A 60,948-nucleotide genomic window follows, 5' to 3' on the forward strand; every position below is an offset into this window, starting at 1 on the left:
TCTTTGTGAGGTCATTGGCCAAAAATCTATGCAGTACATAGATTAATTACTTAAGTTAATTTTGAGTTTCCACCCATGATTATTCACTTTACAGACTATCATTCCTTATATGTTTGATAAAGGGGAAGAGAATGGGAAACAGTTAAGAAGATATTTTTCTCCAATCTTAAAATTGCTTTGTCAGCCTATCCTCAATAACCTGATCATTGAATACTGTAGATAATTAAAGAGGCCATATCCTTAAATACAGACTTACGATGATATTACCTTCCTATAAACTCATCATAATTTGAAAATGTATTTGATACCGAACCATCATAGCTTAGCCTAGCCCACCTTAAATGGGTTCAGCACAATTATACTAGCCTGTAATTGGGCAAAACTAATGCAAAGCCTGTTTTATAATAAAGTGCTGATAGCTCATGTAATCTATTGAATACTGTACTGTAAGTGAAAAACAGAATGGTTGTGTGGGTATAGACCGGTTATAAGTGAATCAGTTGTTTATCTTGTTGACTGGGAGCTGCAGCTAGCCGCCTCTGCCCGGCGCCATGAGAGAAAGCTTCATATTGCTTATCACTAGCCCAGGAGAAGATCAAAATTTAAAATTCAAAGTTCAGTTTCTACTGAACGCCTATGAGTTTCACACCACCGTAAAGTCAAAAAATCCTAAGTTAAACCGTTGTCGGTAGGTGATCAACTGTACTTTGGATCCATTTCTCAAGGGTAATGAGACACAATCTCAGAAAAAACAGAGTGACTCCATCCACTCCGCTCACTTAGGATCAATGTTCTTTTGTTTGTAAGTAGCACCTGGTCACCACAGATGCAAAGTTCTCTTTGTATCTTTCTTCACACCTCCACCGAATGTTTTTCCTCAGAAACTCTTCAGCCCTCAAAGCCTGATCATATTTGTGATATTAATAAAAACTGTACAAGTTTCTAGTCAGCCTACTTGAAATTGGCTGCTTCCCTCTGCATTCCACTCAGAAGGGTATGCTACATGACTTACATACTGTCTCTGAGATTACCCACATCTTACTTTCCTTTTAAGGCTTACTTTATGATTATTTTAATCAGGCTTCCTGTCACTCTCTCACAAATACACATGTTCAAGATAGATAAGGATCTTTATTCAGAAAAGTGGTAAGAGAAAAGGGGGATGGAAAGGAAGAGCACCTTTTTGTTTTTGATATTGTACAACTTCTCTACCTATATTGACCTTCTTATACCCTTTTTGATGGAGAAGTTTACAGTTGTTCCATTTTTTTTTTTCCCTTAGGAACAACCTGGGTCAGTGAAATATTGGATTTGATCTATAACAATGGGGATGTGGAGAAATGTAAGCGGGACGTAATATACAAACGAGTGCCGTTCATGGAATTTATTTTTCCTGGAATCGGGAATGGTATTTTCCCTGAATTTTCCTTTTTACCATAGGAATAAATCCCCCTATCATTTTGTGGTGTTTGGAGGAATCACGATGGACTGCTATAGACAGAGCTTGGACAGTTAAATCCTGAGTGTTTCTAATAGAAGAGTAAGAATTCGGTTGTACTTAACAACCATATTATACGCCTCTTGCACCCAAAGATATCTGCATAAGAGGAGATTTTGATGAGTATATATGTTTTCTTAATTGCACAGATGGAGCTCTTCAACATTTAAATGTACACTTGTTATATACAGAAAATTGTCTGATCCAATATAAAATCATGTCTACTGCTTGTTAGCTGATGTTCACAGACTCAAGAAACAGAATTATGGATGATCTTGTATTATTAAAATTTTAAAAATTAGTTATGAGCTTTATGGCTTAATTCAGTCTTATAATTTGAGTATAAGAAAGCTGGAAAGGGGTTTTGAAATCTTCTAGTTCAGCTTCCCCATATAGTAAATGAGAAAAGAAAGATAAATGAAGGAAAAATTTGGATGTCTTGACATTTTCCTATTGTTGTTTCTGCCTCAGCAAGGTATTATACCTGAAGAGTTTACGGACTGTTATTGTCTGTTCTACATAGGAAATAAAACGGCATAACTAACAAGAATTTATCATTTTTGATCCCATGGTAGATTTTGTATGTATCTGAAGCCAAAAAGTTATTTCAAGCCATATGGTGGAGTTAATGTTTACAAAGTCTTAGAGTTTATTGCAATTGACCTTTATGATTCCACATTTATAATGTAGCTTAACTTCTGTGCTTATAGGTGTGGAGGACTTGAAAAACATGAAGCCTCCTCGATTAGTGAAAACACACCTGCCTGTTCAACTTCTCCCTTCTTCATTTTGGAAAAATAACTGCAAGGTAGCAACATTTAAAGAAAAAAAAAAAATCCTTATTTGTGTTGAAATTTCTTTTACTCATCATTCAGAAATTACAGTGGGATATTACAACCCCTGGGTAAATCATTGCAAAAATAATACTGCGGTCCCTACATCCAAGGGTTGAAATAACACCAGTGGACACAAGTGCTATAGCTATGTAGATACAGATTTAGTGCCCAAACACTGAGAGTCTCTCAGGTTTTCTGTTCTCTAAAATGCCTGTCTATCTAACTCCCTTTACTCCTTATCTACTTTTAAATAACATCTAAGTATTTAAATAATGCTAGAACTGCTTCTTCAAGAATTTAATATAATTATAATTTACAAATATGGGTTTATAATTATATATTTTATATTATTTATATATATAATGAGTTCCTTTTTGGCTTTGTTTTAAAATAACTATTTTAATTCAACTATAACATATATGGAGAAAAGTACGTAAATCTTAAGCATAGAGCTTGATGAATTTTTACAAAGTGAGAGTACCCATGAAACCTGTACCCAGATCAAGAAATTGAACATTTCCAGCACCCCAAAAGCTCTGTTTCTTCACACTCTGGGCAGCAATCCCTATCTTCAAAGATAACCACTATCCTGAATGTTTTTATTATAAATTAGTTTGTCTGTAAAAGGAGAGTATATAATCTTGAATATTGAACTTATTTCATTTAAAAGAATATTTATGAGATCAATTCTTATCATGCTTTCACCTTGTTTTTGTTTTGTTTTCTTTAATGTAGCCTGCTGGATCACAAAATGTGGTACCCTGAGCAAAAGTAGCATGTGAGAGGAGCAAATCTCAGGCCCAATTCAGACCTATTCAATCAAAGATTATGGGGATGAGGTCCAGAAATCTGAGTTTTAATAAAACCTCCAGATGAATTTGAATCATGCTAATGTTTGAGAACCACTGATATAAGGAATTCCATTGTCTTTGTGAATATTTCCAACCAACTTACCCACTGTACTATTAATGATAGTTGGATGGATACTATTTGTTGGTAATTAAAATAGTACTTCCAACTCACATTCTATCTTTACTGAGGCAAGTAGAAACAGTCCTCCCTAAAGAACTTAGAGGTGATGATCACAGAAGAAGACAGTTGGCTCATTAACATAGTCTCTTGGTATCAAAATAGGAAGTTATTAGACATGTTTATCTCAAAAAATTACATCAGCAGCAGTCTCAAATCTTAGAACTCTACACTCAATCTTTCTACCCACTCCTCTTTTATCCCAGAATATGAGAACTACTATCAGGAACTCAGGGATATAAAATTTCCCATTTCCTTTTCCCATCAACTAAAAGAAAAGAAGAAAGCTGTTTCTAATTAGATGAAAGGAGATTTCTTCCTGAATACATTTTCCCTTAAGGTTTTATTTGCTGCATGGATGCCTGGGGCCTCAGTATTATTATTAGATGTACTTCAGGGGAGAAGTTAAGCTTAATGGATTTCCGTGGACTTGCCTGAAAACCAAATTATCACCGAGACATAACAATGTCATTTCTCTTGGAAAATATGCTCAAAATTTCTGTTTCCAAGCAGATTTTAGGGCTCTATACATAAATGAAATTTTAATCTCACACCAAATCATTATAAACAGCAATGATCATTATGTGATCGTGAGCAGAATGAAGAATGTTTATTCATTATTGATTAAATGTACCCAAATAATAACTTATTTTCAATTCAAAATAGGACATTTTTTCAGCTTTAAAAATTTTACTTTAGGGGTGCCTGGGTGGCTCAGTTAGGTGTCCAACTCTTGATTTCAGCTCAGGTCATGATCTCAGGACCGTGAGATGGAGTCCCCCATTGGGCTCAGCACTGAGTGCGGAGCCTGCTTTAAATTGTCTCCCTCCGTCTTTCTCAGGACTTCCCCCCAACTCAAACAAGTGTGCTCTCTCTCAAAAAAACTAATAGTAAAAAAATTTCTTAAAAAGCTTATCTTTTTAAGTTTTGTAACTTTTATTTTCCTTTTTGTATGTTTTAATAAGTGACACAGAAAAATATTGTAAATTTAAGAACAATATTATCTCATTTTTGTTAATATTTACTGTTATTCCTATGATACTTGGTTTTTTGTGTTTTTGGAGATGTTCTTTTCAAAGGCTAAAGAGGAAATAGAAAAGAGAAAGTAAGCATTCTTGCAAGATAAGTAAAAGTTTACAAACTATTAAATAATATAAATGAAATCATGATTTCCCATATCTCCCCACAGATGGTCTATGTGGCACGAAATGCTAAGGATGTGGCTGTGTCTTACTATTATTTCTACCAGATGGCAAAAGTACACCCAGAACCTGGCACCTGGGAGGAGTTCCTGGATAAATTCATGACTGGGAAGGGTGGGTTCAACTCTTACTTTAATCAAGGAGTTCTATAGAGAAAAGTCTTTTTTCAAAGAGATAGAAAGGTCAAATATAAATCTGTGTTTATTATAAACCTAATATGTGCCCAGGACTCTACTAATGTTTTAAGAAGACTATAGAAGAAGCAGAATACATAGTTGTCTCTTCCCTTTGAGAACTTTTGGGGAATATGTAATACAGATATTTCAGTCCTTTGCCTTATTGTTTCATTAGTGCTTAGTGACAATTGTTTTCTTCTCTTGCTGTGCATCCATTGCATTGTTTTGATTTTACATATATTTCATCGACTCTCTTTTCTTTACCATTCCCTAATTTTTATTATATAAACTGAAAATTGTTGGGTAAAGATTTTATCTTCAAGGATCTCTTTACCTATGCATTCTCTCCTTCAGGGAGACATATTTATGCCAATAGTAGTAGCTCTACTTAAAGTTCTCATATAAACATTCTTCTATCAAGGCAAGAACAGCTCAATGATTTCTTGCAAACTTTTACTACCCCTGCTACTTGGACTATTCTCTGTCCATAGAATATCTACTCATTCTTATCATTATCAAACCCCAATTCTTCTTCTTACATCCAAATATACTCTTCTTCCTTCGCAGCCCTTTCCTAACCTCTCCATCCCTAAGATTTTCTCTCCCTTTCTCCTTCTTCTATGAACTTTCCTGCCACTCTTTTCCAAGTAGATTGCAAATTCAGTGAGAACAGGGGGAATTATCCTACCATCCCTCTTCCTTGAACTAATAAGTGTGTTTGTGTTGATAATGAGGACATGGAATAATATTTAACAATTCTTTATGTAAATTTTTCTAATTTTGCAAGCATTATTCTTTCAATCTAGTGGTGTTTGGTTCTTGGTATGACCATGTGAAGGGCTGGTGGGAGAAGAGGAATGATTATCGTATCCATTACCTATTCTATGAAGACATGAAAGAGGTAAAAGGCAATTATAATTTTTATTTTTTAAGGAAACCTAAGTTTCATCTTTTTTTTGTATCACATTTTCCTTTCTTCTAGGTCTATAAATATTACTAATCCCCTACCCTGGTAACGCTGCCTTGAACATTGATCTTTTACTCAATTTACTTATTTTTACCACTACTGCCTCCTGCTCTAGTTCAGGCACCTATCTTAACTTATTTGGAGTACCTCATGTTGCCTCTATTGTCCACTCAGAGAAAATGATCTTGAAATCTAAATAAGAGTATGCCTGCTGCCTTCTTCAAATACATCAATGATTTCTGTCTACCTGAACTATAAAATCATTAAGATAATTTAGAGCTCAGCATTATTTAGTCCCTATCTCTCCAAACGCTTTTGGTTTCACTTTTCCTCTTCCTACTAAGTGAGCCTGCCTGAAAAGTTTTTTCTCCACTATTTTCAAATTAACATTTTCTCTTCCTTCATGTCTTAATTTATTTTTTTTTAAAGATTTTATTTATTTATTTGACAGACAGAGATCACAAGTACGCAGAGAGGCAGACAGAGAGAGAGAGGGGGAAGCAGGCTCTCCGTGGAGCAGAGAGCCCAATGTAGGGCTCGATCCCAGGACTCTGGGATCATGACCTGAGCTGAAGGCAGAGACTTTAAGCCACTGAGCCACCCAGGAGCCCCATGTCTTAATTTAAATGTTAACTCTCCACAGAGTTCTTTCATATCCATAGTGTCAAATGATTCACTTTATATTATCTATTAAAATCCCCTTTCTTAATGTTTTTTTCATAACATCCACCCCACTTCTAATTATTTTACGTATGTGTTTCTTACATTGTCTTGGTCTCCTTTAGTATAATGTAAGTTCCTTGAATGTAGGGATTAAAATTATCTTATTTGTGATTGTTTCCCCAAAGGGACAGCACAGTGGAGAAAACATGTAATTTAATTTATAAAACATCTAGTTTTTATTTTTTCATCTTCTATCTGGTTATTAGCATGAAAATTAATTCGCTCTCCATTTTGATCAAAAACTTATTCTGATCTGATTAAATAGTCCATTTAAGAAGTGTTCCATATCTCTTAGATTGAATGTGTTTCAGGAAGCTTGTCCACACCTAAATTGCTTTAGATAACTATGACTACCTTTCATCTCTTATTTGAGAAATCTGTTCTATAGCCTCTAGGGAAACCACCTTACTCAGCTAAGGTGACCCCCTCTGGGAGATTCATTAGTTAAATCCCCAGCTTCTTCTACATCCTGTTTAAAGCATTTTTTTTCCTGTTACTCTAGATTAAGGGGTGACATGTTACCCTAATTATGTGTCTAGAAACAACAAGTAGGTGTTGTTGGGGATCTTGAAGAGGATAGGTGTTATCTAGAAAGAAAACTTCCCACATTAAATATAATAAGGTCTTTAAGCAAAAGAAGTTTAGTCTCCTCAAGTATGGGAGGAGAATTTACATCTGCTGGTGGAAAAGGCTCAAAATTACTGAAGGGTTCCAGAGTGGCAGTGCCATCAAATCCACACCAAATATTCCCATTCCAAGCTTAAGCAGTGAACCTTTTCCCCATCACGCTTCCATTTAACTTTCACAGGATAGACTTGATACAACTGGGACTTCTCTGTGGTTCTTCCCCTTGAATAATTAAGAAGTGTGTCTGATTTCCACCAAGTTCATTTCTGTTTCTATAAGAAATAGATTATTTTAGAGCCACTATAGAAACTCTGGTTCTAGTTCCATGGATTGAGATGGGCACCTCAATAAAGCTAAATGGATTGCCTTTCTGCCTGACTGCACCAGATCACTAAGATTATGGCTCTCAGTCTCACCGTGGTTTGGACCACCAAGAAGATCACCTCTCCAGTGGGTAACAAGGCCCATACTATTTGGCCTGAGTGCTGCTCTTACCCTGTTCTTACATGCTATCCTAAGGAGTCCGAAGCATTGAGGAGGGAAATCATAAGAAATACATCAAATATATCTCACCTCTTCATCATTGCCTCTTTCTCTTCTCCACCACTCTTTGGCTGGAAATGGATAGGATTTAATCTACTTTCTTCCTCTTATATTCATACTATCAAAAAATCTATAAAGGAGTGAGGTAGAAAGAGTATCTTCTTTTCCACTATAACTCTTGGGAATAGGTAATGTTTTTTTCTTCTCTTGTGACATAATTAACATATAACATAATATTACCAATGTAATGATTCAATATATGTATATGTTATGAAAGGATCACAGTAAGTCTAGCTGACATAGTTATTTTTTTCTTGTGATGAGAAGAAGAGATTTTCTTGTGATGAGAAGATCTACTCTTTAGCAACTTTCAAATATACAATGCAGTATTGTTAACTATAGTTATTGCTGACTACAGTTCCTGATCTTAGAGGAAAAGCTTTCAGCTTTTCATCATCAAATTCATCATTGAGTATATTAGCTATGGCCTTGTCATATATGGCCTTTACTGTTTCACTTTTGTCAAATGCTTTTTCTGCATGTTTTGAAATGCTCATGTGATTTTCACCCTTCATTTTGTTAATGTGGCATATTATATTGGTTTGCTGATATTGAACCGCTTTTGTATCACTAGAATTAATCCCATTTGATCAAGGCATACAAACCTTTTACTGTGCTGTTAAATTTTGTTTGCTAGTATTTTGTTGAGGACTTTTACATTGATGTTCATCAGATATGTTAGACTTTAATTTTCTTGTATTGTTCTTATCTGGTTTTTGGTAATGCTGGTCTTGTAAATGTTTTTGGAATTGTTACTCCCTCTTCTACTCTTTGGAAGAGTTTGAGAAGAAAAGGAATGGGTATTAATTCTTCTTTCAATGTTTGGTAGGAGGGGATTCCCTGGGTGGTCCAGTCAATTAGGCATCTGACTTCCACTCAGGTCATGATCCCGGGGTCCTGGGATTGAGGCCTGCATCTGACTCCCTGCTCAGCTTGGAGCCTGCTTCTCCTGCTCCCTTTGTACCTCTCCCTGCCCCAGCCCATTCATGTTCTTTCTCTCTCTATCTCTCTCTCTCAAATAAATAAAATCTTTAAACAATATTTGGTAAATAATCTATTCTTTATATTAGATATGATTTTAAAAAGGAGATCAAGGATTTTAAAAATTATACCTTATGATAATACTAGCTTGTACTATTACCATTTGTTATTCTACAGGTTAAGTCTATTTTTGAGTGTGAAAGATTGAATATTAACCTGGTTAATATTTTTTTTTGCACTTTTTGAACAAAATTATGGGTATTAAAGAAGGCACTTGCTATGATGAGCACTGGGTATATATATAAGAGATGCATGGCTAAATTCTACTCCTGAAACCAATATTACATTATATGTTAACTAACTAGAATTTAAATAAAAATTTGAAAAACAGACAAACAATCAAAATTTACTCTTCCTTTTAGCGGATGGTGGCCTGGCCAAGAATAGGACATGTACTTTGGAAAGCAAAATGAAAAGGGCACAAAAATATAAAATAATTTCTTTCACCACATTGACATATGTAGAACCATATTAAATGCAGTGTCTATTTTATGACTAAATCTACCTGAAATAATTCTTTCTCTTTGTAATTTTCTTAGGATCCAAAGCATGAAATTCAGAAGTTGTTAAAGTTTCTAGACAAAGAACTGTCAGAAGAAACCGTGGATAAAATCCTCTATCATAGCTCCTTTGATGTGATGAAGCAGAATCCAAGTACAAATTATAGCACTGTACCAGATATTGATATGGATCATTCTGTATCTCCCTTCATGAGAAAGGGTGAGAAATCATATACCAGTTTCTGTACAGCTTGCTAATTACAGTCATGGAGGGTGTAGGTAGGAAACAAAGAACAATATTATAGGAAATGGAAAAAGGTTGAGTATGCTGGCAAGAAAAAAAAGAAATAGGAACAAAAAAAATCTTAGGTGAAATAATTTGTGGCAAATAAACTATAATTTCTGTAAGCACAACATGTATGGCAAACCTTCTAATGAGAAATGTTTAGTCAAGAGCCTATGCACTGATAAGCAAGAGTCTTGGCATTCTTGGTAAAGAGTTCGTTTGTCTGAACTCTCTAGATATTCTTCATATTCCTTAAAATTTTTACTGTGATGGGTAGCCAGCTTAAATGATGTTAAGCATATCAAATGAATAATGAAAAGTGGCAATCCCTAGAGGTTCTTGTTATGATAAATCATTGATAAATCATATGGTAAATCATTGTATCTCAGTATATAGTTAGGATCTTGCAAAAAATAGTTCCTTAATAAAGATGTGTTGAATTGAATTGTGTGTGTGTGTGTAAGAGAGAGAGAAAAAGAGAAAGAAAGGAGAGATTCTGTTAATTGTGTATGTATTAGTTTTGCTATAAAACAAACAACTCCAAGGGGCACCTGGGTGGCTCAGTCAGTTAAGAGTCTGCCTTCAACTCAAGTCCTGATCCCAGGGGTTGTGGGCTTTCTGCATGGCGGGGAGCTTGCTTCTCCCTCTCCCTGTAACCCTCCCCCTACTTATGCTCTCTCATTCTCTCTCTCACTCAAATAAATAAATGAAATATTTGAAAAACAGAAACAAAAACACAGTAACTCCAAGAATCTCACTGGCTTACAACCACAAGTTTTATTTTTTGATTAATGTTGTTGAATTCTGGCCACCAGCAGCTGCTGCAGTTTTGCTAATTCTTTTTGATTCTGATCAGTTTTACTTGACTTTCACGGTCTCAGCCTCATATGTCTTCTCTTTCTGAAACATAGGCTGAAAAAGCTACCCATTTGTGGGACATGCCCAAGATCATAGTAGACAAGAAGAGCAGGAGAGATGTTGGAAACTTGCAATGTCTTTAGAGTTTCTGTTTAGATGTGGTGAATATTGCACATATTCAAATTCCATTAGTCAAACATATTCAAAATCCAAGCCAAAGTTAACGAGGGGAAGAGGAATCACACAACACATGTCAGTGGTGTAAAATCTTACAGTTCAGAGTAAATAATTATTAATATAATCTAAGACAGCTTTGGAGAAACAAGTATTTTGGTGACAGCTTATATAGGGACAAGTAAGGGTAATTTCATGAATTATGATGTGTCTTCATGCATCCCAGAGATTTTTTTTTTTTTTTTTTTGTAATTTTTAGAAGTTAGAAAGTAGGCCATGGGTAAGTCTTTCTAGGAATATCTAGATCTCAAATAGGTATGATTTTGCTTCCCAGGGAATGTCTGGCAACATCCAAAGACATTTTTGAGAGTCATGACTGAGGCTGTGCTATAAGCACCTAATGTGACTAGGCCTAGGATACTGCTAAACACACTATAATGCACAGGGCAATCTCACATCTGCCTAGCCAGTGGTCTAGCTTTGAATGTCAATCGTGGAAAAATTTTAAAATAAATAAATAAATAAATAAATAATAAAATGCCAAAGTTGAGAAATCCTGGAGTGGATTAATAAAGCTATTTTGGCATGTTTTCTTCACTGCCCTTTTTTCTCCCTCCTAAAACTTGGCTTGCAAATGTCTTCTTCATTACCTGTGAGAAAAAGCATTGTTTTTTGTTTGTTTGTTTAAATTATTTTTATTAACATATAATGTATTATTTGCCCCAGAGATACAGGTCTGTGAATTATCAGATATTCTTTACAAATGCTATGCTCTCTGTCTTTCCTTCAAGGTTTTAAGATACGGTTAGTCTTTTGAAAATTGAGCAATCCTGAGTGGCTCAGTTGTTAAGTGTCTGCCTTTGGTTCAGGTCATGATCCCAGGGTCCTGGGATCAAGCCGTACATAAGGTTCCCTCCTCTTCTGGAAGCAAGGAAGCCTGCTTCTCCCTCTCCCACTCCCCTTGCTTGTGTTCCCTCTCTTGCTATGTATCCCTCTGTCAAATAAATTTTAAAAATCCTTAAGAAAATTGAACAATCCTGTAATAATACATATGTTTAATTACATTTAACCCAGTCATTTTTAAATCTTACTTGATCATAGAAATTTTTTTCATAAATTACCACTTGATATTGGAAAAATACAGTCTTAAAAGGACTGAAAAATTCTCTGTTTTTTGTTAACAATGCTATTAAGGCCAAAGAATAAAGATTTTGGAACACTGGAATTTCTCCCAGTGACATTTCTTGAAATATTGAAAGAATTACTTATTTATATAAGATACGGGACAAATCCTTGTTTGTTTGTGTGTTTTTCTGTTTTTGTTTTTTTTGAAAACTAAGAAGGACCAGGAGTTTGGGAGTGAGGAATGGAGTTATGGAGCAGATACGAAAAATTTAAAGGATTAAAAATACACGTGTGGCAATTCAAATGAAAACTGATCTAAGAAGGAAATTTTATAGTAGTCTCAAATGTACCATTTTATCTTTCTTTTCAGGCATTTCAGGAGATTGGAAAAATCAGTTCACTGTAGCCCAATATGAAAGATTTGAAGAAGATTATGAAAAGAAAATGAAAGGGTCTACACTACGGTTTCGTTCGGAGATTTAAGAAATCCTGTTCTTTCTCCGACTCCTTTAGCAAGCACTTAAATTACAAAAAATAAAAATTCCTTTGAACATTTAATGACAAAAATTCTATATGCTAATATTTCTGTACTTACTAATATTTGTGCTTTGTAATAGAATATTCAAAGAATTTCAAAAGCTTCATATGAAAAACCAACACTGTCTGTACAATTTTAATCACTTTCCACAATGTTCTTACTATTCTTAAAGACAAAATAATAAACTGAACTTTAAAATCGATATACGTATATCTGCTTTATTTTTTAAATTCAAGTTCTGGGTCATTGGATTTGCAAAGAAGATATTTAGGGTGGTCTTCAAGATGGGTGGATTAGAACCAAAGCATTCTCTTAAAAAGTCTTTAATTTCTCTTTGTTAAATGCTTAGAATGATACCAGTGTAATATAAGGTTGATGATATCTTTGTGCCAGGAGTTCACTGAAAAGTATTGCCCTAGAATGTTTTACTACAGATTACATTTTGGATAGTTTATCAATCAATCTTTGTCTCCTGTATTGTTTATATGTTAGTGATCTTAAACAACAACAAGAAAATAATCAACAAACATGTTACCAAATATTGCTTGTATAATAATGCAGTAGTTACTGTCAGAGAAAAAAAAAATCATTAGTTACCATAATATCAAACTAATAAATTGTGGGGTGCCTGGGTGGCTCAGTGGGTTAAGCCTCTGCCTTGGGCTCAGGTCATGGTCTCAGGGTCCTGGGATCAAGCCCTGGATTGGGCTCTCTGCTCAGCAGGGAGCCTGCTCCCCCCCCACCCCCCATCTCGCTCTCTGCCTGCCTCTCTGCCTACTTGTGATTGCTGTCTGTCAAATAAATAAAATCTTAAAAAAAAAAAAACTAATAAATTGTTATGAATCATGTGCCTTGGAAATAACAAAGTACAAAACATGGATCCTGAATTCAAAGAATTTTAAGTCAGGTTAGTAATAAAAAGAATATACAGAGAAATAATTGTAAGAAGAACTGAAAAATTCACCGCAAAACCAAGAGCTGACATTTATGGAGAGGTTACTATGGACTGAACGCTGTGTTATACTAGACACATGGCTTTACTTCAAGTGATCTTCATTCAGTTCTTCTAGGGTATTCTAATTTTCCCAATTTTAGTGCACCTAACCACACATGTCAAATATTGAGTAAAAGCATAAAGAAAGGACACTTTGCTTTCTGATTGCTTTTTAACATTCACTCTTATCTCCACTTTCCTCACTAACTTATCCTCTATGCTCCCTCTTTCATGTTCTCAAATCCTTGCCATTGCATGTTAATCACACCTCATGACTTCCAGCTAATCTAGATGGGGTTAAATTTATAACGATCACTGAAAATCTTCTCTGATGGAGAAAATAACAGATGCTCTCAAGTTTCATGAATTTTGAAACAATAAGAGAAACTATTTGTTTCAAAAACCTTTAAGTTAGAATAAATTATAAATATTCTTGGATTTTTTTTCTTGACTATGATATATACATACAGTAGAGATTTAATAATAAAAGAATCTGTATTAAATGCTACAAACCGAGTTTTCAAACTTTTTTTATCCATATTTATTTCCTATTTTGACTTACTTAGATCTTGAAGTGTCCTCACTTTTCTTCACCTTATAGATATTCTTAATAATTATGACTGGCACACCTTTTTATTCATAATTATTATAATCTCTTATGATTTTATCAACCAGGTCTTTTACAACCTTCAACTATTCTAGTTTTATAATAACCATCAATACTCTAATTTGAAGAGAGGAGATCTCAATTTACTGAGATTAGTAGTTGAATGATTGAACTTGGAATGTTCATAAGCTCTATTAGGAAATATGATAATTATACCTTGAGAACCTTATATTCACCTAAAACAATTGAGACAGTTGCTGTGATACTACTCTAGACAGAACTATGTGACAACTTTTCAAAATAAAATGAAAAAGAGCAGATATTTAAGATTAAAATTGTAGGTTGTTGCTTTTATGTTGCAGTGAATGATGTATAATCACTTTTCTTATGATATTAATTTAGCAAACTAATAACCTACTGATACATAATTATAAATAGACCTATCCTGGCTGATTACATAATTTTAAAAAGTGTGAAAAGTATTTCATAAATTCACTATATTATAATAAAGTAACTATATAATATTATAAGATTACGTTATAATATAATGTTAATTATTATATTAATTATAACATTATGATACCATATTATTATTTTATATAATGTTATAATAATGTGTGTGGGGGGGGTACCAACCTAGGTAATATCTTAGAAGCTTTATTGCTTATAGAAAGCCTGAAGAAAGAACGGAAGAAATTGGAGTTCTCCTAGGGAAGAAGAATATGAATAAAAATATGTATGATTCGAATTCATGCATATTCTATTCAGAACATCAACATTTAGGGGCACCTACGTGGCTCAGAGGGTTAAGCCTCTGCCTTCAGCTCAGGTCATGGTCTCAGGGTCCTGTGATCGAGCCCGCATTGGGTTCTCTTTCAGCAGGGACCCTGCTTCCTTGTCTTTCTGCCTGCCTCTCTGCCTACTTGTGATCTCTCTCTGTCAAATAAATAAATAAAATATTTTTTTAAATATTAAAAAAAAAAAGGAACATCAACATTTAGAAAAGTTAAAACTATAAAAATAAAGAGAATTCTTGGGGTACCTGGGTGGCTCAGTGGGTTAAAGTCTCTGCCTTCGGCTCAGGTCATGATCCTGAGGTCCTGGGATCAAGCCCCTCATGGGGCTCTCTGCTCAGCAGGGAGCCTGCTTCCCTTCCTCTCTCTCTGCCTGATTCTCTGCCTACTTGTGATCTCTGTCTGTCAAATAAATAAACTCTTTAAAAAAAAAAGAGAGAATTCTTAAGGGATCATTAAAAGGGACTGTTTCTCTAATCCACACTTTCTTATACTTCGTTTTCACTGGTTTCCATCAACCAAGTCATGAACATATGAATCTATGTTTCTATCACTACACTAATCAATGTTAGAAACAAACAAACAAAAAAACAAATACAGAGCACATGGCTTCTTTCTTTGTGGAGCTTACAAATGAATAGGTCAAAGAGAGATATGAGACTACATATTAAGTGTTTAATTATCTTGTTCAGACATGAAATATCTCAGAAATTCTGATATGATATTTCTTTCAGCTGTGAGAGACAGAGTATACATTAACTGCCAACATTGTTTTTGTCTCTAGGGAGAAAGAGGGGACATTTTTCTTAGAATTTTATAAATTAGAACTTTCTAAACAATCAACTATCACTGGTCTATATGCCAAAAGATAGGGACCAGGAAGATGTGGAGAGAATTATTAGAATCTCTAATCAAAACAATAATAGATATGGACCAGAACTTTCATATTAAATGTTAAAGAAAACAAAGGAAGAAGTCATTAAAATAGTTTTAAAGATAGTAAGACAGGGAGAGAAGGAGGAGGAAAAGAGGAAGGGGAGAGAGAGAGAATGAGAGAATGAAAGAGAGAATTCTATTTTATACATGTGGTCTCGCTACTACAAGTCTACTGCATCCAAAGAGGGAAAGAAACTTAACCTTCCATTGCGTCCAATTCTTTAGGGAGATAAACATTTTTAATATGAAAAATCAGTATTTCTCTCTAAATCTTTTTAGCAAGAGAATTACATGTGATTCCTTGAACAGTTTAAACCAAAATCAACTAGACTAATGAATCCTGTCCATTAGTATTTTTATTTTTCAAAGTGGAAAAAAAAACCCATAAATACCATGCCAAAGAAAGAAGGAAAACATTAAGTTTTTTTTAAAGATTTTATTTATTTATTTGACAGAGGTCACAAGTAGGCAGACAGGCAGGCAGAGAGAGAGAGGAGGAAGCAGGCTCCCTGCTGAGCAGAGAGCCCTATGCGGGGCTCCATCCCAGGACCCCGAGATCATGACCTGAGCTGAAGGCAGAGGCTTTAACCCACTGAGCCACCCAGGCGCCCCAAACATTAATTTTTTTTTTTTTAATCTCAAGCAAGGACTTTAAGAAAGTCTTTGTGAAAATATAAGAGTTTATAACTTTAACCAAAATGTATGGGGGAATCCCTGAAAAATTTTAACCAATATTGTCACAGCCAGATTTATTTTTTAACCTAAAAAAAATGGATATTTTCTATATAAGCTTGGTATAATATTTACATATAAAATATATGAAACATGTATATAATTTATGTCTGTAATTATACATAAACATATTAATTATCTACCATTCTCACACAGAATAGTTTTACTGTCCTAAAAATCCCATTTTGCCTATTCATCCCCTCTTCCCTACTAAGCTCTGCCAAAAACCAATCTTTTTACAGTCTCAATAATTTTGCCATCTTCAGAATGTCATAAAATCCGAATCATAGAGTAGCCTTTTCCCATTACCTTCCTTCACTTAGTAGTAAGCAATTAGTTTTCCTCCATGTCTTGTTATGGCTTGCTAGTCCATTTCTTTTGAGTGCTGAATAATACTTCATTGTCTGGAGTTTAATTATCCATTCACCTACCATAAGATATCTTAGCTGTTTCCAACTTTTGGTCATTATGAATAAAGCTGCGATAAACATCCCTGCACACATTTTCATGTGGATATAAATATTCAGCTTTTTTTTGGAAAATGCCACAGAGTGTGATTGTTGGATCAGATGATAAGAGTGTGTTTAGTTTTAGAAGTAACTGCCCATGGGGCGCCTGGGTGGCTCAGTGGGTTAAAGCCTTTGCCTTCGGCTCAGGTCATGATCTCAGGGTCCTGGGATCGAGCCCCACATCGGGTGCTCTACTCAGTGGGGAGCCTAGCCTGCTTCCTCCTCTCTCTCTCTGACTGCTTCTCTGCTTACTTGTGATCTCTCTCTGTCAAATAAATAAATAAAATCTTTAAAAAAAAAAAAAAAAGAAGTAACTGCCAAATTGTCTTCTGCAGATGATGTGCCATTTTGCATTCTCACCAGCAATGAATGAGAGTTCCTTTTGCCAGGGTTTGATGTTGTCAGGATTCCAGATTTTGGTCATTCTACTAGGTTTTTTTAGTGGTATCTCACTGATATTTTAATTTGCGTTTCCCTGATGACATATGATGTGGAGAATCTTTTCATATGCTTATTTGCCATCTGTGCAATTTCTTTGCTGACGTGCATGCTAAGGTCTTTGGACCCTTTTAATTGGGTTGTTTGTTTACTTATTTTTAAGAGTTTTTTTGGTTCATTTTGGAAATTAGTCCTTAATCAGATATGTCTTTTGCAAATATCTTCTTCCACTTTGTGGCTTGTCTCTTCATTCTTTTGACAGTGTATTTCAAAGACCAAAAGATCTTTTAGTTGTAATGAATTCTAGTTTATCAATTCTTTCTTGCATGGACTGTGCCTTTGGTGTCATACCTAAATAATTGTCACCATACCTAAGGTCATCTAGATTTTCTTCCTATGTTATGTTCTAGGAAGTTATAGCTTTTCATTTTACATTTAGGTCTGTGATCCGTTTTGAGTTAATTTTTGTAAAAGGTATAAGGTCTGTGTCCAGTAGCTTGCAGTTTTAGAACAAAATTTATATCACTTTTCAATGACTTGCTTTTCTTAAGAATTGATTTGTGGCTTCAAGTCTGTTGTAATTGATCTTAATGTGCCTAATAATTTTTTTTTCTGATTAGTATTTTGCAGGTATATCTTTAATATCCTTTTATTTTTAGTCTTACTCTTCTTTATGCTTTATATATTTTCTTGTAAAAAAAACTTTTCCTGCAATTTTTTTCCTGATCTAGTCATCTGTATCTTGATGGTAAATTTAACCCCTTGTTTATTACAATTGCAGATACCTTTGGATTTATTTCTGCCATTTTATTTTATACCTAAATTTATTCTCTTTCTCATTTTCCTTCTGTCCACTTTCACCTTTTTTCTTACTTCTTGTTTCTTTTGGATTGATTTTTACCTATTCATGCTTCCACTTCTACTTGTTTGGAAGTTATATGCTTTATTATCATTATTATTAGTTTAGTAACTCCTCTCAAAATTTTTCATGGATAATTAACAAGATTTAAAAATAATCAAAATCTTGACATTTCCCTTCTAATTAATAAAAGGAACTTAGAATCCTATGTAACAATCCATGCATCTCTTCAACTAATATGCTGATTTTGTCGTATATTTAAGTTTTTATTTTTAAGATTTTGTTTATTTATCTGACAGATAGAGATCACAAGTTGGCAGAGAGGCAGGCGGAAGAGGTGGTGGAAAGCAGGTACCTTGATGAGCAGAGAGCCCGGTGCGGGGCTTTATCCCAGGACCCTGGGATCAGGACCTGAGCTGAAGGCAGAGGCTTTAATCCACTGAGCCACCCAGGCGCCCCTCTTATATGTATGTAAGTTTTGCCATATATTATTAATCCTATAATTCCCAGGTTGTTTTAGTTTTATACAATTATAATTTGTTCATAATTGCCATCATGCTTTCTCAGCATTTTTTTTTTTTTAAGATTTTTATTTATTTGTTTGTCAGAGAGAGAGAGAGCACAAGCAGGGGGAGCAGCAGGCAGAGGGGAAAGCATGCTCTCTGTTGACCAGTGAGCCCCATGGGGAGCTCGATCCAAGAAACCTGAGATCATGACCAAGCAGAAGCCAGACGCTTAACTAACTGAACCGTCCAGGCATCCCTCACCATTCCATCTTGATCCTCAGAACTTCCTACCAGGATTGCTTTCTTTCTTCTTGAATTTTATTTTTTAACTTTTCTTGTAGTGAAGTTCCACTGGTGGTAAACTCTTAGCTTTTCATTAAAGGCATAAAATGTCTTTAATTTAGCCTTGCTGTTAAAAAATATATATATATATATTTTGCTACACACAACTCAAATTGCACAGATATTTTTTCACAACACAGCAGTACGTTATTTTATTGACACTGAATCATTGTTTGTGAATTTGATCGGCAGTCCAATTGTTATTCCTTTATGGTTCATGTTTTTCCTTGTTTTTAAGATAGTTCCTTCATTTTGATTTTGCAGCTTCATAACTGGATTTTTAAAAAATATGTATCATGTTTGCAACATGTTGTATATCTTGAGCCCGGAATGCCACATATTTCATACGTTCTGGAAATTCTCAGCCATCGTTTCTTTTTTTTTTTTTTTTTTAAGATTTTATTTTTTATTTATTTGACAGATGGAGATCACAAGTAGGCAGAGAGGCAGGCAGAGAGAGAGAGGGGGAAGCAGGCTCCCTGCTGAGCAGAGAGCCTGATGCAGGGCTTGATCCCAGGACCCTGAGATCATAACCTGAGCGGAAGGCAGCCGGTTAACCAACTGAGCCACCCAGGCGCCACTCATCCATCATTTTCTTTAAATAACTTATCTTCCCTATTCTTTCTATTCTCTCCTGCTGGAACTTTAATTACACATATGTTAGAATTTCCTATCTTATCTTATTTTCTACATCTCTATCTTCTTACTCCTTTCATATTCTCTCTTGCTGTCTTTCTTTTTAAGTACTAATTCAGTTTTTTAGTGTTGTTCAGTTGTACTGTTTTGTTGTATGACCATCTACTGAATTTTTTATTTCTATGATTTTAATTTTTAAAATTGTCTTTCAGTGTTTTCTTGCAGCTGTATAGTCATTGTAATAGTTTAATTTTTATTGATATCTTATTTCTTAAAATATTTTATCATAACTAATTTAAACTATCTGATAAAACCAATACTTCACATGTTAAAAGACTTAAATCCATCATCTTTGTTTCTACAATCTCTTTTTTTGTAGTGGATTATTTCCTCCTAAACTATGCAGTTTTATTGTGAGGTAATAATTGGGTGAGCTTTACATATTAGACTCCTGTCTGATATGAGAGACCCATATTTAAGACAGTATTCTTTAGAGAATATTTGTATTTGCATTAATATTTGCATTAGGCATCAGTGGCTACTACTAACCTGGAATCATTTTATTGAAGCTTTAATAGCCAGGCTTTATTTTGCAGGTCTATGGAAATAATGCACATTTGATCACAGACTCACACGAAGGCAGGCTTATGGTAACAAATTCTAATGCAGTATTATAATATCATCAATTCACAGTCTTACCAGAAAGAGGCATCTTTCACTGTGGGGTTTCCCTAATTTCATTAGTTGTTCAATATTTGTTGTGATAAATTCTATTTTATCCTGGAGAGATCTTTTTTTGAATATTTGTTTGCTACTGCTAAAAATTCTGTTTTGTGTTTTCATTCTTTCCTTCTGATTTCTAGCAACTCCTGGTGACCAGAGCTTACTACATAATGGCACAAAATAAAAGATTTTATGCATTCTTTGCCAAAAAAACTTCTTTTTTTTTAAAGGACCACATAAAAATTTAAAAATGCAATTTGAAGCAGCGTTGGCTTTGGCACTGTGGCGTTTAGTGATAGAGTGTGGCGGTTTTAATTGCAAGCAGCACTCCCAAAAATGTGCCCATGAGGGGCACCTGGATGGCTCAGTTGGTTAAACATGTACCTTTGGCTCAGGTCATGAGCCCTGAGGCCCTGGGATTGGATCCAGCCCCAAGTGGGGCTCCCTGCCCAATAGGAAGTCTCCTTCTCCTCCTCTTTCTGCCCCTCCCCTCCACTCCTGTGCTTGCTTGCCCTCAAATAAATAAATAAGTAATATATATAAATATATTTTAAATGTGCCCATGAAACCGGACTCCATTAGTATTTAGCTGGAGTGAAATTGGGAAAAGAAAAGAAACTGTTTTGTATTAAGCAAACTTTATTATGAATTCTTGCTGATAAATATGAAGCCATATGTTCTGTTTCACTCTCAGACTGTAAACACTCTGGCAACGTCAAAAAAGAATAACATCTGTGCCAGTATGGTTCTGACAGTCAAATAATTTGCGCGAATATGCATTCTCCACTTACATTACCTTTGTAGAAATCTGCTAAAGATTTGAATATGAGACCTGAGAAATCAAAACCTTATTTTAACTGAGCAATCCATGGTGTGCCTTGCTTTAGAAAGCAAGTTCCGAATGAAACAGAAGTTACAATTTTTGTCACTGCGTCTGTAGTACGCGTTTCTATGTCCAAAGCACTATGTGGGCTTTGAAATTCCTGAGAGCAGATGTGGTTAGAGCAAATGTGAACAGTGTAGAGAGGAGTGGATGCATATAGTATCTGAGTTTTGGTGGTTGGGCTATTCAAAGAAGACTAGGTAGAGAGGGGAAAGAATGCAGACGTGCACCGACACTGTAATGGCACATATCGGTTCACAGTAGCAATGCTGAGTATCCTGATGGACTCCTGAAACAATGAAATGGAAAACCCCAAATGTAATTTCTAGGGACTACCCTCTAAAGCAAAGTACATTTAGCAGAGTTGAGAGGGAAGCCAGCTGTGGATGGCAATTCCATGGGAATAAAATTATTCCTGTTGTGGACAAAACACTGAGCAGAACTGCCTCTGGCTTATTAAAAATCCGGTGAAATAGCTCATTCCACTCTAGTCACTGCTCGTAAGTCATATCCATTGCTCTGGCCCATCCTGCTATTGAATTAAAAAGTGAATGCAGGAAGAATGATGATCCAAGTTCATACTCGCTTAGTGGCGCCTACCATTGGAGCATGGTATGAAGCACTTCACAAACACTTTTTGAAATTTGTACATTGTCTTTATGAATTTAGTACAGTATTGTCCCCTTTTTATATAAGACAGGACTGAAATATAGCAATAGTATGTAGCTTCCCTAATGCCCAACAGTAGAAATGGTATTTGAACCTAGGCAATTCTGTTTTGCTACACAATCCTACTTCATTCTGACCAAAGTTAGTGCTTTATAACTTAAAAAATTGGCACTAGACAAATTAAGGAATATTTCTCAGGCCATCCTGATAACAAAGTGACAAAGATCAGGTTAAACCTTTAATTCCAACCTTCAGCTTTAAATATCTATCTTAACTGGCTGAAAATGGTGCAGAGCAGGTAGTGAACAGGATTTTTTTTTATTTTTTATTTTTTAAGATTTATTTTATTTATTTGTGACAGAGAGCAGGGGAAGAGGCAGAGGGGGAGAAATCTCAAGCAGACTCCCCACTGAACATGGAGCCTGACATGGGGCCCAAACCCACAACCCTGAGATCATGACCTGACCTGAAATCAAGAGTCCAAAGCTTAACCAACTGTGCCACCCAGGTGCACTGGTGAAGTGGATTTAAAAATGCAGTCAGGGGCACTTGGGGGTGGTTCAGTGGGTCAGAGCCTCTGCCTTCAGCTCAGGTCATGATTCCAGGGTCCTAGGATCGAGCCCTACATTGGGCTCTCTGCTCAGCAGGGAGCCTGCCTCCTTCTCTCTCTCTGCCTGTCTCTCTGCCTACTTGTGATCTCTGTCTGTCACATAAATAAATAAAATCTTAAAAAAAAAATGGAGTCATGACACAACAAAACAGATTATATCCCAGACAAAAGACACACAGACAATGTGAATGAGGTGAGGGTGTGAGTTATAATACACATTCTATACTTTCTTCACCTTTACCCCTTACAGATTTTCAGTATAGTCAGTCTGTCTCAGAGAGTTACAGTTCTTTAGGAAAAGTTAAAAATAATACCAGGAATATCAAATACATGAGTCATATATATTTACAGAAGTTTGAATCACTATTTTGTTTACTTCCTGGTTAAATTTCTTTATTATTTTCTAACAGTGAGATATTTATAGGGTGTATATTCAAACTGCTACATCAATTACTATACTATAGTCAAGTGACATGACATTAAGTTCTTTATTTATTTAGAAATATACAAAACCATAAAAGTCCTCACAGTTATCAAATGAATCTGAACTTTGGAAAGGCCAATAACTATAAGATATAGTAAACCTTGAGTTTACCAAAAGCAAAATGAAAATTTTATTATTACACTTTTTTAAAGAAAAAACACATCTTATTTCATGAAGGTAAAATAAAAACAACCATTTGTTTTATATTTCAAATAGTCATAAAGAAAACATCTTAGACTAGTTACTCTTTGATATGTTTACCTCATTGAGTTATAAGAGTTAAAATTCCTAAAAGCATTAAGAATACAACTTTTTCCAAAGCAGTAAATGATGGCAATTATTTGCAAAAGCAATTTGAGTAAAAAATCTAGAATGTAGGTGATTAAGAGACAGCAGAAAACTATTCTAAGAACTTGTTCAGCTATGAGATTATAATTTCTGAAAATATCTTTAAAAATTGGTTATATAGTATGTTTGACTCGGTTGTTGATGTATGTCCAAAAAACTACTTAATCAGAAACACAAGTTATTAAATACCCATTTTTTAAAAAACTTATACCAAGCAACGTCTTCAGTAGGAAATCTTGCCCAACCACACATTTTCTGAGGCCTTGGGTAGACAGAATTCTGATATGGGGCAGGTGTCTACAAAGTTTTAGAGATCAGAGAGGGAGAAGTGATGGGGCAAAGGTTGAAATATTAAAGTGCAAATTAAAAGTTAACATAACATATCATTTCCATGTTTTGCTGAGATAGCTATAAGGTCTCAGGCCAAAAACTCACTTCCTTCAGGGACCTTTTGTTGTTTCTTTCCCAGGAAATGGAAAACACAGGCAGAAGTATGGACAGTGGAGGCAGCTGCTCATCTTTCCCAGGTCTGCTAAAGGAAAGAAAGAGTCAACCTGTATTTTTACTTGCTTCTTCATTTACTTGGGATAAGAGGAGGGAAGGTCTTTGAATCAAGCCATTTAACATTATGACGAACAAGAGCAGGATTACGCTCCTTGCGTGTTTGTGAGTCAGACTTTGTGTGTGTTGGCCTCGTTCCTAGGAAAGCATCTGTTTTAATCTCCCTTTCTGCCCAGAAAGGGAGTGTGTGTGTTGGGGTCGGGGAGGAGTGTGGGGGTTGTGGTTAAATGGGAAGAAGACCAGACATCAGTTAGGAAGTTTTCTTATTTCCCTCTCTGGGGGCAAGAGAAGGCCAGGGTGATATACAAAAACCACAGCTGTCAAACTGGGATTTTCTCTGGCAACTAAAAAAAGTCAACACTGCTGTAACACCCAAAACTGCAACTTTTGGTGCTGAGACATTCACACTCTATTGTTCTGTAAAATCACTTTTACTAACAATGAGAAAGAAAAAAGAAAAAAGAAAGGATACATATCCACACACACAGCCCCAAGAACCTTGTCTTGCCTAAGCAGAAAACATCCCTTCTTGAGGAAGAATACAATATATATATGATTGGTAGCAGTTATATATGAGAATTTACTTCCGTGCTCATTTTGGTTTTAGTAGAGTTTAGCCAATAAGCGACAAGTAAGTGGAAGAATTTGAACTCATTTACCTTTCAGATACAGAAGTTCATGATCTCATCACTGTACTATGTTCTCATTGAAGGCTAATCACTTGGACTTTGGCCAAATTAACAATTAGAGGTAAAAATAATTGTGAGATTAATTACATGCTAGTATTTACTAAACACAATTGTCTAAAAAAATTAATCTACTTCCTGTATTTGGGACTAAAAATTTCTATTAATATATCATCTAACTATGGTTATTAACATAAATATAAAAAGCCTTTCATTCATCAAGACATTTAACAAGTCCATTCTAAAGGTTGGGATTAGTGCTAGTGTATAGCACCAGCAAGTACAGTTGTGTATGTTGTGCACTCTACAATTCCAGGTCATTCATATTGCATTTCTCAACCTGGCGTCCCTAAGTACGACCTTGAAAGACAATTAGTTTAAGAAGAGGAATAACTCCAGGTTTTGCTATCATCAAAGAACTTTGATCTGGTGTTAGACAAGTGGATGCCCTTGCTTTTGAAGACATCTAAAGAAAGAAGATTCAGATTCTGTCAACCTACTTTTGGATATTTCCACTTAGTTTGCAATGTCAATAATTTTTATTTCTTGTGGATATTTCTTATCCAATAATGACCCTTCACTGCTATCATTCTTCTTGCTCATTAAAGATGACTAAGGTATACAGGGATGTCAATATTCAGATGAGGGACTTCTCCAGTTCTGAAGAGGGAAATGAGGAGAAAGCATTTTGGTGACACATGTCAGTGTAACCTGCCTTCAGAGAGGGAAGTAGATTCGCCTCCATCCTAATCTTCTCAGGCAGATGACTATGATGACACAAGGAATTTTAAGGAAGTGACTCATAATTATTTCTAGCATGGAAGGAAAACAATGACTCTATGCCCAAGAATTTACAGGGAAGCATAAATTGCACAAAAGATTGCTTTCTCCTTTCGATTCACGCATTTGTAAGAGGGGTAATTGAGAAAAATATATGTGTAGAAACCACTGGTATAAAAACAAAGAAATTGAGGAACATGGATAGATATTAGAATATTAAACTGCACTCATAGCGGGAAAATAAAAAGTGGTCAAAATTTAAAAGGAAACTAGGAAAAACAACATAATCTGAGTTAAGGATCACAAAAATAGCATTTCCAGTTCTTTTTTTTTTTTTAAAGATTTTATTTATTTCACAGAGAGAGAGAGATCACAAGTAGGCAGGCAGAGAGAGAGGGGGAAGCAGGCTTCCCGCCGAGCAGAGAGCCCGACGCGGGGCTCGATCCCACGACTCCGAGATTATGACCTGAGCTGAAAGCAGAGGCTTAACCCACTGAGCCACCCAGGCGCCCCAGCATTTTCAGTTCTAACATTTCCTCTCACTTCCCATTTTTGAGCTTGCTCCTTAAAAAATTTAGGACACCTAGGTGGCTCAGTCAGTTTAGCGTCTGCTTTGGGCCCAAGTTATAAACTCAGGGTCCTGGATCTAAACCTGTGACACCTGGGGGGCTTCCTGCTCAGCAGGGAGTCTGCTTCTCAACCTCTCCTTCTGCCCCTCCCCCTTGCTCATCTTGGGCACTCTCTCTCTCAAATGAATAAATAAAATCTTCAAAAAAATTTAAAAATTAAAAATTTATGACATTTATTCAGTATTACTAGGTTCACAATTTGAGAATATTATTTTTTAAAATATGCAGTAAAGAAAAACATCTACTGCAGTCATTATAAGCATGTGTGGCTACAACTTAGAGACTCTTTTCCATAAACAAACAAACAAACAAATAAATAATTTTTTCAAAAAGGTTTTTTTCTTACCAATGGTGATATAAAAAGCATGCATGAATTCAACATTTCTTTGTAATCGCTTTGCATATGCAATTTTTAAAAGCATGACATATTCTTTGTCTTCAATGAACTTACCTTCTTATAATATATGTGATAAAAACTGCAATATATTAATAAACACTAAGGTATTATGCAAAGGTAAATTGCATGCCACAATCCCTGTCAAGAAAAGAAATAGAATTAAAATGACAAGTTTGGGAAATATTTGTTCTATTTATGGAAGAAAAATGATTACTGTCCTTAATATGTAAAGAGATCTTAAAATGATTAGAACATATATATTTTAGTAGAAAAATAGGAAAAAAATTAATAAGTTTGCCTACCCCCTTAAAAACAACATTAAATCAGGATAGCCTAAAAAAAGAAAGTCAACTCTGATATAAGTAAGGAAATGCCAACAAAACAACGAGATGACTGACGATTTTTGCCTACAAGATTATACAATCCTGTAAAGTTTTGCCATTTTAAATGTTGGTCACTAAGATGGATAAAAGGTGCATTGGTATTCTGCCAATGAGTATTTAAATTAGTATGAACTTTGCAAAGTACATACCTTTGATTAACAATTCTGCCTCCAGGGGTGCCTGTGTGGCTCGGTGGGCACCTTCTGCCTTCTGAAACCTCTGAAGCTTCTTCCAGAAGCCTCTGCCTTCAGGTCATGATCTCAGGGTACTGGGATCCCACATTGGGAATCTCTGCTCAGCAGGGAGCCTGCTTCCCCCTCCATCCTCTGCCTGCCTTACTTGTGATCTTTCTCTCTCTCTCTCTCTGCCAAATAAATAAAATCTTTAAAAAAAAAAACAAACAAACAGGCGCCTGGGAGGCTCAGTGGGTTAAGCCGCTGCCTTCGGCTCAGGTCATGATCTCAGGGTCCTGGGATCGAGCCCCGCATCGGGCTCTCTGCTCAGCAGGGAGTCTGCTTCCTCCTCTCTCTCTGCCTGCCTCTCTGTCTATTTGTGATCTCTGTCTGTCAAATAAATAAATAAAATCTTAAAAACAAACAAACAAACAAAAAACAAAACAAAACAAAAAAAAATTCTGCTTCCAAAAATGTTTCTGAGGAAATACTTTTTCTTAATAGTAAAACTAGGGGTGCCTGGGTGGCTCAGTTAAGAAACTCACTCTTGATTTCAGCTCAGGTCATGATCCTGAGATGGAGACCTGTGTCTCTCTTTCAAAAAAAAAAAAAAAATTAAATTCAGCTTAACCTGTTATGCATAAAATAATTTCATTTTTGGGGGGCCATTTAAAGACTATTCTAAAATCCTTAGGCTTTTAGAATAGTCTTTAAATACCCCAATATTAATAGTGATTGTTTCTGTAGGTGAAATTTAGAACAAAGTTAAGACCATATTTTCTGTATCTTCTAGAATTCTTTTGCAATATGCAAATATTATTTCCATTAATAGAAAAAAGCAAATATTATACAATATTAAGTGCCTCTCAAATTTTTTTCTTTCCACCTGCCATAAACGAATTTCCTAATATTTATAACACCTCATAGAATTTACTTATTTACTTATTTTATTGGGCAGTGGCACTGAAAGAATCTAAACTCAAACACTTCTGTTTAGAATGGTTGATGTGCACACAGGACCAATTTCAAGGAAAAAGGAATACATTCATTGTGAATCTTTTCACAAACCTTTCTTAATCTCTCTACCATCTCTATTACTTAAGCCCACATGACTTGGATGTCATAAGTTGTTTTCTGAAGCTGATTTGTTACCCAGTATTTGTAGCATCCTAGGCAAATGATTTATTTTATTCTATATTTAATCTGAAACTTCTCCTAGCTTCCACAGTTTCCTTCCAAATGAGTAATTTGATTTGTTTTGCAGTAATTTTTCTCATACAAAATAACCAAACAAAAAAATTTAGATTTGCATTGTAGCAGTTGATTGAGATTTTATTCTTTAAAAAATAAATAAATAAATAAATAAAAGTTCAATAAACATGCTTTGTAAAGACAAATTAATGTACTATTCTTTGTTGGAACATTATTTTTGTGTGTAGAAACAAAACCAAACAACTGAGAATTCAGCCCAAATACAGAAACCTTACCAGATGAACATCAGTGCCATACAGTGTCAACGGTTTTGTCATTATAGAGCAACCATGAGAAGTAGGGCATGCAGTGGATGTTGGTGCCGTGTACATGTGTTGTGTTTTTTTTAATATTTATTTATTTATCTTGTTTGACAGAGAGAGATCACAAGTAGGCAGAGAGGCAGGCAGAGAGGGAAGCAGGCTCCCTGCTGAGCAGAGCACCCAACGCGGGGCTCGATCCCAGGACTCTGAGATCAAGACCTGAGCCGAAGGCAGAGGCTCAACCCACTGAGCCACCCAGGCACCCTGTGCATGTGGTTTTGATGAAAGCTCCCACTCAGAGTCTGGTTTCTGTACAAAACCTCATTACATCAGGGCGAATGTACACACGCCTATTAGTTTGTACACTTTTAATGAAAACAAACATACAAACAAGAATAACAAAAGTCTAATTATTATATGGAAAGTTCTTTACCCGTACTCTTTTCTTCTCATGTATTTGACACAACAGACTAAGGTAATTGACACACCTTTCTCTTTGCTGTGCCGACAGCATGGCCCATGTCTACAGCACGTAACATCGCCATTCCCTTACAAACCTAGGATGTGTAAACTCACAGGATAATTCTAATGTGGACTTCAAGTAATACTTAAGCAACTTCTGATTTGTTCTTTTAGAATTTGTTTCTTCTTGTATTGATGCTAAGCCTGAATTCTCTTAAAATTACAAAAATTCAGGTGATTTTTTTTTTCCTTTAAGCTTCATATGATTGGATTTTATATGCTGCCGGTAGTATGGTTATATTAGGTATTATTTAGAAACTTCTGACAGGACAGATGCCAAGGTTATAACTCATTTGTATCTCTGTAATAATAAATGCTGAACTTTTAACAAGCATGTTAATAATAATAAAGTTTTTTGGAAAGATGCCATTGCCAGGATTGATTCTAAGCATGTTGTTTGTATTAACTCATTTAATAATCAGAAGAACTACATAGAGATATTAGAACACTTGTGCATTGCTAGTGGAAATGTAAAATGGTACAGATATTACTGCAAATAGTCTGGTGGTTCCTCAAAAACTTTTAAATATTTATCACCATATGATCCAGCAATTCTACTTCTGGGTATATATCTGAAAGAATTGAAAACAGAATTTCAAAGAAAAATTTGCACCCCATATTTATTGTAACATTATTCATAACAAGCAAAAGACAAAAGCATACCAAGTGTTCGTCGATGGATAACGCAATAAACAAAGTGGGATTTGTACATATAATGGAATATTATTCAGCTTTAATAAGGAAGAGAATTCTGACACATGCTACAACATAAATGAACTTTGAGCACATTGTACTAAGTAAATTAAGTCAATCACAAGAAAACAAGTATTGTATGATTCCACTCACATGAAATACCTAGAATAGTCAAATTCATAGAAACAGAATGAAGAGTCGTCCAGAGGTTTGGGGAAGGGGAACTAGAGAATTATATTTTTATGGGTATAGAGTTTCAGTATTGTAAGATAAAAAAAAGTTCTAGACATTGGCTACATTGGAATGTGAATATACTTAGTACTACTGACTGCAATTTAAATATGGTTAAGGGGTGTCTTGGTGGCTCAGTCGGTTAGGCGTCAGAATCTTGGAGTTGGCTCAGATCATGATTTCAGGGTCATGAGATCAAGCCCTGGGCATGAAGCCTGCTTGAGATTCTCTCTCTCGCTCTCCCTCTGCCCCTCCTCTCTTTCTCTTTCTCTCTCTCATAAATAAATAAATAAATAAATAAATAAATACAGTTAAGAGAGTAAACTTTATGTGATATGTATTTTTCCATAATTAAAGCTAAATAAGATGGCATTCTCCATCCCAATGGAACAATGGAAGCACAGAGTGTGGTTGAAAATTGTGGCCTTATTCATAAAGCTGTGGATTACTGAGCTGGAGATTTAAAGCTCAGGGAGTCTGGTTCTGTAGACCACCCTCTTGGTCCTCCCACTGCTTTCAATGTACCTGATGTTGTTTTCCATAGCTTCACTAATAGCAGCTGGGATGCCATAATCATCTCTTTCACTGATTAGTTCATTTAAGAAATGAAGGTATAATTCCTATAATTCCTGAGGTATGATTCCACAGTTCTCTAAATTTGGCCTGATTCCAGGCAGTCTAGATGTCCATTATTATCTTGCCTATGTAATTGTTTTTTAACAGCAATAATTCATTTTCAATCATGGATCTGTATACCTAATTGAAAATACAATTACATGAGCTTTTGTTTTTGGTGGCCCACTGCTGCAATGGAAGAACTGTGTTGATCCTGTGTTTTTGGAACGTGTCATTTGATTAAATGAAGCCTGGCAGGAAGGGAAGGTGATCTGAGGGAGTCATTGGATTTATGGGCTTTATGTGTCATCGAAAGGAAAAAAAGAACTCCAACTTTAGTTTGCAGAGTCATAAAATCATACAAAAAATGGACGAACTAGCTCAGAGAATATCTCGGAAAAATTAGCAATTCTGGATCCCCAAAGAAAGCCAGCCTAGCATTACTATGCTCAATCTTGATGTTGTCCAGATTTGTGTACCCGACACCCCGTGCACATAAACATTTTTCCCCCTGGTCTCTCACACATTCCTATCGTCCACACAAACCAAAAATGAAACAACACCAGCTCTCAAAGAAAACTAGGAATCTGCTGGCAACATATTTTAAAGACATAAACACATTTTTAATATCTCCTTAAACATCTGTAAATAAAATGGAGGGTCTTAAATGACGTGCTAATTTCCTTCTGGGCTTTTTTGTATTTCCCAGTTCTGCATAGGTATAATCTCCACAGCAAGGCTTTGGTGGTTTTAGCTGTATCTGTCTTGTTAAGGGCCCTTACCTAAAGGGTTGATTACAGCAACTAGACCATGAGAGAATCTCACAGTGGGGGCTCAGATAACAGGGGTAGAGAACAGGAGCATATTTCTGGGGCAAAGTTTCTTCCCCTCCACACACAAGCTTCTTGTTTAATCCTTCTTTGTGTATATGTGACTCAGCATACAAAAAAAAAAATACTGAGAGGTTGTAGAAATGATTAAAGTGACAGAAACCATCAGTTCTACTCTGTTTCTGCTTGATGAAATTCTTCAGTATTATCTTTAGTAAATGTTTATATATATTTCCCCTTTCCAGGACATTGGAAACTCAGGTTTCTTCCCCATGAACACACACAAACACGCTCACACACCCAATGACTTTTCATCACGATCAAAATTGTTAGAAACTGCAGAGAAGCAGTAGGCTTCCATACATGGATGCTTCAGATACTTCCCCTATGCATTTCTCTCAGACTCTCTGCAACCCTGAGGAAACCATCAAATCCAGGCGCTCTGAGTATGCTTACTTCGGGCCACCTCCCTGATCCATTTCCTTCTCAGGGCTTCCTGGCTCCGCCAGCTGTTGAAACAGCAGTACGTGCCTCTATGCGTGTGCATGTGTGTATAGTTCAACCTTTTTATATCTTACGTGTCTGTAAAGTCACTGATTACTACTCTCAGATCAAATCCTGAACTTACTTTTCTCCTGGTGAGAGAAGTGAGCCTCCCCAGTCTCCCCTGGCCCTGCTTTCCAGGGACTCCCACCAGCTCCCAGGGTTCTTGTCAACACCAGCACCACTGGCTGAAAATGAAAACTGAAGAAGGAGATTGAAGTGTGAGGTAAATTTTGCTTTTTAAAATCTCTTTTATTGAAGTTTTTGTCTGGCATGTGCAGAACATTTGGGCTTCTCGAGTGATTTCAGTTTTGAACACAAGCTTGCGATTTAAATGCTTTTGCCTAATTCCAATTTTCCCACAGGAAACTCAGTATTGTTTATGCTGTGAACAATCTATCAGGCTTTCCGTGATCACTTTCATTTTCCTAGGTTCAGTTGGACTTTTCTGAAGCATGTCAGGATTGGGGGTCTTCTTATGAAACTATAAGGCTCATAAAGGAATAAAACTGGACTTCATTAGAGTGAAAAAAAATGGAAGAAATATTCTTTTCTCGGGGTGCCTGGGTGGCTCAGTCGTTTAAGGGTCTGCCTTTGGCTCAGGTCAAGATCCCAGAGTCCTGGGATAGAGCCCCACATCATGCGGCTCCCTGCTCTGTGGGGAGCCTGCTTCTCCCTCTCCTGCTTGTGTTCCCTCTCTTGATTGTCTCTCTCGGTCAAATAAACAAATAAAATCTTTTAAAAGATATTCTTTTCTCATTAAAAGAACCGTTCAGTTGTTTTGTTTTGTTTTGTTTTTTAACTTATTTTATTTTTAAAAATTTTTAAAGATTTTGTTTATTTATTTGAGAGACAGGGAGAAAAAGAGAAAGAGAGAAATAGAAGGTGCGCACAAGCAGGGCCGGGGCAGAGGGAGAAACAGACTCCCCACTGAGCAGGGAGCTAGACATGGGCCTAGATCCCAGGACTCTGGGTTCATGACCTGAGCCAAAGGCAGACACTTAACTGCCTGAGCCACCCAGGTATCCTAACCATTTGGTTTTAATGTCAGGTATATCCTTTAGTTTTTCCTAAGAGGGGTGTTTTCATCTCTCTCTCTCTCTTTCTTTTTTTCTTTTCTTTTTTTTTTTACCATTGATCTTTTTAGAAGCCAATTCTAGACATTGTAATTTTCAGCCTATCACTCAACTAGGAAGACCTGTGGTGTCATGTAGCCTATCATATATAACCACATAAAACTGTCAGTTTGGGGTAGGATTTAAAAGATATATATAAACTAATATTTATACTTTTAAATGTCCCTCATAAACCATCTTGCAAGGTTCCTGGCTCAGTGACATTAGTTATGTTATGTTTTCCAGGCTTACCCATTTGCATCTGTCTCCCCATGTAATTCTGAACTCATCATCCATGGGTCAGGACAAGTGCAAATCAGGACTACTGCTCCTAGATTCCTGAATCGGTTACACCCACTTCCCAGATGTGACTAGGATGTATTCAGAATCAGCTGCCTTATTTTCATCTTGTTACTCATATCCATGCTTCTCTGACAACATTTTTGCATCATGAAAAGCTTGAGGTTTTTGTTCAAGGAAGTTTGCTTTGTCAAAGTAAAATTTCCTTACAAATTGTGAACACCCTAATTTGATAAGAGAAAATCACAGACACTTTGACTCTGGCGCAATTCCACCCATGGTAGATTTGCCCTATGACCAAGTGGCTCAGAGCTGGGAAATTCATCTATTTCTTGTTGTCACACACTTGTGTGCCTTTGAGCAGACTCTGAACTTGTTCCTTAATCTTATCCACAAGATGAAAGTAAGACTTATCATCAGAGTGGGTAGCCCAGCCAATACAATTTATTTTCTAGAAGACGTTAATTCATTTTGATAAATCATTTACATATACCCTACATTGTTAAAGAGTAGATGAAAAGTGGTTTAAAGTCATGCTTTCCACTTTTCTTGAGCATGGCAATTACTTGGGGACTTGGTTAAAATGTAAATTCCGATTCTAGATTGGGGCCTGAGATGTTGCCTTTCTAACAAGCTCTCAAGTAATTCCAATAGTACATGGTGCTTGTACATGAACTATGTTTGAATAGCAATTGTAAACTGATTATATAAATATAAAGCAATAGTACAAATAAATCAAAATTAATAAAGAAATGAAAAAGGATGAGTGAAGACACGAATGGACCCAGGAATGATATTATAAATGTATAAAATAATGTTAACCACCCACTAAGTGGGGAACACATCTGTCCACATGATTTGTAGCAGACAGTATAAAAATGGGAACTGTGTGCTCTGTATTTATTTGCTTTCCCCTAATAATCTGTATGTAGAGTAAGAGCTGTTTAGTGCAATTATATCACTACTGAATTTTCTATTCTGGAGCCAAAGAAGAGAAAGAGAGCCTCATGCATTTTCCTCAATTAATTCAGAATATAAAAGCATTCAAATGATATTTGGGATCAATATTTATGTTTATATAATCCGTGAAGAAACAGTTAAAAAATTAGTAGAACAAAATGTTTCAAGGAAAACTGTTTCACTTATTGTATGTAACTCAATCTAATATCCAAATATACTATGCTGACTTCTGCTGTCCCTCATCCATATATACATATATACATATATGTATATATATATCTCCAAACTGGGAGGTAACACTGTCCCCAAGATCTTAGAAGATTCTGAGTGGGATATGCGGGCTCAATCGTTCACTCATTCAGTTCATTCAACATTTACTTTATTTGAAGTACAGAGCTTACAGACTCAATTTCACTTCTTTCCACTTCCTGCTTCTGCTGGGTTCCTGACCAACCACATTATTTGTTTCCTTCCTGAGGCTGCTGAAATATTCCATAGTAACTCATGCTGGAGAATTTCTTTTACTAGACTCTGCCCTTGCGCTAGCAAGGGACTGCTAAGGCAACGAGACATTCACCGCAAAACAGCAGATAATTAAGAAGCATACAGAAGGCAAACATTTAATATGGAATATTTAATATAATTTTCCTAAAATGCCCTGGCCACTCAGCTTTCATTGGCATCTCACTTCAGAAACTTGCCTGCTCTAAATTTATGTGTGTCTTCCTGCGCAGAGCCTGTTATTCTATCAATGTGTTCTTCTTCAAGCCTCTGAAGGACCCAGCTCCTTTACTTTATGAGGAGTAAAAAGGATGCAAAATTTGAACTATTTTTACTGTTTTTCTAGCATGAGATGCCTTATGTTTAAAGAAACCCGTGGTTTGGGGCACCTGGGTGGCTCAGTGGGTTAAGCCTCTGCCTTCGGCTCAGGTCATGATCTCGGGGTCCAGGGATTGAGCCCGCATTACTCTCTGCTTGGCGGGGAGCCTGCCTCCCCCTCTATTTCTGCCTGCTGCTCTGCCTACTTGTGATCTCTCTCTCTGTGTCAAGTAAATAAATAAAATATTAAAAAAAAAAAAAAGAAAGAAACCCATGGTTTAATAACAACTTTTACTGGGGAAACAAAAAGACACACATTTTTGGTGCATTCATATTAATTATAAGATATAAAATTATGATATACAATGCATATCTTACAATGTAAAATGAAGAAATCTTTGTCCAAATTTCTCTCTTCTAGAATGTTTTTTAGAGAATGTGTAGAAAAGTTACCTCTAAAACACCAGGCTGTTGTATCAACAAGATTTTCCTAATCAAAAACATTCCTCTTTCTACACAAACTAATTTTAGGGATAACAGTTTAAGCAGCACCTAGCTTTTAAATTAGTGATTTTGTTTGTAGCTCCCATTATACAAGTAAATATTGAAAGCTTAATAAGTACAATCACTGTTTAAAATACCTTCAAGGAATTTTGAAATCACCAAATTACTTACAAAATATTTATGTGATAAAACCTCTGGGTGGCAATCTTTGAAGTCCAGTTATACTTATTTTACTAGCAGTAATGAGAGTTCATCTAAGATATTATATAATTCAAATTGTTATTAACTCAAACTCTATTCATATGTAGTATATATTATGTATTATTGTTTACTGACAGATTCTCAGAAATAAATGGAACAGTAGATTATGAAGAATGCTTTAACTTCTACATTTTACATTTCTTCCTGTTTCTAGGATGTTTACAATCTATGTGTGTTGAGAGGAGGGTTGTAAAATGAGAAATAATAGTAAAAGCAAAGTTTCAATTACAAAGTTCAGTAGAGATGAAGTGGAAAAAATAAACAATGAGTCATTCTCCATGATGGTCAATTTTATGTGTCAACTTTATTGGGCCACAGGGAGCCCAGGTATTTGGCCAAACATTATTCTAGGTCTGTGAGGGTATTTCTGGAAGAGATTAACACTTAAATTGGCAGGCTGAATAAAGCAAATTGCCCTTTCTAATGTGAATGGGCTTTATCCAATCAGTTGAAAGCCTGAATAGAATAAAAAGGCTGACCTTCCTGGGAATGGGGGAGAATTCATCTTGTCAGACTTGGAGCTGAGACATCAGTTTTTTTCTGCTTTCACACTCAAACTGAAGCATTGGTTGTTCTTGGGTCTTAAACTTGCTGGCTTTCAGATTAGAACTAAACTATTGGCAATCCTGGGTTTCTAGTTTGCCATCTATACATCTGGGGAATTTTCAGCCTTCATAATTACAGGAGCCAATTCTTTATAATAAATTTTCTCTCTTTCTCTCTCTCTCTATGTATACATACATATGTATACATACATGCATGTATATACATAATATGTAATATTGTTTCTGTTTCTCTAGAGAATAGAGAATAATAATAGAGCTTCCTCCCATGACTCAAAAATTTTGGAAGACTTAGCAATGAGATTCTAATTCAGAGTTAGTATTATTAGTATGATTATGATTAGAATAATTGTTAATCAAAGAGTTTGCAAAGCAATTTTTATTATATATACATATGTACATTATATAATATATATTATTATATATATGTATGTACATTATATGTGTATTTGTGTGTGTGTGTGTGTGTATAAAGGGATTTATTATATCTTTATTATACCTGGTTTATGTGGTTGAAGATCCAACAGGATAAGTTGGCAAGTTGGGGATCCCGCACAGCTGATGCTTTAGTTCCAGTCTTAGACTGAAGTCTTAAGAACCAAGAGATTTGATGTTTTAGTTTGAAAGCTGTCAGGTACAAGATTTAGGAAAAGTCGATGTTTTAGTTCCATTGTGAAGACAGGAAATAGGCTGATGTCACAATTCAAAGACCATCAGGAAAGAAGCATTCTCTCTTATTTGGGAGAGGGTCAGCCTTTTGTTCTATTCAGGCCTTCAGCTTTAAGAAGGGCAATCTGATTTACTCAATATACCAATTTGAATATTAATGTCTTCCAAAAACACCCTCACAGAAATACTCAGAATAATACCTAAGCAAATGTATCTGGGCATCTCATGGTGCAGTGAAATTGATCCATAAAATTAATCCTCATAGTTTCTAAGCAAGATCGAATAACAGGAACTAGATTCACCTTTTGCATGAAGCAACCAAACGAGATAGTGGATAGGAAACAGACAAGCAAACAAAAATTGAGCCATATGATTTCCCCAGATTACTGCCTTGAAGGAATTCCCAGGCCGCACTTCAAGGAGACAAGACAAGACATCCGATAAAAAATAATCAGGCATGCAAAGAGGCAGAAAAAAACACAACAAAAAAAAAATGTATTCAATTGAGAAAGCAACCTAGAACTAACACGATGATGGAATTAGCAAATAAAGGTCTTAAGACAGGAATTATAACTGTATTCAATATGCATGAAAAGTTGAGAACAAAAATATAATCATTTCCAAAATGATAATCCTGAGGGGGAAACTAGGTCTAAGGTAAACATGCAATAGGTGGGGTTAACATCACATTACACATTGCAGAAGAATAGGTTAGGAGTGAACACGAAGGCACAATGATAGATGTTATTCAAAATGAAACACAAAGAGAGAAAAGGATTTTTAAAAAGGAATAGAGCATCAGTGAGCTATGAATAACTATATGTGGCCTGGGGTCCAGAAGGAAAGAGAGACAGAAAAATCATTTGAAGACATGACTTTAAAGCCACAATTCCAAGAAGCTCAGTAAATCTGAAACATGCACACACACACACACACACACACACACACACACACACCCTTTGTGAAAATGACCACACTAATGCAGATGATAATTCTATTGACAAAAACCAGTGATCTTAGTTATGGGAATATAAGGCCCAGCATAGGGAATATAGTCAGTGATATTATAATAATGTTGTACACTAACAGATGGCAGCTACACCTGTGGGGAGCAGAGCTAAGTATAGAGAAGTTGAATCAGTATGTTGTACACCTATGTTGAAATAATGTAACATTGTGTGTCAACTACATTCAAATAAAAAAAAAAAAAGAAAGAAAAAGAAAACCTTAGAAGCAGAGAAAACAAATGTGTTATATGATGAAGTTCTAGAATATAGGTGAGGTTTGGTGGGGTGACCAAGAAAGAATTCTTGAGACATCTTTGGTGCAAAATGGTGGTTTATTAAAGCAGGGGGACAGGACCCGTGGGCAGGAAGAGCTGCTGCCCTGGGGTTGTGAGGGGTGGCTGGTTATGTACCATGGGGGTGGGGGAAGTAAGGAAAAGGGAGGTTTCAATAGAACTTTCACATGCTAAAGTGGACCTACAAAGATACTGGATACCAGAGGCCTTGACATTAGGAAGGTCATTTTGCCCTCTAGTAAGGTATTAACATTAAGATGGGTAGGATGGGTAGGAGATTCCTAAAGAATGTCACATATGTCCCACCCAGGAGTGGGGGTCGGGGGAGGTTGCAAGTGTCAGCCTTTTGCTTTGTCCTCAGCCAGCCTTCTGTTCCCTCATCATTCTGTATAGAAGAACAAAGGTAAGAAAGACACTGGATTTCCAAAAAGGAAAAATGAGGTACAATGGAAGTGTAATGATGAATAGTAGTTTATTTTGCCTTAAGTCCAGATAATTCTTAGCATATTTCTGTAAAATCTGACTTTCAATTCTAAGATGTGCAGTTTCATTTCTGTAAAAAAGTTCCAGTCAAGACCTTTGTGCTGCTTGTCACCGAGCCAGTTGCTGCTCTTGCAATCTACAACTTTATACCCACAAAAATGCCCTTTGTATTTAGATCTCCGCATGCTGAGTGTTAAAGGCCAATTTCACTCTCATTGAGTAATAGTGGCTTAAGAACAGCCTTAGTTATTCCGTTTCTGATTTTGATCTTCTTTATTTTCCCATGATTGGACTGTCAGAAAATATTCTATTAAGTATTTGTACAACCTGGTACCAAAATGATTTCCCCAAAAGATGTCCTCAGAAAAAATCTGAAGCTGATTCATGGCTATCCCATGACCTATGCTTTTGCAAACAACTGGGAAAGGATTGAACAGTTCCACAGCAGGCCAGAAGACATCGTGATAGCCACTTACCCCAAATCAGGTGAGTTTTGTGGACTGACAGAGGCAGATCTGGCTTCAGTCTTTGTTTCCTCTCTACAAAATCATTATCATCCTAAATAAAATTAATATTCCTATCAGCCAGTCTAGCCATATACTTTTGAGTATGTTTCAAATGAGCATTTGGGGCACAGAAAGGGAAATTGCAGAATTAAGTTTCTAATAGAATGTATTAAGATGGCAGACTACCTGTAGGGACTCCCCTCTACCCCCCTCATTCAAGTGATGGTTCTAAAAATTGTTGCCTTTCACCGCAGGTACCACTTGGGCTAGTGAAATTGTGGACATGGTTCTAAATAATGGAGATGTTGAAAAATGTAAGAGGGATTTTATAACAGTTAAAGTGCCAATGTTGGAAATGGCCGTCCCTGGACTAAGAATTTCAGGTAATTTTAAACTACTTGGGAATTATAATTTTATAATATTATTATTTTTAAATTTTTTATTATTTTTTTAAAATTCAAAACCAAATTTTCCTTTTAATTTAAATTCAGTTAGCCAACATATACTACATCATTATTTCTCGTTTTAGTGTTCAGTGTTTCATTAGTTGCTTATAACACCTAGTGCTCATCACATCAGGTGCCCTCCTTAATGCCCAACATCCAATTACCCCATCCCCCCACATACCCCACCTCCAGAAACGCTGTTTGTTTCCCTGAGTCAAAAGCCTCTCATGGTTTGTCTCCCTCTCTGATTTCTTCCCATTCAGTTTTCTATCCCTTCCCCTATCATCCTCTGTGCTGTATCTTATATTCTACATATGAATGAAACCATAGGATAATTGTCTTTCTCTGATTGACTTATTTTGTATAAGTGATGAAGTTCTAGAACACAGGTGAGGTTCATTGGGGTGAGGTCCAGAGCTGATGACCAAGAAATAATTCTTGAGACATCTTTGGTGCAAAATGGTGGTTTATTAAAGCACAGGGCAGGACCCATGGGCAGGAAGAGCTGCTGCCCCGGGTTGTGAGGGATGGCAGGCTATGTACCCTGCAGTTGGGGGAAGGTGAGAGAAAGGGAGGTTTCAATGGAGCTTTCATATGCTAAAGAGGGCCTACAAGGTGCCGGGATACCAGAGGCTTGCTCAATGTTGTCTTTTGGCAAGCCATTAACATCAAGATAGTTGGGAGATTCCTGACTTGCAGGATTGTGATCTCTGCAAATTAACTATTTGTTTCTCGTTTATGGCAGTCAGGGGTGCCTGAGGAATGTTACACATATTACCCAGGGAAGCGGGTGGAGAGGGGGTACAAGGTGCCAGCTTTTGTCCTCAGCCAGCCTCCTGCTCCCTCATTGCACCCCTGGAGCTCCTGATTGACTTATTTCACTTAGCATAATACCCTCCAGTTCTGTCCATGTTGATGTAAATGGTAAGTATTCATCTTCTCTATGACTGAGTAATATTCCTTTGTATATATTAACTACATCTTTATCCATTCATCTGTTTAAAGACATCTCAGCTCCTTCCACAGTTTGGCTATTGTGGACATTGCTGCTATGAACATAGGGGTGCCTTTTTTTCACTACATCTGTATCTTTGGGGTAAATACCCAGTAGTGTAATTGCTGGGTGGTAGGGTAGTTCTATTTTTAACTTCTTGAGGAACTCCAGAGAGGCTGTTCCAGCTTGCATTCCCACCAACAGTATAAGAGGGTTCCCCTTTCTCCACGTCCTCTCCAACATTTGTTTTCCATGTTTTGTTAATTCTCACTGGTGTAAGGTGGTATCACAATGTGGCTTTGATTTGTATTTCCCTGATGACAAGTGATGTGGAGCATTTTTTCAAGTGTCTATTGGCCATTTGGATGTCTTCTTTGTAGAAGTATCTGTTCATGTCTTCTGCCTGTTTCTTGACTGGATTATTTGTTTTTCAGGTGTTGAGTTTGAGAAGTTCTTTATAGATCTTGGATTCCAGACCTTCATCTGTTGTATCACTTGCAAGTATCTTCTCCCATTCCATAGATTGCCTTTTAGTTTTGTTGTCTATTTCTTTTGCCATTCAGAAATGTTTTATTTTGATGGAGTCCCAATAGTTCATTTTTGCTTTTGTTTCCCTTGCCTTTAGACACATGTCTAGTAAGAAGTTGCTTGGCTGAGGCCACAGAGGTTGCTGCCTATGTTCTCCTCTAGGATTTTGATGGATTCCTGTCTCATATTTAGGTCTTTCATCTATTTTGAGTTTATCTTTGTATGGTGTAAGAGAATGGTCCAGTTTTATTCTGCATGTCACTGTCCAATTTTCCTAGCACCATTTATTGAAGAGACTGTCTTTTTTTCCATTGGATATGCTTTCCTGTTCTGTTGAAGATTAGTTGACTATAAAGTTGAGGGTCCATTTCTGGGTTCCCTGTTCTGTTCCTTTGATCTATGTGTCTGTTTTTGTGCCAATACCAAGCTGTCTTAATGATCACAGCTTTGTAATATAGCTTGAAGTCAGGCATTGTGACACCACCAGCTTTGGTTTTCTTTTTCAACATTCCTTTGGCTATTTGTATTCCTATGATCTTTTCTGGTTCTATATAAATTTTAGGTTTGTTTCAGCTCTGTGAAAAATGTTGATGGTATTTTGATAAGGATTGCATTGAAGATTGTTCTGGGCAGCATAAATCTTTTCACGATATTTATTCTTCCAATCCACAAGCATGGGATGTTTTTCCATTTCTTTTGTCTTCCTCAACTTCTTTCATAAGTGTTCTGTAGTTTCTAGAGTACAGATCCTTTACCTCTTTGGTTAGTTTTATTCCTAGGTATCTTATGGTTTTTGGTGCAATTATAAATGGGATTGATTCCTTAATTTTTCTTTCTTCAGTCACATTGTTAGTGTATAGAAATGGAACTGATTTCTGTGCATTGATTTTGTACCCTGCCACGTTGCTGAATTCTGTATGGGTTCTAGAAATTTTGGGCTGGAGTCTTTTGGGTTTTCCATATAGAATGTTATGAAATCTATGAAGAGTGAGGTTTGACTTCTTTGCAAATTTGAATGTCTTTATTTCTTTTTATTGTCTGATCGCTGAGGCTAGCACTTCTAGTACTATTTTGAACAAAAGTGGTGAGAGTGGGCATCCCTGTCATGTTCCTGACCTTAAGGGAAAAACTCTCAGTTTTCCCCCCATTGAGAATGATATTCATTGTGGGCTTTTCATAGATGGCTTTTATGACACTGAGATTAATTCCCTTTATTCCTATATCCTGAAGAGTTTTAATCAAAAAAGGATGCCTTTTCTGCATTATTTGAGAGGATCATATGGTTCTTAACTTTTCTTTTATTAATGATTAATGTGATCTAGCATGTTAATTGATTTGTGAATGTTGAACCACCCTTGAAATCCAGTAATAAATTCCACTGGTCATGATGAATATTCTTTTTAATGTACTGTTGGATCCTACTGGCTAGTATCTTGGTGAGAATTTTGGCATCCATGTTCATCAGAGATATTGGTCTGTAATTCTCTTTTTTGATGGGCTCTTTGCCTAGTTTGGGGATCAAGGCAAAACTAGCCTCATAGAACAAGTTTGGTACTTTTTCCTTCCATTTCTATTTTTGAGATAGCCTCAGGAGAAATAGGTATTATTTCTGCTTTAAATGTTTGGTATAATTCCCCTGAGAAGCCATCTGGCCCTGGAATCTTGTTTTTTGGGAAGTTTTTGATTATTTCTCTAATTTCCTTGCTGTTGATTGGTCTGTTTTACTCGTAATATGCTCTCAAAATTGTCTGTATTTTCTTGGTGTTGGTCTTGATCTCTCCCCTTTCATTCATGATTTTATTAATTTGGGTCCTTTCTCTTTTCTTTTGGGTAAGTCTGGCCAGAGGTTTATCGATCTTATTAATTCTTTCAAAAAAACCACCTTCTAGTTTCTTTGATCTGTTCTACTATTCTTCTGGTTTCTATTTTGTTGGATTTCTGCTCTAATCTTTATTATTTCTCTTCTCCTGCTGGGTTTAGGTTTTATTCGCTGCTCTCTCTCCAGGTCCTTTAGGTGTAAGGTTAGCTTGTGTATTTGGGGTTTTTCTAATTTTTTGAGAGAGACTTGTATTGCCATGTACTTTCCTCTTAGGATTGCCTTTGCTGTATCCCAGCGGTTTTGAACTGATGTATTTTCATTCCCATTAGTTTCCATGAATTTTTTAACTTCTCATTTAATTTCCTGGGTGACCCATTCATTCTTTAGCAGGATGCTCCTTAAACTTCAAGAGGAAATTCCAAATTTCCTCTTGTGATTGAGTTCAAATTTCAAAGCATCGTGTTCTGAAAATATGCAGGGAATAATCTCAGTCTTTTGGTATCAGTTGGGACCTGATTTGATCTATTCTTGAGAAAGTTCCATGTGCACTGGAGAAGAATGAGTATTCTGTTATTTTAGGATGGAATGTTCTATATATCTCTGTGAAGTCCGTCTGGTCCAGTGTGTCATTCAAAAACCTTGTTTCTTTGTTGATCTTCTGCTTAGATGATCTATCTATTGCTGTGAGTGGGGTGTTGAAGTCCCTTACTATTAATGTATTATTATCAATGTGTATCTTTACTTTGGTTATTAATTGGCTTATATAATTGGTTCCTCCCATGTAAGGGACATAAATATTTACAATCATTAGTTTTAGATCTTTGTGTTGGATAGACCCTTTAAATGTGATATAGTGTACCTCTACATCTCTTACTACAGTGTTTGGTTTAAAATCTGATTTGTCTGATATGAGGATTGCTACCCCAACTTTCTTTTAAGATCCATGAGTGTGGTAAATGGTTCTCCGCCCCCTCACTTTCAGTCTGGAAGTGTATTTAGGTCTAAAATGAGTCTCTTGTACACAGTGTATGGATGGATCTTTTTTTTTTTTAATCCAACCTGATACCCTGTGTCTTTTGATCAGAACATACATCCTAGACAAATCCGAAATGGTTGGAAACCACAACAGAAAAACAAATAAAACCAAAACCGAAAAAAAAAAAAAGAGCATGGGGAGAGAGACTATAATCTCGTAGGGTGGGCAAAGCCAGGTGATCTACATTTTCCTGATTGAATTTTGTTTGGTGTGTTAGAAGACACTACATCTTAAAGTTACAAAGAAAGCAGAACTTATGTGTGTGTGTGTGTGTGTGTGTGTGTGTGTGTGTATAAAATTGAATAGAGTGAAAAAAGACTAAAATGAAGCATATATCTATAAAATGTAGATGTGAAAAATAAAAGTCAAAACCTGACTTAGAAACATAAGTTGGTAAAATAAGAATCCAGTTGAAATGGGAAAATGATAAAAAAAAAGAAGAAGAAATGGAAAAATTTAGACTGAAAGATAAACAAATAGTGAGAAATACCGAGAGCTTAATATACTGTTTTCCCCTGGCACTGGAGTTTTACGACCTTGTGGGATCCACAAACTTGTCCACCTATTCTTCCAGTTTGTCTTCTGGGGGAGGGGCCTGCTATGCTGTTTTTCAGGTGTCAGGTTGCCCAGGCAGAGTTGCTCCACCCCTTGCCAGAGGTCTGGGCTCAGTGTAAGCTGGTCCTTTGTGTCACTTTTGTTCCCTGAAGGCTCTCTGCACCTCTATAGAGGATCAGAGTAAAAATGGCCATACCCAGATCTCTGACTCAGAGCTGAAAGATCGCATTCCCACTTCTTCAATAAATACTCTGGGACAAATAGTTTTCACTTTTGCTTGTGCCAAACTCCACAGACTGTTGTGGTAGGAGCCTACTGTAATCCCCCCTGGGGGAGTCCCAGGGACTCCTTTTGGGGCTACTGTCCATTGGAACTGTGAGCTGTTGTGGGATCATGCGTGTACCCTGCTCTGCTGCTTCCAGGACACTGCTGGGTGTCACCCTACTGTCCTTTCTGGGGCACCCACAACCCTGAGAGCTGTTGCCCAGTAGTGGGCACAGCCATTTCACCCCTCCCAGGGAATGGTAAATGGCTTATGAGTTCCAATCCTTTTCAGGGTGCTCAGGCAGAAAGTGGTCACCTGATTGGCACCCCCCTTGGGGCTTATAGTGACCTGAGCTGAAAATCCCTTCTTGGGCTTGCTGACTGTAACCAGTTTCCCCTCCAATGCTTGGGTACCTGCTGGTTCAGGCACCCCTGTTCGTTCTGTCTCCTGGAATCTCGAGACCACAGTGACCTACCTAGAATTCTGCCCTTTTTATCCCCTGAACCCCTTTCAGAAATGATGTCTCACTGGAGTAGATTTCTAGGAGTTCTGATTTTGCCCTCCAGTGTTTTCATCACTTTCCTATGGCCAACTTACAGAAACTCCTCCTCCCCTCCATTTATCTTCCAATATCTCCCCACAGATTCACCATTCCACACCTTGCACCATGCAAAAAGCAGTTGCTTTTCTGCTTATAGAGTTTGAGATAGATTTTCTTACATCTCAGGCTGAATTCATGGGTGTTCAGAATGATTTGACAGATATCCAACTAAATTCAAGGGACCAGATGAAACAAGGTCTCCTACTCTTCTGCTATCTTGTCTCCTCCCTATAATATTATTTATATAGCATATTAATTATTGTATTTATGATTTACATTCAAAGAAAATGGAGTCAATTTGGTAATATAAAGTGGAAGTTTGTAAGCAGTACAATCACCGAGATGTATAGAGAAACTGTAGTTTAATTCATTGTATATCCAGGTATGATGACCTAAGATGAAAGAGTTTTGTTGTAGAAAATAACTAAAAATTTGGTTAATAACTTAAAAAAAGTTCCTATCTTTTACTGACTTTTGTTGTATAGAATGTGGTAGATTAGATTAATAAATTTCTAATTTAGAACATTGCTGTAGTTAAATAAGTAAGGAAGTACCAACAACTCTCAAACATAAATTTATTATTAATACAATTTATATTTCATTCCACAAATATTTATTAAGTGCTTCCAAATATTGCACTGTGCTATAGGTTAGATATAAAATGATTAGTAAATTCAATGCCCTACCCCCAAGGAGTTTATAGTAATATTGTGCCACTAAATAAGTAAATAAACCAATAATATGTGATTATTGGGCTCACATATCCAAAGAATAGTGAACAACAAATTGTTTACTTTAGCGTGGATATGTAGGGATATCTACTCTGAATTGAGATGTAGATTCATGCACATGGTTGGAGAAAACATATTTCATGAAGGTGAGCATTAGGTATATAGGTCTAGAAGCAGAAAAGACCTTGGTGTAGTCTAGGAACCAAACAACAACGAAAGGGGAAAAGTGAGATTTAAAAACAAACAAAAACCAAAAAAACAACAGCAACAACAAAAACCAAACCAACTGGAGACTAGACAGGGACAGATCATGTAGGGCTTATAGTTTTTAAGAACTACTCAGTGATCTAAGAGAAAATTAAGTGTATGGTGTCCTGTAGGCAGGTGAGAAGAATTCAAGAAGTGAGTCCTGGCCTTCACATGCTGCTGGAAACTGGGATAGGAAGATGGAAGTATGGTGATGAATGTTTTTATCAATTTAAAGAGCAGAATCCAAATTCCCTACCCTACCAGAGCTCGTTACTTCCATAGGCAGAGAAGAACCAGCTGACAGGGTGTCATTCCTTCTGTGTAGTTGCCTGAAGTCAGTGCAAATGATGAATCTTGGAGCTAAAATAATTATTCTGGGACAAGCAAACAAAGTGAATGCAAGAATGAGATAAGACTCCAGAGTCATAAAAAAGTAGGAAATGAAAATTTGATAGAATCAAAGTAGTATCACCAGAGAGTAAGTAAGTTTCAGCAGGTAAAAGAGGATAAATTGTCACTCAGATTCACTCTGGAAATTAAATATGAATGTGTATAATATCATTTCATATCCCTAACATTCATATTTGTGTAGTAAAGAGTTCATTAAAGACCTTACATGGCAAAACAATTACAACCTGGAGTCTGAGGAACTTTTCAACGAAGTTGAGGGAGTGAAGGGGAACAGAAGATAAGGGGAAAACTTCATTTAAAAACATGTAAAAGTTCATGTCATGGGCATTGAGGAATAGTGGGTTGTGGAAGATGATGATTTCTCATTTCTATATGCTAGATGAAGTGGCTGTAGTTGCCAAATTAGTAGTTGCATAATAAAATACTTGGTGGAATTTTATAGGTATGTAATTAATGTTTCCAGATAGAACTCAAGATACTCAATTAAATTTGAAATTCAGATAAATAACTATTTTATTTAACCCAAGTACATCCCAAATATTGCATGGAAGATATTCACACTAAAAGGTATCTGTTACCCGAAATTCAAATTTAACTAGCATCCTTGACCTTTATTTCCTAAATTAGTCAACTCTATCCACATTAAAATTAAGAGATTCTTTCTAATACAACTGCATGCTAATACAACTATGTGCTATGCATTGTTCTCTACAGAACATTCAAAATGAGCTACATCCTGGCTCTTGTGGAATCTCCATTCTAGTGTGTGTGTTTGGGGCTGGTGGTGGGGTGGGGAAGAAGCATGGGAACTGACAACAAATAAATAAACAAGTAAATAGACTGTAACAAAAGTAAACAATATATAGAACATTTTATTTTATTTATTTATTTTTAAAAGATTTATTTTAAAAAGATTTTATTTATTTAGAGAGAAACACAGTGAGAGGGAACACATCAGGGGGAGTGGGAGAGGGAGAAGCAGGCCTCCCACTGAGCAGGGAGCCCAAAGCGGGACTCCATCCCAGGACACTAGGATCATGACCTGAGCTGAAGGCAGACTCAACAACCGAGCCACCTAGATGCCACTAGAACATTTTGAAAGGATATTTTAATAGAGATTGAGTGGCTTTTTAGCATATGTAATAACTTCTGTAAACAAATGGAGCATACGATTATTTCGAATGAGTGAATCAGATGCAATTTTGAGCAGGTGTGCCTTTGTATGCAAAAGGTGGGAAGATATGTAAGCTTAACAGGTAATCTAGAGCTGAGACTGGATATAAGTCATATTGAGGAGACCATGCATAGGATTCTAAGATTTATTGGATATGAAATCTAAAAGAGATGTTAAGTGTTGATGACTCTATAGAATATGACATCATTAAAAGATATATCTGGGATGTGATAAAGACCACTGAGTACATTAAAAGAATAGTTAAATTAAAAGGGTTGGCTCCATTTACAGCCCTTTTGTGTTGTGTGGTTGGAACTAGAGGGTCTTATGCTGAGCAAAATAAGTCAATCAGAGAAAGACAATTATCGTATGATCTCTCTGATATGAGGAAGTTGAGAAGGAGAGTGGAGGGATTGGGGGGTCTTATGCTGAGCAAAATAAGTCAATCAGAGAAAGACAATTATCGTATGATCTCTCTGATATGAGGAAGTTGAGAAGGAGAGTGGAGGGATTGGGGGGTAGGGAAGAAAAAAATGAAACAGATGGGATCGGGAGGAAGACTCTTAATCTTGCAAAACAAACTGAACGTTGCTGGGGGAAGGGGGGGTATGGAGAGGGTGATTGGGTTATGACACTTGGGGATGGTACGTGATATGGTGAGTGCTGTGACGTGTGTAAGTCTGATGATTTGCAGACCTATACCCCTGGGGCAAATAATACATTATATGTTAATAAAAATAATTAAAAAAAAAAAAAAAAAAGGTTGGCTCCACTTTTCCTAGTCTATGTCAGGAATTCTGAATGTACCTCCATCCCAAAAGTGCCTCCAGACTGACCAAGTTACTTATTTCTGAGATCCAGGCCCCTGGGAACATCCTACCTCTGACTAGACAAAATAAGTGGATATTTTCCATCTCAGGGAAGTTGACATACCCATTATCCAATGACTTGATTTGAAACCAAATTCTCCCACATATTAGTTGTTTGCGTTTGGTGAGCTCAGCTAACACCTAAATATTACAGAACATTTTCATTTTGCACATATGTACATATGACTCATAGAGGAAATAATGAAAAAAGGCAGGTGTAACAGTGATGCTCTACAGACATAACACCGTCTCTACAGTAAGAACAAGTGCAAAACAATAGCTGATATGAGAATTGGTAATTATCCATACCTCTTTGAGAAACAGAAACTATTTTCATAATTATTTATAATAATGCAAGCAATGATAAAACTCCAAATTGCTAACACTGATATTATTACTTCTCATTTTGGAGATGGAAAAAGTGAAACACAGAGACTAGCATACTTTCAAATGTCACAATGAGTAAGCGACAGACTTAGGATTTGAACCCAAGGAGGCTAACCTCACCACTGTGCTCTTAACCATTATGCAATTTTGTCTGATAATACCTGTGATTGATTTAAAATTTAGCAGCATTGTATACTTCTCAAAAATATTTTAAAAGGTCAGAGAAAATCAGGAAATGCTGGCTCCTTGAAGACTCTAATGTATCTATATATTAAACTAAAATTTTCCCAGGAATAGAACAATTAGGAAAGAATCCATCACCGCGGCTTGTGAAGACGCATCTACCAATTGATCTCCTTCCTAAGTCTTTCTGGGAGAACAACTGCAAGGTACATTCCACACGGCAAGTCATTTTTTTAATGTGACCCTATCCCTTTAGTCATAAGCAATTGCTCAAATATTTTGTTTGATACCATGAGAACTGAATTACATGAAAAAGTGTTTCCATTAAAAATTGATGTATTTCACTCTAAATCTACATAATCAAGTTTGTCAAAGGTATGTGGCAACAGGATCCCCATCTCAGCACAGCATCGCTGCTATCATTCCCCAGCTACCCCAGATACGCTGGCCGCCTCTGAAAACTCAACCTAAGAATGTCAGTTCGTGTTTGGTTATTTGACAAAACTCTCCAGTGAAACCTTTGTGTCTGGATATTTGCTTCTAGGAACTTTTAAATTTGAAATTCAATTTCTTCAATATTTGTGGGGCTAGTCTAATTATCTATTTCAACTTAACTGAATTTTGCTAGTTTGTGATGGGTGAGGAATTCTAAGTTGTGGAATTTTGTAATGAAAAGTGTTTCATAATTCTCCTCCTTTTTAAAAAGATTTTATTTATGTATTTGAGTGAGAGGCAGCAAAGGGGGAGGGAGAAGCAAAATCCCTGCTGAACAGGGAATCTGATACAGGGCTCTATCCCAGGACCCTGGGATCATGACCTGAGATGAAGGCAGATGCTTAACTGACTGAGCCTTCCAGGCACCCCCATAATTCTCTTCTTATTCTTTCTTTGAACAGACTGTATTTTTTATAACAATTTTATTTTTAGAGCAATTTTAGGTTCACAGCAAAATTGAGTGGAAGAAAAAGAGATTTCCCAAATGTCCCCTGCCCCTACACATGCATACCTATTATCACTATCCCCCACTAGAGTGGTACATTTGTTACAGCTGATGAACCCGCATTGACACATCATAATCACCTAAAATTCATAGCTTACATTAGGGTTCCCTCTTGGTGTTGTACATTCAATGGATTTGGACAAATGTATAATGACATATATATATATCATTATAGTATCCTACAGCATACTTTTGCTGCCCTAAAAATCTTCTGTTCTCCACCTATTCAACCTCCTCTCCTCCCAGCTTGACAACCACTGATCTTTTTTATTGACTTCATAGTTTTCATGGAGGCAATGAAAATATATACACCTTCTTATGAATAGAAATCTAACTGTATGACCTTTTCCAAAAGGCAGAAGGCATAATCATATGTAGGTTTTTCAAATCGCATTATTTCACGTAGTAATATGCATTTGAGGTTCTTCTATGTCTTTTCATGGCTTGATAGCTCATTTCATTTTAGTGCTATGTAGTAATATTCCATTGTCTGGATGTATCCCAGTTCATTCATTCACCTACTGAAGCACATCTTGTTTCCTTCCACATTTTGGAAATTATTAATAAAGCTGCTCTATATATCCACTAGCAGTTTTTTGTGTGGACCTTATTTTTCAACTTTGGATAAACACCAAGCAGTGTGATTGCTGGATTGTAGGTAAAACTATGTTTAGTGGTGTAAGAATCGCCAAAGAGTCTTCCAAAATATCAGTACCATTTTTGCAATCCCATCAGCAATGAATGAGAGCTCCTGCTGCTCAAAACCTCACCAGGATTTGGTGTCAGTTTTCTGGATATTGGTCATTCTGATAAGTACAGAGTGATGTCTCATTGTTGCTTTAATTTTCACTTCCCTGATGACGTGATATCGAGCATCTTTTCATACTCATTATAATTTTTTTTAAGATTTTATTTATTTATTTGACAGACGGAGATCACAAGTAGGCAGAGAGGCAGGCAGAGAGAGAGGAGGAGGCAGGCTCCCTGCTGAGCAGAGAGCCCGATGTGGGGCTCGATCCCAGGACCCTGGGATCATAACCTGAGCCAAAGGCAGAGGCTTTAACCCACTGAGTCACCCAGGCGCCCCCATACTCATTATAATTTTAACGGCTATAAGATTTGTTGTGATACCTCCTGTTGTTTTTTTTCTTGATATTGGTTATGTGTCTTCTTTTTTTTAGTCTTGCTAGATGTTTATTGAGTATGTTCATTTTTAAAAAAAAGAAACAGCTTGTTGTTTCATTAATTTTCTCTGATTTTTCCTGTTTTTAAGCTTATGGATTTCAAATCCATGTGATTTTCTTCTTTTTTCCCTGCAGATGATTTATCTGGCTCGAAATGCCAAGGATGTTGCAGTCTCATATTACCATTTTGACTTAATGAATAACTTGCAACCTGTCCCTGGTCCCTGGGAAGAGTATCTAGAGAGATTCATGACTGGAAATGGTGGGTAGGCCTGGACTTGAAATTAATAAGCACTTTTCCTTTTTAATACCACTAATAAATATTACTGGTGTGACTTTTCCTATCAAAACATTTGCTCTTCGAGGCCACTAAAAAGTACATTTAAATAGCATTAAAAAATTAGATCAACTGTATCTAATATTTTACTACGACATCACTATATAAATTTGGTATTTAACATTGGCTTGATGAAAATATTCTTAAGTGTTTTTTCAGTAGCTAGAAATCCATTCTCATTTCCAGTTACAATGGAAATTCTTTAACTTACCCAAATCTTTAGTTAGATGTTTTATACACCTGTTTATAGTATTTAGTTAATATGAGTAATTAGTAGAATGGTTTCCTACTATGTGAGGCTAAGTAAAACCCATATGGAGGCCAATGTATTTTCATTTCAAAAGCTTCATTTGTACTTTATATTTTTTTAATCTGACTGTATATCCATAAATGGCTAATTGTATGTTTTTATTTGGCCTTATATATTCTGTTCCCTTGATTACTAAATTCCACAAAATGTTTGTAAAATTTGACGTATTGTTTAGAAACAAACCTTTAATTTGATGAATGCCTAACAGTAATAGATTTTCTCTTGTTTTAGTGGCTTATGGTTCCTGGTTTAATCATGTTAAGAGCTGGTGGAAGAAAAAGGAAGAACACCCAATACTTTTCTTGTACTATGAAGATATGAAAGAGGTAAAATGGTAGAAATTCATTCTGGATAATTCCCCCATTACATCCTAGGTTAAAGGGTTAATATATATTTTCAGCTTAATCTATGGAATAAAGAAAAAAAAAATGATGTGATTATTGTGCCTCTTCTCCATGCTTGCTTACCCAAATCTTGCTAAGATTGTTAGTGACTTCTTTTTTTTTAATCTTTTTTAAAATTTTTTATTTTTTTATAAACATATAATGTATTTTTATCCCCAGGGGTACAGGTCTGTGAATCGCCAGGTTTATACACTTCACAGCACTCACCAAAGCACATACCTTTCCCAATGTCCATAACACCACCCCCCTCTCCCAACCCCCCTCCCCCCAGCAACCCTCAGTTTGTTTTGTGAGATTAAGAGTCACTTATGGTTTGTCTCCCTCCTGATCCCATCTTGTTTCATTTATTCTTCTCCTACCCCCCTAACCCCTGACGTTGCATCTCCACTTCCTCATATCAGGGAGATCATATGATAGTTGTCTTTCTCCTATTGACTTATTTCACTAAGCATGATACCCTCTAATTCCATCCACATTGTCGCAAATGGCAAGATTTCATTTCTTTTGATGGCTGCATAGTATTCCATTGTATATATATACCACATCTTCTTTATCCATTCATCTGTTGATGGACATCTAGGTTCTTCCCATAGTTTGGCTCTTGTGGACATTGTTGCTATAAACATTCGGGTGCACATGCCCCTTTGGATCACTACGTTTGTATCTTTAGGGTAAATACCCAATAGTGTAATTGCTGGGTCATAGGGTAGTTCTATTTTCAACTTTTTGAGGAAACTCCATGCTGTTTTCCAGAGTGGTTAGTGACTTCTAGTGGTGAAATCCATGACATTTTTACCTTCTTATACTTTTTAACCATTGTGTTTATTGTGAGCACCTTCTCTTGCTGAAATTCTTTCCTACACTTATTTGGTAGGTTATCACATTCTCCTGGCTTTCCTGTAGATCTCCATCTGTCACTTAGTCAGCTTTCTTTGTAAGCTGTTTGCTACATTTTGGTGATGGTAGCCATGCCTACTATTGCCAAAACTCTTCATGTGCTAATGACCCCCCTAAACTCCATTTTAACTTCTACCCTAATTCAGACCCATGCTTTTATTAAAATGACTCTTAAATTGAACACATTCAAAACTAAACTCATCTTGTCTCTCTCCAACATTTAATCCTTTTCTTTTTTTATTCTCTCTTTGGTTAATGATGTTATTTGTCTATTAATTGTCTTTTTTTTTTCCTGTAAATTTTTATTTAAATTCCAGTTAGTTGGAATGCAGTGTTCTACTGGTTTCAGGTGTAGAATTTAGTGACTCATCACTTATATACATGTCCATTAATTTTCAAAGTTTGAAAATACATTGTTCTCATTGACTTCCATATAGTGGATATGGTTTCACCATATTGTGCACATCCCATTGTTTCACATGCCCTACCTATTATAACTCAAATCCCTCTCCTTTACCCTTTTACTATCTCCCTCATAGTCTGGGAACTCATAAGCATTTGTTTAGTCTCCTGTGTGAGCTAGTATCAGTTCAAATACTGCTGCAAGTCTCCAGGCCTAGTCAGAGGCAATTTTACCCAAATAAGGCAAACACACACACACACACACACACACACACACACACATTTTACGTGGAAACCAAGTTCCTCTATTTTAAAAAGCTTGGAGTTACAAATTAGGATACATTTTAAACTTTTAGATTCATGATGGAAGGTACAATATGTATCATTCTTGTAACTACATTCACAGCACAGACTATAACACCTTACACATACATAGGGGCTCTTAGAATCACTTGTATGAATAATTGATTGCTTGAATGAATAGATAAATGAATGAGCAATAATAACATTTTAGAGACATCAGTCTTCCTTTGCATATCAAAAACCACACCCCATGTAAATTTTCCTTTGATTCAAGTATCTCTAAGAAAACCCCAGGGTATTTTCACATCTTAACAGAAAGAGTACTCTGAATTTTTCTGCTCTGCCTAGGCTCCCACCTTCCATCACACTTGTTTGCAACCCATAAAGAATCTATCATCAAAACTTTACTATTGCCCATTTATACTGGGCTTGAGGCAGTTAATTTCCAATTTTCAGGCAATATGCAGCTGTGAAACTGAGGTGATTTTATGAAAAACACCTAAAAAGTGGGAATATCCCTTGAGTATTTGCCACAGTATTGCCAGAACTTCCCTTGTAAGGAACTCCCTGCCAAAACATACACATGTGTATACATGAACACACACGTGCAAGTTAGTGACATATCACTAAATGTTGTGGCTTCCCTGTATAAGATATAAAGTCCAAGTCCTTAAGTGGGACATCCAAGGATTTTTTCATTTTTACCTCAATTTATCTTTCTAACTTTATAGTCTCTCTTATTCCTATGAATAACTCAAACCTAACTTCAACCACTTTGCTTTTTATTCCCTCCCTTCAAGATACTATGAGACCCTATACTGCCAAGTATTTTGACTATGTTTCCTACTGGAAATTCACTCTCCAATATTTCAGCAGACTACACATCATGGAAAATTCTGACTCATGTTTTTCAACTTTGTGTAGATATCACCTCAAAATATTTCTAGGCGTATCCATATAAAATTTAGTTTAGCTTCCTAAAAGTTGCAAATATTGTTTATATCATTAGAATCTGGAAAATGATTGATTCTTGGAATTTGCTCTTTCTATCCCTAATAATTAATGAATAACTTAATGTATCTTCATTGGAATTTTGTTTTAAGATTTTATTTATTTATTTATTTCGTAATGAGAGAGAGAATGAGTATGGTCAGGGGACAGGGAGAGGGAGAGAGCCTGAAGCAGACTCCACGCTGAGTGTAGAGCCTGACTTGGAGCTCAATCTCACGACCCTGAGGTCGTGACCAAGTTGAAACCAAGAGTTGGATGCTCAAGTGACTGCACCTCCCAGGTGCTCCTGGAGCTTATTTTTAATAATTTATGTTCTGGCAAAGTCTAAGATAAGTAATCTAAAGCAAACATACTTGAAGTTGTTCAGAAATTTATTATTTTTGTTTTGAAATATTATTAAAAACAAGAAAAGAATTTTGATTAAGAAAAAATAAATAAAGGCAGGATGAATAAAGACATGCTTGGTCCCTAAATATTTACTGTTCAAATCTGATTACAACCTGAGCTTAAAATAGCTGTTATTTTTTCCTCCAAATATTAATATTTAGTCCAAACTTTATTCTTATTGTACTTTTAATATAAATTAAATATATGAAAGTTAGGAGAAATAAAATATTTCATCTCTTTTGCCAAAGATAAATTATTTATTTTTTCATTTTTATGATTAATTAAAAAAAATGACCCAAGAAAATACAGATTGACTATTCAGAACCAACATTTAAGAAAACAGATTATAAATATTATAGTTTTCACATTATGTTAATGATGTTTTTGCTTGCCATTTTCTTGGGTATGTCTCTTTAACCACTAATAGAATCCGAAGCGTGAAGTTAAGAAGATTGCCAGATTTCTAGAGAAGAATTTGAATGATGAGGTCTTAGATAAGATCGTCCATCATACCTCATTTGAAATGATGAAGGATAACCCGCTGGTGAATTATACACATCTACCAAGTACAGTGATGGATCATAGCAAGTCCTCTTTTATGCGTAAAGGTAAATATTTTGCTGAGTTTAATTACCCTTTTCACTTTCTTGTGAATTACTCTGAAAGGAGGTGTAATGATCTCTAACAAGTTACTTATCCAGTTTTGTCACCAATTTCTTCATCTGTAATGTAAGGACACTAAAAAGACCTACCATAAATGTTACTGAACTAGATTAGAAATTACTAAAGGAAATAATACACTCTAAACCCATGTTTATACCACTCTAAACCTAGTATCTATAAATACCAGAATACCTTGGGTATTTGATGTATATTTCTTCTTCTATTTACTGTGCTACTAAATGGGAGTAGTTTTGTCAATTCTGATGAGTCAATCCAAAATTTTTTTCTGTATCTTAAATCTTTGCCTAAATAGGCATAGGCCTCCCTCTTCTTAGTAATAAATTAATGTCAGTCAATACAGGACCATCTACTTTAAAGTCTCCATATCACTTAGAAAACAGTGGTCATGGGTGGCTCAGTGGGTTAAGCCTCTGCCTTCAGCTCAGGTCGTGATCTCAGGGTCCTGGGATCAAAGCCTGAATCAGCTCTCTGCTCACCAGGGAGCCTGCTTCCCCTCTCTGTCTCTGCCTGCCTCTCTGCCTACTTGTGGCCTCTCTCTGTCAAATAAATAAATAAAATCTTTAAAAAAAAAAAAAAAGAAAAAACAGCGGTCACTTTGTTAAGGTTTCACAAGGAGAAAGGACTTTTCTTTACCCTCTGGGAAGATTTTGCTCCCTAAAAATACTGTCTGAATTATAAGAAACACGGAATCCAAATTAAACATAAAAAGACTACAGTAGAGGAATATGGCATTTGCTAATGATTCCACTGAAGCAAATCCTGCATATTGTGGCTAATTGTATATTATTTGTGTCAAAAATATTTTATTAATGATAAAAATAATACATTTAACAAATTATTAACTTAAAATTGAGAAGCTATCCACCTAATAATGTCATCTTCTGTTGTCAAAATTCCTTATTGAAGTAGAAATGAAGGGGTAGAATTTCAGTTGGCATGCTAGGAAGTAAACATAACTCTAGAAATGTACTGTACATACGAACATATGGCTGAAAACCCTTGATTTTCAAAGGGTTATACGGTTAAATTTTTTCTAAAACATTTTTCTACATTACTTATCAAAATAGCAAATAGTCCTGGTATTTTCAAATTTTTTTTTTTTTTAATTTTCAAAAACATTACATTTAACTTTTCAAAACTAACCTCTGGTATAAGAAGGCAAAGTAAATTTTTCATTGTAAATGGTGTCTAAACAAAGTCTGATGCTCACCCAAACACACTTTGTTGATGGAGAAAAACCAGGAAAAAAAACCCAAACCTCGTAACTATACAAGGCAAATTTCTCACTTTGTCAGATTATCTGAAATTAACTTCCAGGAGGGTTTTATTTCTAGTCACATAAAAACTGATACCACCCCGTGATACCTCATTAGGGTATAAAGGTAGATTAAGTAAGTTTAGTATCTCAATTCTATAGTTTCTCCAACTTCAAGTAGAAGAGACTGCATGCTAGTCTCATAATAGAGATGGTCTTTACATCCCCTCTGGAAGTGATTAAAAAAAAAGACAAAAAAGCCAAAAACCCCTTCGTGGTCAGATTGATCCGGGATTTAAGCAGGCTTTGCCAGTCCCTGAATCTATGACTTTGAATACATTTAATCAATCTGCCAAAGGTCTAGTTACATCACGGAAAATATGGAGAAAGTAATAAGATCTGTGACATAGTTTTGGGGGAGGATTATGGTAAATGACATATAAGCATTTGAAATATTTTTTTTTCTGACTGTAAATTATACATTAAAAAGTACCACATCTTTTTAGTCTAAATAGTTCAAGATTTGTTTACTCATTTATTCATTCATGCCCTCAACAAACATTTAAAAAATACCCATTTATTCATTCATTTATGTTTAGGAAACACTCTTCATGAACACCTGTATGCAGCACATATTCTCTAGAACATGCAACGATGAATGACACATGCATTTGCTTTAAGAAGCTCATAATGTAATGCAAGAGGCATGCATGTAAATGGATTCTAAACAGGGTCCAGAGTGACTATGAACAAAGTGCTGGGTATACTCAGTCTTGGGGGATGCCATGTCGGTTAAATCAATGTCATAATTTAATCACACAATAGTAAAAGTAGGGAGAGATCAGATGATGTCCAGTGGATATACTTATGTCCCAAATTGCAACAAAACATAAAAATCTTGACTTTTGCCAGCATTTACTTCATCAAAAAATTTTTTAAACTTCCCTCTTAGTGAAGCAAATGTGTTTGTGTATATTACATAATTAATACTCAAAATAGAAAATCATTAGAATACTTTATATATGACTCCTTATTGTTTAATTTGTGCTTTCTGTTTTTAATGACATTTTTACAGATGGGCTATTCCAAATATACACTACTTTCACATTTCATAGAGCTCTTACCATCTGGTTAACAGAGAACAAAGTATAGTAACCATAATAGGGATGTTTTTCATTGAAAGGATTTGAAATCTTCACCCAGCCATCATGGGTTAATGTAGCTTTAATTCAACAGGATATATTTAATATTTCATAAAATAACAAAGCCAATGCTTATCTCCAAGCACATTTACAGTATAAGAATTTATTTTTCAGATAAATATTTGTAAGCATCCAAGTATAAGAAACTAAATGCAAAGTTGTTCCCAAAACTTTTGCTGTTGTAAAGATGGTTCAGGAATGTCATACATTTAACTTTAAATGCTATTCTTCTCATCCAAAATGCAAATACAGTATAAGACTAGTGAACTTAGGGAAAAAGGTATCCTTTAAGTATCATACCATCTTTGTTAATAAATTCATAGGAAATGGTACTTATCAACTTTCTAGTTCATGGATTGTTTGTGTTGATGACCAGTTCTTTGTATAGTTTCCCAAACTAATTCATGAAATGAAATCTGCCCTGACCTTTGATTGAATGTTCAATAGTAACCCTATGACCCATGACAAGCAGAAACACTAAAACAACCTCTTTCAGGAAACTATTGTATGGTCCATAAATTTAGACAGGAAAATTAACCCTTTTCAGAATGTATCTTTAAGTTGGTCAAAATCATGAGACATAATGAGACATTTCACAGCTGTCAGAATGGCTAGTATCAAAAAGATAGGAAATAACAAATGTTGGCAAGGATGCAGAGAAAAGGAAACACTTGTGTGCTGCTGGTGGGGTGTAAATTGGTGCAGTCACTGTGGAAAACATGGAAGTTCCCCAGAAAATTAAAAATGAAGTACTGTATAATCCAGCCATCCACTACTAGGTAACGAAGTGAAAACACTAATTCAAAAAGATATATGCCCCGCTGTGTTCACTGTAACATTATTTACAATGGGCAAAATATGGAAGCGACCCAAGTGACCATCGATAGATGAATGTGGTATATTCATACAAGGGCGTACTACTTGCCATAAAAAATATATAAGTAAAACAAAATCTTGCCATTTGCAACAATATGGATGGACTTGGAGGTTATTATGCTAAGTGAAACAAGTCAGAGAGAGAAAAACAAATATCATACAATTTCACTTATATGTGGAATCTGAAAATATAAATAAAACAGAAACAGACTCATAAATACAAAGAACAAACTGATGATTGCCAGAGGGGAGAGGGATGGAGGAATAGGTGAAATAAGTGAAGGGAATTAAGAGGAACAAACTTCTAGTTATAAAATAGATAAGTCACAAGGATATAGAGCACAACATAAGGAATATAGCCAATAATATTATAATAACAGATGACATCTCCACTTATGGTGATCATTTCTTAATGGATATAAGTGTCAAACTACTATGCTGTATCATGGAAGCAAATATAATACTGTATGTCAATTACATTTTTTTAAAAAGTCAGATTCTATTTAGCTCTAAATCACATTTCTAGATGGCAGGAACGACCAGTGAAGGAGAAATGGCATTTTAAATTATTCAAATACAAGGAAAGTCTTTCTTTAACTCTTTGCACCCTTTCTTTTGGTATGCATGCTATTTCCTTCATAATGGAAATACAATATTCTTTCACATGTTTTCTTATTTATTTATAGGGACTACAGGTGACTGGAAGAATTACTTCACAGTGGCCCAAAATGAGAAATTTGATGTCATTTACAAGAAGGAAATGTCTGGAACTGAGCTTCAGTTCCGCACAGAGATTTAAAGAGCCTACGTGACCAATCTGGATAAGAATAGAGCTGTAATTTGTTTAAAGGGGGGCAGTTATGACCTGACTTGGGCAATCAAATCAATTTATAAAGGAGAAAATGTGCTTTTAAAATGGATTTTTGAGTGTGTGTCATCAATGAGGGCTCAGGTTTGCTCCTGACTCTGAGTTTCCAAAGTCCCGAAATTTAGGGCCAATTGTTATGCTTTTGTAGGATATTCCTGCCTTTTCCTAGACTAGTATGGACAACAGTGAGGGTACTTATCCTACTCAGCCTTTGTGAGTTATGGCTTAGAATGAAGTTCCCCTCCCTATTAACATGGTCCAAGAAATGTTATTTGCACACTGACACTACA

General features: G+C 35.9%; 2 protein-coding genes across 2 annotated transcripts in view; both read left to right on the plus strand.

The window, feature by feature from the left end:
* The window catches only part of LOC111149106 (sulfotransferase 1 family member D1-like), a 14,884-nt gene extending 2,568 nt beyond the window's left edge, over positions 1-12,316 (plus strand). Inside the window, exons 2-7 of the mRNA XM_022506029.1 lie at positions 1,283-1,408; positions 2,209-2,306; positions 4,553-4,679; positions 5,548-5,642; positions 9,242-9,422; positions 12,016-12,316. Coding sequence (XP_022361737.1) covers positions 1,283-1,408; positions 2,209-2,306; positions 4,553-4,679; positions 5,548-5,642; positions 9,242-9,422; positions 12,016-12,128 — 740 coding nt within the window. The 3' untranslated portion in view covers positions 12,129-12,316. The remainder of the gene's footprint in view (positions 1-1,282; positions 1,409-2,208; positions 2,307-4,552; positions 4,680-5,547; positions 5,643-9,241; positions 9,423-12,015) is intronic.
* A 26,662-nt stretch (positions 12,317-38,978) lies between these two features.
* On the plus strand, positions 38,979-60,708 carry LOC111149182 (sulfotransferase family 1B member 1). Its single transcript, XM_022506124.1, has 7 exons — positions 38,979-39,270; positions 39,545-39,673; positions 49,647-49,744; positions 51,858-51,984; positions 52,601-52,695; positions 56,201-56,381; positions 60,477-60,708. The coding sequence occupies exons 1-7, from the start codon at positions 39,123-39,125 to the stop codon at positions 60,587-60,589; spliced, it is 891 nt and encodes a 296-aa protein (XP_022361832.1). The 5' UTR covers positions 38,979-39,122; the 3' UTR covers positions 60,590-60,708.
* Positions 60,709-60,948: the final 240 nt, after the last annotated feature.

The sequence above is a fragment of the Enhydra lutris genome, unplaced genomic scaffold (genome assembly GCF_002288905.1).
Source record: "Enhydra lutris kenyoni isolate GAN:26980312 unplaced genomic scaffold, ASM228890v2 scaffoldscaffold21, whole genome shotgun sequence".
NCBI classification, from domain to species: Eukaryota; Metazoa; Chordata; class Mammalia; order Carnivora; family Mustelidae; genus Enhydra; species Enhydra lutris.

Bases quoted from the DNA above. Each gene is read 5' to 3' on its own strand.
- LOC111149182 (XM_022506124.1), top strand. From the start codon at position 39,123: ATGATTTCCCCAAAAGATGTCCTCAGAAAAAATCTGAAGCTGATTCAT. The intron at 39,674-49,646 runs GTAATTTTAAAC...AAATTTTCCCAG, and splicing joins CCCTGGACTAAGAATTTCAG to GAATAGAACAATTAGGAAAG. The intron at 56,382-60,476 runs GTAAATATTTTG...ATTTATTTATAG, and splicing joins GTCCTCTTTTATGCGTAAAG to GGACTACAGGTGACTGGAAG.